At 37.5% G+C, this 72,089-nt stretch overlaps 5 protein-coding genes and 1 long non-coding RNA gene across 6 annotated transcripts; 2 read left to right on the top strand and 4 right to left on the bottom strand.

Annotated features, from left to right (window-relative positions):
• Nucleotides 1–20,739: 20,739 nt before the first annotated feature.
• LOC116164085 lies at nucleotides 20,740–21,831 on the top strand. Its single transcript, XM_031478212.1, has one exon. The coding sequence runs from the start codon at nucleotides 20,740–20,742 to the stop codon at nucleotides 21,829–21,831; it is 1,092 nt and encodes a 363-aa protein (XP_031334072.1).
• A 511-nt stretch (nucleotides 21,832–22,342) lies between these two features.
• On the bottom strand, nucleotides 22,343–23,759 carry LOC116164086. The gene is made up of 2 exons (XM_031478213.1): nucleotides 22,912–23,759; nucleotides 22,343–22,853 (listed from the first exon to the last, which is right to left on the bottom strand). The coding sequence occupies exons 1-2, from the start codon at nucleotides 23,625–23,627 to the stop codon at nucleotides 22,343–22,345; spliced, it is 1,227 nt and encodes a 408-aa protein (XP_031334073.1). The 5' UTR covers nucleotides 23,628–23,759.
• A 171-nt stretch (nucleotides 23,760–23,930) lies between these two features.
• LOC116164088 lies at nucleotides 23,931–27,307 on the bottom strand. Its single transcript, XM_031478214.1, has 4 exons — nucleotides 25,360–27,307; nucleotides 25,102–25,273; nucleotides 24,758–24,875; nucleotides 23,931–24,677 (listed from the first exon to the last, which is right to left on the bottom strand). The coding sequence occupies exons 1-2, from the start codon at nucleotides 27,305–27,307 to the stop codon at nucleotides 25,254–25,256; spliced, it is 1,968 nt and encodes a 655-aa protein (XP_031334074.1). The 3' UTR covers nucleotides 23,931–24,677; nucleotides 24,758–24,875; nucleotides 25,102–25,253.
• An 8,709-nt stretch (nucleotides 27,308–36,016) lies between these two features.
• Nucleotides 36,017–39,690, bottom strand: LOC116162919. Its single transcript, XM_031476683.1, has 3 exons — nucleotides 39,033–39,690; nucleotides 38,855–38,980; nucleotides 36,017–38,795 (listed from the first exon to the last, which is right to left on the bottom strand). The coding sequence occupies exons 1-3, from the start codon at nucleotides 39,294–39,296 to the stop codon at nucleotides 38,358–38,360; spliced, it is 828 nt and encodes a 275-aa protein (XP_031332543.1). The 5' UTR covers nucleotides 39,297–39,690; the 3' UTR covers nucleotides 36,017–38,357.
• Nucleotides 39,691–39,836: 146 nt separating this feature from the next.
• On the top strand, nucleotides 39,837–41,119 carry LOC116162920. The gene is made up of 3 exons (XR_004143649.1): nucleotides 39,837–40,544; nucleotides 40,599–40,696; nucleotides 40,753–41,119. It is a non-coding gene; the product is annotated as an uncharacterized LOC116162920 (long non-coding RNA).
• A 15,388-nt stretch (nucleotides 41,120–56,507) lies between these two features.
• LOC116164089 lies at nucleotides 56,508–57,612 on the bottom strand. Its single transcript, XM_031478215.1, has 2 exons — nucleotides 57,436–57,612; nucleotides 56,508–57,379 (listed from the first exon to the last, which is right to left on the bottom strand). Exons 1-2 carry the CDS (start codon nucleotides 57,527–57,529, stop codon nucleotides 56,508–56,510), a joined length of 966 nt encoding a protein of 321 aa, XP_031334075.1. The 5' UTR covers nucleotides 57,530–57,612.
• Between the last annotated feature and the right edge of the window lie 14,477 nt (nucleotides 57,613–72,089).

Here is a 72,089-nt window from a genome sequence, read left to right on the forward strand (position 1 = left end):
ATATAATGTTGCTCCTTCATTTTAATTAAAAATTTTCCGCAATTTACTTTCGCAAAAGTATTCACATAACAGTTTAATGAAAGAAAATAGTAAACGAATTCGCGCATATGTGGAAACCAAAACTGATTAGTTTAATTAGTGGGGAAAATATGTAAATTAGTATTTTCAGTGCGTAATGACGTAACCGAACAAAAGAATTCCGGTAGCGTCTAAGGCTTATAGCGATGTATTATGGAGAACGTAATATTTCAAGCTGGCCGGCTTCGAAGCTCTAATGCAGACGGATACACCAATTTGTTCAGTCCAAACCTCCTGCTTTAAAGTTTGAACATTACGTGGATGAAGCTGGAGGCTTTTGTCCCCTTATATTTTTATTAAATTTAACAGCAAAAGTTTTTTTAAATTGTTACATTTTTGTATAAAGCGCAGGGGATAAATGGGTCTTTAGTATTTATGTACTATACCATGCCTAATTAAGTATGTCATAATTGGTCATGATTAGCACTTTGTCTTACGACATTGGGGCATTTAACTAAAACTCTATTTTGCCTGGTCGACAGTATGAAAACTGGCAGCAGTGGTTTCCAGTAGAGACCAGATGAAGGTTGTTTATTAACAATACCTTTACTTTTCTGTACAACAATCAGCATCCGTTGACAGAAAAAGTTATAATCTATCCATCCCTGATTTTTACGAGTACAAGGCTTGGGTTCAAGGATCAGTGCTATTAAATTTGGGTCGGAAAGTCCTGTTTCCAAAGGTGAGCTGAGTTCATCTGGTGTCCCTGGGGGGACAATTTCTAAAATCATCCTCAAGCAAGGCTTTTCGTGGGTTGCTATTAATAAAATTTGTAATAGGGACGAGAGGTTTTCCTCGCATTATAACACTGCTTGTTTTACCAGTTTTTCAATTTTATTCTGATAATAATGTTTATTTTGGTGACTAAAATTATTCTTATATGGTGGATTCTCATTACCTTTTTCTTTTATACTAGTAACATTTGTTTGTTGCTTTGAATTGTAAACTGAACTAAATTTTCTATTACCTTCTCTTTTAAAATTCGCACTGAAATAGCCATCTGCCTCCCTGAGTCTGTCTCATTTCTGTCTTTCCTTGTCTAAGGTTCCTCTATTGCTATTTCTAATTTATCAACTCCAATGCGAGTAGGTATTGAAGAGATTCTGGGTGGAAAATGTCTACCTATTTTTGCTGTTGTTTTTTTGTCAGTTAATGAAGGATCTAAATATTTAGCTGCTACGTAAGCAATGTCCACGTGGACATTTCAATTTATTTAATTAGTCTGGTTGGGTTTTACGTGTATACACAAAGCGAGTACTGCGTTTCTATTTGTATCCAAGGGGTTTGTTTTGTTTTGTTTCGTTGTAAAAGACTATTTCCTAGGATTGTTAAATATAGGACAATTTATCGCTTATGTTTGTTTTGTTAAATCATTATGTGACAGTTCTGATTTAATTTATGGGCACTTTGATTATTTTTCTAAAATGTTGATTAAATTAATCGCGCTAAGATTACACTTAATCATCAAAAAATTGTGTGTTTTTCCAGAAAATTGTGATCTGAAGTAGGACAATTCCGCGTAAAATTTTGAAAACTGCGTAACTACAGCAACGTCAAAAAACGGAGTTATGATTGGTTGTCATGTTGCTACGTGTAGTTAATTGGACGAAGTTTTTTTCAAATTTTGGAAGTAGAGAAGACACGTTAAATGCTAGAGCTGGCTTAACAAAGGGGCCTTTTTCCAACTTCGAGTCCGAGTTGCTCTTCGTTGAAAGCCTAGAAGACGCGCGTCTCGCGTTAAGTCTCGTTTCGTTCGTGAAGTAAAACTCATTACGTAATCGTCAGCCGAGTTCAGGGCCGAGTTCGTGTGAAAGTTTTAAGAAGACGTACATAAAAGCTTGGGTGTAGCAGTTTTTCATTGTAGCTTTCGTCTACCTTTTCGGATAGCCATCGTTTAAATCGCTCGTGTGTTTGCCCAGTCAGATTAATTCAAATTGAGTAAAATAACGTCTCTGTGACCTGATCAGAAGAAGATTTAAGAAGAAGTGCGATGCGTTTGTGTGCCGTGATTTTTCGAATTTTAACAAAAAAATGTAGTTAGTTTTAAGAATTCATTATTTTGTTTAATAGTAATCGAACGCTTATGCGGGGTGTGTAAACGGACCTTGTTATAGTCCATTTTAGTTGTTGGAATATTTAAAATAAATCTTGTTTGCGTGAATTCATGTAAATCGTGTGTTTATTCGAACCCTTTAACGACCCAGATAAATGTCTCATGCTCAACTAAGTTTGTTTTAGATGTCTACAAGATTTGTGTAAATAATCCTTTTGGAATTTAAGGAATTGATCGCGGCCATTATTTGCCTTAGAATTTGGAATTTGTAGTCGAGATTGAAATTTTTTTGTGCCGGGATTCATATGTGTGTCCTGGGAAAATTTTAATAACAAACCTAACTGGGTTTAAGGTGTGGGGGGGGGGGGGGGTTAGTCTTATAATCCCATATATCCAATTCTACAACCCTATATATCCTCAAATACACATGGAAATCGTGCATTTCGACTAAAAATCGCGTGGATTTGTAGAAAGCATTATGAAAAAGCATGATAATAATTAAGGGTGGTTGTTGGTTAATTTTTCATAAGTTGCATAGAACTGTACCGATACCATTACATTTCGATAGTTACTTTTTCTATGTTGAAAGGGAGGATTGCTTTACGTATCACGAGCAAAGTGCGTGAGCAAAGAGTGAAAGCGTTTTGAAATTTGAATAGCAAACGTGGGGGAATTTGCAATAACAATAAACCGGAGACTATCACAGTAAGGTTGTGACGTTGATTGTGCTACATTTTTATCAAAGGAGCTCTTTGTGGAAATGATGTTTTGCAGATATTATCCCATTAGGTGTTAAAATAGGTAGACGCTTTGCTTTAATATCTACGCGCCTTGTAGAGAACCCAAAAGTGCCTTAGAGCATTGCTAAAGCAATTAATTCCGAAAGTTCTGAAACAAATAATTACGTTCTAGTTCAACCCTTACAAAGAGCAATTTCAAATAGTCGTCCTTTGGATATCTAAAGTTAAAACAGTTGCTTTTATTACAAAGACATTTTAACGACCATTTGTGTCCGAAATTTAAACTTTACGCAAAAGGGTGGCGATGCTTTTAAAATCGAACCCGGATTGTGCCTTTTAGGATAGCCAAACAACTGATTAATCCTTAGCTCACTTTGCAGTTTGCAGTTCTCTAATTTAGTAGTTGTTCTACCAGCGTTAGCGTTCGTACGTGTTACCGTCGAGCTGTACTTGTTTTAGCGTGTGTTGTTTTGTTTTGCTCTTTTAATTACGGAGCTGTAGTCGGCGTGAAGCGGTGTTGTTTGTAGACTTTAATAGTGAAAATCCGAAGAAAATCGGACCATAAACAAAGAAGTTATGGATTTTTTAAAGTTTTAAAATTTGTTTGTAATAAATTAGTGTACGTGCTGTTCCGGAAGGAGTGGATTTCTACCTGAAGGGGTTGGACGATAAGGTAGGAGTTTATATCATTTTAAAGGGAGTAAATAGCAGAGCGCAACGCGCACCGGTCACTGGCTGGCCGGTCACCACAAGGGGTTATATAACCCCATCTTTATACCAGCTTTGAAAGCGCATAGCTCCCGTAAAAAAATTGAGTTATTGTTAAAAAAAAAAGGCCATCGTGGTATTGAAAGGAAAAAGGCGGTTCGAACGACACCCCACTCGGGGGGGTGTACCCCTTTCTGAGTAGAAACGTTAACCCGTGACGTCACAACTTGTTTTTTTCGCGTGTGACAGCCGTAGTACCGATCGTAGAGATACCGTTCAAAAGAGAAGGTGTTTAGCTTCTAAGAGCGCAAAGGTTACCGGTGGAACCGACGTTATCGCGCAGCGGATTATGGAACAGTAGCTACCCACGGGGTGCCAATTGATAAGCAGATTGTAGGAGACAGGTGCGTCGCACGGGGACGCAATACGTATCGTTGGATTCGGGAGGTAAAGGGCTACATCTCGGCACCAATTAAAAAATTTTCACGTTAAAACGGATTAGAAATGATGGCGTCACTGCAGGAGCAGATGAAAGACGTGCAGCAAGTAAGCGATTCGGACCCGAAAACGCCCAGAGTTGGGGAAATCAACTTCAGCTGGGATGATGAAGCGGGCCACTCGGTTGAAAAATCTTCCAATATGGTAACGCCAAAACGAAAGAAATGGGGGGAAGACATCCCAATGCCTGACCCGAAAAGAATAAACAGAAAGGCACTAAATGATAAGATTGTGCAACTAATACGGCGAATAAGCATGAAAACGACTAAGCTAGGGGGCCTCATCAGCAACAACACTGCGAAAGGCATAAAGGAGGTTACCGCAGAGCTAAGTAGTGCAGTATCTCAGCTGGCAGCCGAAGATGTAGTTAACTTTATTAATAGAGCACAAGATACCGACAAGGCAGACGGGAGAACAGCGACACCAGAGTCGCCAAGGCGGACGTCACACTGCGCAAGATGCGGTACGGCCATAAAGGCAGAGGAAATTAAAAGGTCCCAATTACAAAGGCAAATAGAGGGTTGCGAAACATTCGAATCGGCATGGGCGACGACCAAAGAAGAGTGGCCGAAGGGAACAGCTAGAAACGAGCTTGACGCACATGAAGGGTGGCTCGAAAATGAAATTATCCTATATGGAAAAGGCCCGGAAGACAAGGTGAGAGAGAAAATGAGCAGCAGGCATCCCGAATTCCGCGAGAAGATTGGAAAGGTGCAGACGTACAAAGGGGGAACCACAATTTTTAAGAAATCTGAAGCCATTATGGAGGAAGGAGAGGAAGAAGAGAAGGAGGGGAAGGACAGATTCCTTTTCCTAGCAGCGATCGAGGGGAAGTCGGAAGAGGAGGCCGCCAAGTGCATATGGGAAGTAATCGAGAAGGCATCAAAGAAAATACTGGCGGTCAAGCAAACCAGGGTTAAAATTTTTACCAACCCACAATACAAGGAGTTATCGAGAAAATTGGCTGAGTGCATATGTTACAACAAGTGCATCAGTTACTGTATGGAGGGACCAAAACGGACACCTACAGAAGAGGGTCCCAGCAAACGGACTGCCGACTCTGTGGCCATTATAGTACGCGACGAGGCAAAAACCTATGCAGATCTTCTCAGGGGAGCCCGAAACGTGCTAGCCGGTAGTGAGAAAGGGGCACTCAAGGCGACTCACAGGACAAAGGAGGGGAATCTGAAATTAATATTAGACAGAAATAAAGGGAACGCGGTCGAGCTGCAAGAAAAACTAATTAAAGAGCTCGGGGAGAGCGCCCAGTGCCGAGTCCGTGGGGAAGGTGAGAAAACGGCCTATTATATTAGAGATATGGATGAGATCACTAACAGAGAGGACATCCAGGTAGCAGTCGAAAGTGCACTGGGGGAGGGCGCCAAAGGAACAGTCGAAGTTTCGGAAATTAGGGTAGCGGCTAATGGTCAAAGGTCTGCCACATTGCTGGTTCCTCGAACCAAGGAGGAAAACATGGATGCCATTTCCAAATTATTGATAGGGATCACCAGGTGTAATCTACGCAAGAGAGTGGAGGTACATAAGTGCGCGAAGTGCTGGGGGATCCACGGCAAAGAAACGAAGTGCGGGACGCGAGAGGTGAAGGATAGGTGTTTAAATTGTGGGGAGCAAGGGCACTTTAAAGATAAGTGTGAAAATGCGAAAAGGTGCGCGGTTTGCGAGGTCGACGGTCATGCCCCGTGGACGATGGCATGCCCCCAGTTTAAGGCCGCCATTAGGGCAGCAGAAAAAGGTAGGAAGGCTACCAAATTAATTAATAAGGTACCCCCGCCATAATGACAGTGATCATACCTGTGATATATATACATCTAGTCGATAGCTCTTGCGGCAATAACACCCCGCTTTTATTTTGTTTTAATCTGTCTTGTCAGTCCGTCCGGCATTATCAATTCTAACTCCTCATTTACATATGACTAGGCAGATGCTCCAGGTGCTTCAAATTAATTTAAATAATAGGAAGGTGGCTTATGACCTAGCAGTACAAACCGCTAGCAGTGCTAACATCGACGTTATGGTTATGTCGGAAATGGGTAAAGCCGTGCGCTTCGCGGACGTTTATGATGTGAGTGGCAAAGCGGGCATAAAAGTGTTGAACGAAAAGTTACTAATAAAGAGTGTGGGAGCAGGGGACGGTTACGCGTGGGTGGCGGTAGAGGGAGTTTGTATCTTCACCGTATACCTACCACCAAATGAAACAGAGGAACAATATGTTAGAAGATTGGACGAACTCGGGAACGATATGAGAAAACTTGGTGTGGGAAGTGCTATATTAGCCGGCGATTTTAATGCGGCCTCTCCAGTGTGGGGCTCGACCAAAGCAAACAAGAGAGGGAATACCCTGTTAGAATGGACAGCCACTTACGACCTCGCCATTCTGAATAGGGGGAAGACACCAACCTTCGTACGCGGGGAGAAGTGCTCCCACATAGACCTTACCTGGTGCTCCGAAATACTGCGGGAGAGAATTACGAACTGGGAAGTGAAGGAGGAAGAAACGTTAAGTGACCATCGCTATATAACATGGCAACTGGCATCGGAAATAAAAGACAAGGTTGAAGACGCCGGTCCAACGAGTGGGTGGAACACTAACAAATTGAATATAGATAAATTATTAAATGAAATTGAGAAACTCAAAGGCAGGAGCATCCCAGACGCGAGACAGCTAAGGGCAGAGCTAACAAGGATGTGCGAAGCCACAATGCCCCTGAGAAAATGCAAAGGGAGAGGCACCTACTGGTGGAATGACAGTATCGCCCAGATGAGGAAGAAGTGTATACGCCAGAGAAGGGAGGTGACGAGGGCAAGGAAGGCAGACAAACCGCTCGCGGAATTGCTGATTACCCTTAAGAGTTGCCGAGATGACCTAAAACAGGCAATAAATAAAAGTAAGAAGAACTGCTGGCAGAAGCTGTGCGATGAACTAGACCAAGACATCTGGGGAAGCGGGTATAAAATTGTGGCCGGAAAGTTCAAAAGAAGGGAGCACCTCGTAGGGTGGGACGACGAGACTCTCTACCAACTGATGAAGGACCTCTTCCCCAATAGAGAAGCGATGACACTAGACGACACGGCTGACGGCGATTTCGAGGAGGTCACCGACACTGAAGTGATAGCTATGGCTAGACAGCTACCCAATAACAAGGCTCCAGGAGCGGATATGGTGCCAGCGGTGGTGGTGAAACAGACAATTATGAAGGTACCGGAAATTATGAGCAAGCTGGCGAATAAATACCTACGATTAGGCCATTATCCGACGGAATGGAAGCAATCCCGCTTGGTGCTCATACCCAAGGGCAACGGAAAACTCAGACCCATATGCTTAACGGATTTTATTGGGAAGATTTTTGAAAAAGTCATTAAGCAAAGGTTGGAGGCGGCCACTGGGAGTAAAATCGCAAATCGGCAATACGGTTTCCGCAAAGGAAAGTCTACGGTGCAGGCGATTAAGGCGATAGCGGAATTTAGAAACTTGGCCAACACCGGGACACGCAGGACGAGGAAAATATGCCTCGTGGCGTCGCTTGATGTGGAGAACGCATTTAACTCAGTCACGCACCCGGATATAGTCAGAGCAATGGAGGAAAAAGGGGCACCGCCGTACCTAATTAAGATTATAAAGAGCTACCTTACAAACAGGATTATTGAGGTGCAGAAACCGGAAGGAGGCCTGCTTAAGTTCAGCCCGAAAGCAGGAGTACCACAGGGGGGAGTACTAGGGCCCACACTGTGGAACTTAGCGTACGATGAAGTGCTGAGGCTGCGCGTTCCGCAAGGAGTGTCCATACTTGGTTTTGCGGACGACATTACAGTAATGGTAGCAGATAGGGATATGCAGACAGCCGTACAGAAATTACAGGCAGCGGTAACTCTAATTAAAAGGTGGATGGACAAAAAAAAGTTGCGGATGGTACCGGAAAAGACTAAGGTAGCGCTACTGTGTGGAAGGAGGAGGCTGGGCGAGGTCTCGCTGAATATACTAGGCCAAGTGATTCAAGCGGAGAAGGCTATTAAAGTATTGGGGGTCGTAATAGACAAGAACGGCTCTTTCATAGAGCACATTAGGTATGTGACCGACAAAGCCATGAATACTTATACGGCCCTCAATAGAATAATGCCCAACAAAGGAGGAGCTAGGGCTTCCAAGAGGCGTGTACTGTGTAGTGCAGTGGAGTCGGTGTTGTTTTACGCGTGTGAAGTGTGGGCGAGTGCGCTGGCGCGGGGGAATGCTAGGAACCTTATCAATAGGATATTAAGACAGTTGGCGATCCGAGTGGCGTGCGCGTACCGGACAGTTGCAACCGAGGACATTTGTGTAGTGGCCGGAATACCACCGGCAGAAATTGCGGTGAAGGCGAGGGCCAATAAATGGGGAAAGGAGAGGACATGCATGGAGTGGCAACTGCAATGGGATAAAAGGACATCCTGGACGAAAACCCTCATCCCGGACGTTAGACAATGGATAGGTCGCGGGCACGGCGAAGTTAATTACACCCTCACGCAATTTTTAACCGGCCACGGGGAAAATGGGAGATACCTACACAAGATCGGGAAGAGAGGAAATGAAGACTGCGTAGACTGTGGATTGGTGGACGACAAGGCGCATGCGATTTACGAATGCCCGAGGTGGTATGGTGAAAGGGCAGAGATCAATAGGGCCATAGGCACAACTTTAACACCGCAGAACACGATTAACATTATGTGCACGGACGAGGAAAAGTGGCGTTTAGTTAATAGCCTCTGCCAGAAAATAGTGGGTACCAGAGAGAAAGAAGGCCTGGTAAACGGGTAAAGACGCGAATATGCATATGGCCAGAAGAATGCCCCTCGGCGATGCCTGGCCGGACGTTATGTAGAGGAATTAGGGAGAAGGGGTTTAGTGGGTGCAAGCCCCACACTGCCTCCACTATAGACCCAAGTGGGGGCGTGCGTATAGGCATTCCCTAATTCCCATTAATATTAAAAAAAAAAAAAAAAAAATAAAAAAAAAAAAAAAAAAAAAAAAAAAGTTCTCTAATTTAATCTAAAATCAGTGTCTAAACCAACACATTTATTTCACCGGGAATAGTACAGGTTTCTTTTATACAGGTCAAAAAAAGCATATCTATTGTCGGATAAAAATTATCAGATACGTGATCAATTCGAATTCGAAGAGAATATATTTGACGATAACACTCACTTTCTTCACTTTAGTGCTGGGGGAACTCTCAAAATGACTAAACAAATTATAATTTTAACAATTTATTAGAAAAGGACGACCATAACCAACCGAGAACGTAAAGCCGTAAAGGATGAAATTAAAGGACGCATGATCGCATTAGATGTTATTGGGGTTGTAGACAACACGTTGTATATAAAATAACGTCCCAGTACCAGTGTTGAGTGAAGATTTCTCATTAATGTTTATAGTAAATAAATATAATCAAGTTTTTATAATCCTAAGAAAAGTGGTGATTACTTACTTTCGTTTTGTTTGTCTTCAATGCCCTAATTGCATCGTAATTTTGCGTAGGTACAAAGAGTGAAATTTTACATAATTTTAAAATTAACACATTTATATACACTGTGGCCAAGATAAGGATGTCTATCATGGGAATATCAAATTAAGGGAAAGTTGCGCAATTAAACAGCTATTATCATGCTCAAAAGAAAACCGGAAAATTCCGATTACTTCCGAAGGTATGCCACCCAAACTGAATTTGGCCGAATTCGTTTTTAGCGTAACACATCGAAGTTGAGATAACGCTTATGTGCTCAATTGTCCGTCGTTTGTCTGTCTATCTGTCTGTCCGTCTTGAGATAATGCTTATGTGCTCGATTTTCCGTCGTTTGTCTGTGTGTCTGTCCGTCTTTAGGTAACGCTTATGTGCTAGATTTTCCGGGTTTTCGCAAATTGATAGCTGCTATGGTCTATATTTGCATTACTCATTGAAAAGAGAGAAAATCTATATCAAATGAGCCTAATAAAAGTGTGCATTGCTATTTAAAAATTTGTTTTTCGTTAATCATTTGTTTTCTCAAATAAAAACAATAGAATGCTGCCTTATAATGGGAAATAAAATATTAAACAACTTTTATATAGAAAAATGTTGAATACAGTCGATATTTATCGAGATATACAGGGTGATTCCTATAGTACCTGCCACCGTTTGGGAGCGTATAGGGGGTGCCTAGGGGAGTATTTTGATATAGGACACTTGGGGTCGGAAATCCAAAATAAGGGCGCCAGAACCAAATTTATCTTCTGGAATTTCACGCCTGTATGTAGGCAACCCAACCGACCGACGTTTCGCGCGGAGCGATGCAGAGCGAGTTAGCGCGAGGAAGCGACATGGGAGGGAAGGAGGGAAACGACAGTCAAAAGCAACAACGTTTACAAGCGTTCAACGTGGCCACCGTTGTTCTCAATGCACTTCCTACATCTAGCCAACTATTATTATACTATTGCCATAGTGTTTATTCACTTGATACGCGTCTTTGCAGACGGGATTTCGTGGGTTTAAACAAAATTCTGATCAAGTGTCAGCCACACATCGCCGCCTGAGATCGCTCCGTGTGCACCGCCCGCCGGTTGGGTTGCCTACCTACAGGCGCGAAATTCCAGAAGGTAAATTTGGCTCTGGCACCCTTATTTTAGATTTCAGACCCCAAGTGTCCTATATCAAAATACTCCCCTACGCACCACCTACACGCTCCCAAACGGTGGCAGGTACTATAGGAATCACCCTGTATACATATTCCATACATGATGGGCACGCTGTATAACGGGTAGGTGGAGTTGGCGCTGATTTTCTCAAACCCGCCGCATAAACGGCCAACTAGCTCACGGTTAAACACAAAATAAGAGCTTGAGAATCTTCCACAGCGGTAGTTCGTTCTGTGTAAAAATCTTCATTACTTCGGTGCACTTATCAAGGGTTGAGCGCCACTCAATTTCTAGCTCAACTCTCTCCACATAAAATTGAACAGATACGGGGGTATTACAAAGAATACAAGTCAATTTAGATACCAAAATCAGTGCTGGTTTATTGTACACAAGTATTAAAAAATGTATATTAAATAAAACTTCCCAATGGGATGGCATACCCAAATATTCAAAATGATAATTTACGTTACTCACAAATCTGAGTATTTTGACTTTACGAAAGTAAACTCCCAGTTTAACAAAACTCCAATCAAGAATGATCGATTAAATGAATTACTACAAGCTACAACCAAGTTCCACAAAAAATTGGTCCGAATACAAATGCGCACGTGTAGTGCCATACCAGTAAAACATATAAGGTGCCGTTACCTTAATTTAATAAGATGTTATCCAGAAAACTGAGCTCAGTTCCCGGATCCATAAATCTGCAAGCAAGGGAATACTCCCAAGCTGCAGAGCTCGGAATGCAGTGAACTGAACAATGACTGAAGGGCCTCGCTTTACTCATAGTAAGCTCACAAGTACGATATTTTTTCGACCAACCTCTGTTTACTATTGGAGTTATTAGGGCAAATCCGTTTAGTTTACACATTAATGCGGAATCCCTAATTAAATAAATTTAATGGCCAAATAACATATGCATGGGTAGTGGCAATTAAAGTTCAATGCGTTTTCAAAACTAAAGCCTAATTAACGTGCACTCTCACAGCTTCTAATCGAAAGAGGAAAATGCATGTTGACCATCGATAACCACTAATCGCAGCGCGAGAAAATTTTTGTGCTAAAAATTGCGTGCTTAAAATTCCAAAGTTACGACTGCTACAGGATCATGTAACAAGTAAATACTGCTGCTTTGTAATGAAGAAAATAAACCGTTACAACTATCCGCCACTGATTCACTGATTTCTCACAAATGAAGCAGAGATATGACCCAACAATGGGTTCATCACTATCGCTGTCCATTTTTCACTTCCTTAAACTAACGTGACTACCGTCATTGATTATACAAGTGTGTATAATCCATGCTACAGTACAGACACTACACTGTTTAAGTTTTACACTCGATCGGCTTACACTCACAGTAACGTCCGAAAATGATCGAAGCTAAAGCAGGACGCGCATTGAATCGACACGGATCGACACGACACGACTCGACGCCACCAATCGATTTGCTGTGCAAACATTTAAACAGGAATCCGCGTACTGCGTCGGTTCGGTTACGATATCATCGACCGGTTCGGATCGACTACAATGCGGAATGTTCGAAGATGCAAAAATTGCCGATCGCCAACAGACATGTCAAGAGTTTTGACCGTCACGGTTCGCATTCCGCGTTGTAGTCGATCCGAAAAATATCGTACTTTTGAGCTTACTACGAGCCCCTTCATCATTGATCAGTTTATTGCATTCCGAGCTCTGCAGCTTGGGAGTATTCTCTTGATTGCAGATTTATGGATCCGGGAACTGAGCTCACTTTTCTGGATAACATTTTAGTAAATTAATGTAACGGCGCCTTATATGTTTTATATACTTGTATTTGGCACTGCTAAAGTCGGCGTACGAGCTGAGACGGTCGTTCAGCGGCAGTTCCGCACGCTTTCAACCACCTCACCGATTTAGCATTACTACGAGCAAAAACAAAGAAAACAAAAAATCGTCGAATGCGAATGCAAACGTGTTTTTTCCATTTTTTTTCAACAAAAACCATTCATATCTCACAAAATATTGACCTTATACTTGTATTGGTATGGTCACATTTGCTTCAGCGTAAAAAAAATTACACGAAAAATGACACTTAATACGCATAGTTTATAAAATGTACACTTTTTAACATTTCCTCCATACTCATTACGCACGGAAGAGGACAGGAACTCTAAATTTTAGTATGATCCTCATAATTCTAGTGCCAAGATAAACAAAGCTTCATTGATGTACATAATTTGCCGCCAAACTGTCATATTTAGTCTTACTTAATATTCGTACAAAGGTGGCGGCAAAGTATTTAAGATGTAAAAGTTGTTGTCTACTTGGTCTAGGAAATGAGTCCTTATTTGAACCAAAGAGGTATCGTTACAATTCTGGACCACCAACCGAGTTGGAAACATTAAACGAATTGTAAGTCTAATGTGCCTCATTTTGAAATAAAGTACTTAAAGTGCGTTTAAATGAGCGGCTGCCAACAGTAACGGCAAAATATGTTTTTTCATCCCGAATTGTAGCAGAAAACATAAAGGAAGATTAGAGGAAACCGTTCCTTTAGGTATTTTAATATTCTTATGCAAATATCATTTTTATCATTATGATAATAGAATCTTTTGCATGTGTCGGAGGGAGAAAAAAGGGACTCAAAACTACTCCATTATACAAATATTTGTCTTCTTTCCGTAGAAGATAGAATTGCCGGAATGTAAATGGTATTATTGTAATATGAAGAAGTGGGGAAGCTGTCTGTAATATGTAAATACAGTGACGTGCGTTTACAAAACTCCTGAGAAGTTGTGCACCTGACGTAATGCTTTTCTCACTTGAATGCTTATAGTCGAATTTATAAATACTTCATGATTTCATTCATAGTAAGGTTCACATGTAAGGCACTTCCATTTGCTGGTTAAAATATGTCAAAGCTTCCATTCCTTTCAAAAAGATCATTTAGATAGAGGCGAGAAACAAGCAGCTCACGTACGAACCTTCGGGGTAAAGTTAGAAAATTAGACACTTGGGAAATATTAAAACTTTGTATAGTTTTCCTAGTTAGAACGTTGCAAATATTTTGTAGAATTAGAGAGGGCTATTTATTTTAGTATTTTCGTAAATTTAGAAATATAATAAAAGCACAGAGAAACTACGTATTACAATTACTGTTAACGCCTTTGCAGTAAACAAGGCGTAATAGAAGTACGGGATTTATCTTTGATGTAGTTTTAAGAAACTAAACTAGTTGTTTTACAACCCCAAAAGGACAACAACAGCGTAGTTTCATTCGTTTAGCAGTAGGTACGCGAATGAGGAAACAAATTTTAACCTAATGTCTTTGGCTTTCAAATTCTTCAGTACTTGCACAAATTAACTATAAAATCTGTGGTACTTGGGAAATTTTGATAGGCTGAATTAATGACGGGGCATTTTTGTTCGTCAAATTTTCTTCTCAAATTATTGAATTATTCTGATGGGGGTCTTTAGGGTTAAACACAGAATGATTATCGCGTTTCTAGTAGTATCCAAGTGGTTTGTTTTACCTTGTAAAAGATTGATTCGTATAATTGTTAAACGTAGGGCAATTTATTATATCGTTTATTCTGCTATCAATTTTGCTTTGTCAAATCATTTAAGCGACAGTTCTGTTTAAATTATTGGGCACTTTTATTATTTTTATTAAAATATTGATTTAATTTATTAAAATTTTCAAACATTGGAAAGTAACTTTAAATACAAAAGTGGATGTTAGAAGGGAGCCTTTTGGCCAATTTCAAGGTCGGGCTGCTGTTCGTTGAAAGTTTAGAGGTTCTGCGCTAAAATTATGTGACAAGGTTGCCTTTTAGAGAAAGTTTGAGGATGTGAAATCTGGATGAAGGAGTTTCATTGAAATTTTTGTGATTATTCGAGCAGCCACCGTTTTATCGTTCGTGCCTTGGCTAGCCAGTCCAATTCAATGCAGTTAAATTACGTTCCTTGTGTCCCGAAGGAGAAAGTAGTTAAAAAAAAAAGTGTAGTGCGCTATGGGATTTTAATTGTCACCACCCATATGTTATTAATTTTTGGCTATTAAATTCATTATTTTAATTTGTTGCAATGTTACACATTCATCTACATATAATTAACCCTCTTATTTAAAGAGGTATGTACATTTTAAGGTTATCAACGAAGAGGGTTACCTTTGATTTTTCTTTTAGGGTTTTAATTTCAAGTTCAAGTTCTAATTTCTTAACGGACCAGTATAAATTGAATTTAATTCAACTGTAATGGCCAGCTTAAGTAGTGAGACACTTACCTGCCATTCTGTTAGCGTACGAGAAGTAATTTAATCGGTCATTCTAGATTGGAGTTTTGTTAAACTGGGAATTTCAATGGTAAAGTCAAGTTACTAAGATTTTTGTGTAACGTAACTCAAAATTTTGAGCATTTGAATATTTGTATGATACGATATCTCATTGGGGGACAATTTCTATTTTGCCATTTAATAGTGACAATAAACCAGCATTTATTTTGGTATTTGAATAAATTGATTTGTACTTTTTTTAGTCCCCCCGTATCTTCTCAATTTCATGCGGGGACAGTTTAGTTTGAAGTTGAATGTCACCAACCCTTGATAAGTGCATCGAAGTAAAGAAGATCATTTTACCCAGAACGAACTACCGCTGTATAAGATCCTCAAGCTCTTATTTTGCCTTTAACCCTGAGCTAGTTGGCCATTTAGCGGCGGGTTTGAGAAAACACAGCGCCAACTAAATCGTGTGTTTATTCGAACCCTTTAACGATCCAGATAGATGTCTCATGCTCATGCTTAATCATGATACCTTAAACTCCAAACTCAGCTGCAAAATGTTGAATAATTACAATGGACCTTGGGCAAGTATCCAATAAAAACAACAGGCAAATTAGAAAATACGTCGTTGTGAATGAAACTGAGTCAAGTTGAAAACACACTTATGGGGGCGCCAACAAACACCTCTCCTTGCAGTAGTTCCTCTCTCAACGTGGCAAAAGGCGATTTCAAAACTTCAACGGAACATAGTTCCGCGTTGAACGTGGCTAAAATCTGATTTAAATTTTCAAAGAAACGTAGTTCTGCGTTGACTATGGCAAAAAGCCGATTGCAAGTCTCAACGAAACGTAGTACGGGGCAAACTCTGGCTTTCCTTCTTCAGGTCCTATTGAAGGCGAAAACCCTTGTTCCGAAAATCAAAATTATAACAACCAATCGTAGACAGTTGACAACAAAGACTATCCCCTCAACGTGCGTTAATAGAGGTCGAATAATTTTATAAATGAATTTGTTATCAGACATTAAAAGACTTAAATTCTAGGAAAAAATAAAATTTCATCTCTCTTAACTGTACAGAAAAGGCGATAAATGACATCTACCTGTCAATTAAATTAAGCAGTTTATATATTGTGAATATAACTGACGAAAAGTTAATGACAACAAAAGGGCAGAAAGGTAGCAACACGTTGTTTTAAATGTGAAAAATACAGAACACAAAACAAACGTGTGTCCGAAAAACAAGGAACAGAGCGCGACGATCGTCAGTCTCAATGTGTCAACACTGTATATAGGCCAATCAGAAAATTGTGCCTGAACAGTGATGCAACTACTCACTTATACAACGAACCGCAGTAATTTGATGAATTTTTGAACGCGACGCGGTACGCTTAAACTCGCAAGTGACGTGATTGCCACGACGGATGGTGAAGACAAAGTGCATTTTATCGCGGACACAAAATAATGGTGTTAAGACATATGTCACGTTTCAAAACGCATTATTTGTCCCGAACTTGAGCGAATCTCTTTGTCTTAGGTGGTATATGTTCTTGAATTTTCACTAATTCATAGCGCCATTTCTTAATAAAAAATAGTGATATTTACATTTCTGAAATCAGAAAAAAATGCTATATCAAATAACAAAAAAGTAAAAATGCCTTCCGTAAGTTTCTTTAAAAATTGCTTGAAATGATGTAAAACGTCGATATTTGATGAAATTTTAACATGTCCGTAAAAACAGTCTCCGCAATACCTACCTAGCTCGTGCGGGGAACTCAAAAACAGTAAAAATTTAAGTGCCAAATTCAAATTGTCTGCAGGAAGTTTGGATCACCCGGTATTGTCACTTAATCCAGTCCGTCAATTAGTTTAAAACTACTTCTTAGTATATTTTATTATAAAGATAAGGGGTTTAATTCACTTGAAAAAGGTTGGAGTTCAATTCAAAGTGATTTTTTCAATAACAGGAAAATCTCGAGTGTTACTTATCGCTAATTTGAAACGTTTTGCTTTCCAATTCATAACTTTAGATCCAATCTAGTAAATCGAGCTTTTGTAATTTATTGTTGCAAATGCGCAAATAAATCAAAGCTTATCAATTGCAATCGTCGGAAGCATCAACTACATCCAAACAAGCCTGCGTTATCTAGAAGTACAGTTATGACTACCGTAGATTTCTCAAGGGTGTAATATATTTATAAAGCGCCATGTTATTTATCCCACAATCTTCATTGCCTTTTAGATGACCTTCGATTTTTCACGGCGCATATTCGATTACGGTTAAAGGAGACGCGCGAAATTGCGGTTTATATGAAATCTCTTTCATCCTGATAACTCAATGATATAGTCTTAAACTTTGTTCAGTAACATCGAGATCCACTATTTTCCACTTTCCCGTATAATGTCGTTTTCGTTATGACCGACAATTTTGCATAATTTCAATGGAGGCTTTTTCCTAGGGGATTTTATAACGCCGCTGCAAACAAGGAAGTTGTTGATGTTAGCTCAACGTTTGATAAGTACTCGAGTTAGAAACTTTTAGTGTAAGTCGTTTACCGTGTAAGATTAAAATACATAATTGAGTGACTATAAAAGCTTAGAAAGAATACACATTTAGTTTTAATATTCCTGACGGAATTGCGTCACTTGAACCTTTTTGTCATTTATTGAGGGGGTGATGAAGTAATCAAGAGACTTGCTAATTTTATATGTAAATCAGTATATTGATGTTGGATTTTGGACCCAGATGTTTCTTTAGGCATATATCCGCAAAGCCTATAAATTTAAAAGTAAGTGAGTTGTAAAACGAATCTATCGATAGAGGATAACCGCAGCAGGCTATATCTTGTGTAATTTACATGGTAGTTTGCTTGGAATTGTCACCCCTTTGAATGTACTCGCACTCAATTTACAAAATAGATCTACGAACTTATTTCCAACTGTTTTGAATTTATTGTTAAGACAATCGCATTACATTTAACGACAGAAATATTCTGTTGACAAACTAATAAGAGTTACTTAACAGCTGAAATAAAATAAATTGTTGGTTATTTAGTGAGATAAAACGATTACACACACCATATCAACATCAAATCACAAAGGAAATAAACATTTCATCATTTTTGAACACGGTTATAACAACACTGTTACAACGTTTACAGAAAATCGACGCTTACAAAATTTTTCGCCATCATCCCTAGTGTGAAGAAACGGAGTGTACCTACTACTAAGATTTTAACCCAAAATGGATACTTCTCCAAAAATATCGATAGGTAAAATCAAAGTAAATATTCAAAGAATTTAGAAAAGGAAGAGAGAATTCGTCTAATTCTTTCGTATATAGAAGGAATTTCGGCTGATTTTCAACCACACTTTCTTCTACATCAATCATTAAAAAGTTCGTAGGGCAACATTTAAAATAAAGATCATATAGTGTTTTCAAAATTTCTTGCACTAAATTTCATACAATTCCACAACCTTTCAATATCAGAAACACACGTCAAATTTTAAATATTGAGCGCTTTAAGAGTATAAATGAACATCATTCGATAATCAAACAGCACAATAAATCCCATGCGTTAAGAGAAAACGATTTCGGACATTTTTTCAGCCTAACAAAGTTAAATTAGGAGCTCAAGCACATTTACAAGATTGACTAATTAGACAAACCGTTCAAATTCAAATACCACCAAAATAAAGACATTAAACGCAAGTACACAAGAGATGCAAATAATATAAGCTAGGAACACTATAACTTAGCATCTTTATATAAAGCAATGACGCCCAGTATGTGTTTTCACTTCTTCATAAATCGCTACTTTTTTCATAAAGTGCTCTTCGGTTGCAATCTTTTTTGTATTTAAAACCAATTGTGTTCAGTACTTGGCCATGCTAGGTATAATTACTGTTTCAACCCCTTTTTCTGTAATTTAAATCCTGTAAATTGACCATCTAAGCGAGAATTTGTAAGTATCTTCAATGACAAAATATAATAAGGCTACAGTCACATTTGCTAGTATTAGTTCTGGCCCTGAAGTTCTGTGTGACAATTTTTGATTTTGTATTTTTGTTGTCGGTCAGCTGGTCACACAGCCGTAGATGGTAAAAGCCTGGTTTTTAAGCACCCACTAGAGGATATTTCTATAATTTTAAACGGCCCTTTTGATGTTCGTCAAAGCTAAATACTTTAGAATTCATCACAGAATAAACAAACTCTTGTGCCACGATTCTCCAAAGATTGACAGACGTTCTTCCACTTCATTCCGTTCATTTTAACCAAGATTGATTAGAGACGACAAAGTCAACAAATTGAACAAATTAAAATATCACCAGCCTTTCTCTAGTAAGAAAAAGGGTAATACGAGTATCGAGTATTTCTGTGACAAAAGAGAATCGAGAAGCGATTCCTTTTATAAAATTGATGCATTAAGGAAGTTCGATACCTATTACAATTATCCAAAAGACAAGCAAAAAGATGTCTTCTAAAAGCTAAAAGGAATTGTACAATTCAATTTGACACCAAAGTCTCTCATGTTACAGTAAAAAACAAATTGATATTGTTTTAGTAGCATTTGTGGCGTTCTAGATTTTATGTTCACTGCCTACTTAAATTAACATTAAATTTATTTATATAATTGGCACGACCACTGGAAACGGAAGCAATTTAACTTATTTATGTTTTTGTATCTGTTATTTATTTATACCGGGTATTCGAAAGTGATTGTAGAGAATTTTGGTGTTTTTGATTTAAAGGCATAACGGGTGTTGTTTTTTTATAGTAACCGGTAATAATCTATTGGCGGCCATTTTTGTCCGTGTATATACACGGTGTTCAGCGAGGAATAGAACAGCGCGATATCTCGGAAACGAATGCAGATTTATATTTATAAATGTAAGCTAGGGCCATATATTTTGGGATAAAAAGTTTTTTAATTAAATACGCCAACGCCAGGTGCCGCTACATAACTTAATTCTTTTACATGGAATCGCCTACTTTTTAGAATTTTGGAATTTACAACATATTTGTGATAACTTTACTTATAAATGCTGCCAACCTATCACGTGTACTTCTCGGGGAAAGAATGACTTTTGTAAATTTAACATGATTACCAAATAACGATAATCGGGAATTTACTGCCACTTAGGCAACCAACCATACACTATCTAAAATGGCAACGTTGAAGTGTGTAACTCTCCGGCGGGAATTCGTGTGGGAGGGGCCGCACGGCGTCGCGCATTGTCGTCTTTGCTTCGGCGGTTCTGGCTTGTAGGTAAAATTACAAAAATTGGTAAAACAGAATTTTATGCATTACATACTATATTCTGGCAAACTAATATCTTCAATCTCGTTTTTCTCTCAATTGAAATAAAAACTGGCTTAGGTATAAGGTTAATTTTGCAAGACAAGTTCTTATTTTAGTGATCCAGTTTTGTACACACTGACAAAAAAGGCCCACGTAAACACAGTAAAACAATAAAGCTTAAAGATTTAAATATAGAGGGCGTAGTAGATAAATGTAGATTGGTCCTTAACATATTTAAGGTGCTTGCGGGTACCAAATGGGAGGCTGATCCAGACACCTTACTACAAATGCACCACTCCCTGTTACTATCCAAGATGGAATATGGCTGTGTAGCCTACTCTTCAGCGCGTAAGTCAACCTTAGCCAGACTGAACCATCTCCACCATGCGGGAATAAGATACTCTATTGGAGCTTTTCGCACCAGTCCCATACATATAATGCTTTCCGAGGCAGGTTTCCTCCCACTGTCTCACAGACGCGACAAAATCCTAAGTGGATATGTAGCGGGAATCCGGGCGCAACCGGATCATCCCAACTATAAACTTTTGTTTTCCGGAATACGCGGTTTTCTGGAGAGGCCCACAATTACTAGACCTGCCGGTGTTCGAGCCCACGAACTATTCGCTGCGATGGCAGTTAATATGCCGCCCGTGTTACCATTTGGACAAGGCGAAGTTCCGCCTTGGATGATCCCGAAAATGAAAATCTTCTTAAAACTGGCGGAATACGTTAAAGAAGATACCCCAGTAACAATATACAGAAGCAACTTTCTTGCCTTTCTGGAGGAGCATCGGAACTCAACCATCATCTACACTGATGGATCACGCACAGAATCAGGAGTAGGATGCGCTGTATACGTGGAATACAGGTCGCACGAGTGGACACTTCCGCCTATGACAACTGTATACGGAGCAGAACTGTATGCATTGTGGCAGGCTCTGCTGTATTGTCTAATAAATAGAGGGCACGTGTTTCTGATTGTTTGCGATAGCCTCAGTGTTATGGCCGGGATACGGGACATTTTTTCCCGTGACCCTCTTATTCAGAGAATACAAGCAATGTACACAAATGTTACGAAGTCCGGTAAGGTAGTGGAATTTGCGTGGATACCCAGTCATGTAGGAATACACGGAAATGAACTGGTTGATGCGGCAGCAAAACGTGCAACAAGAGGAACCCGAGTAGATGTCAAGGACCTAAGACCCACGGATCTTAAAGCAGCCCTGAGGCTGGCCGTGGGAAGGACGGCGAAATGGATTCCGCCACTTACGCTAACGCGAACCGAACGCGTGAAAATACAAAGGCTGCGGATAGGACATACTGGACTCACCCATGCTTATTATATACTTCGCGGAGAACCTCCTCCCATGTGTCAATGTGGTGAACGGATAACGGTCGTCCATATCGTATGTACGTGTCCAAATTTTGTCCAAACAAGAACAGCCGCTGCAAATATCACCAGACCTACAGCAGAACTTGCGGGAGCCTACGAGAATAAGAGGAGTGCTAGATTTTCTGAAAGGAAATAACTTATTCAACATGATTTAAGTAATATATTATAAGTATAAGTAAAAAAAAAAAGGCCAATGACCAAGGTGTCGACGCCTTGAAGGAGAAAAAAAAAAAGAATGAAATTATCAATTATAGCCTTAGCCACAACTGTCATTGCTTGTTTATTTGGAATTGGCACGATGATCACGTATTTACTCAATTCACACTGAATGGTTATGGCACAAACATTACCTTGATTAGATTTAACAAAAGGTCCAATAGTATCATTACAAACATCAATACTAGCATTCGTGACAGCACCTCAAAAATATTCGACAATACTTCGACTACTTATGGTATTATATATGACTATTCAATTCATCTGACATTTGTCACATTTCGACCAGTGAAATGCCACAATTTCAAATTGCTGAGCCAATGGGAACAAATTATAGTGATAATTCCACGTGTGGTAATTTCAGCGATAATTCCACTAGAGAAATAGTGACAATTTGAAACGAATGAAGTTACTTTTATTCTGAATACAAGTTACTTATTACAGTTAGAGGAATAAAAAGTACAATTAGAAAAATTAACAGTCTTGCAGTTTTGCACTAAGGCTCCTGAAGAAGAAATTGAAGAATTGCTATCATGTACAACAATTCTGTTTGTTTCATTGTTGTGGGCAACGTCTCGGTTTTCCCTCATCTTCTCCACAATTGATGTATGGTGATTGCTATCAAGTTGAAGATAGGATTTTATCGAACTAACACTGCTGTGGCCAGTTATTTTTAATAATTGATTTTCTCCTACGCCTGATTTTGCTAAATTGGACACTGCTGATGATCGTAAGGAATGGTTCGTTATTTTCCTCCTCTTTATATCTAAACCGGTCTCTTCAGCAGCATGTTTCACCCATTTAGTAATTTCGTTAATACCGACAGGAGAGTTTTTGTACCAATTGCTGCATTCGGTATTTGTCCAGTATGGATTTGGTGTCAAAAAAAATCTGTCCGTTGTAATATTGTCACCTCGTTTTTTCACAAGTAAATGGTACAATCTGAATTAAAAACCATTGATCATGATTACTGTGATTGTTCTAATTAGAAAATACTTACCGCACAGGGCATACAGCAGATTGCGTCGTATTCGGAATTAACCATTTACTCTCGGTAAGTGGTTTTGCTCCGCCTTGCGCAGTTTTTGAAAAAATAGGATTGTACTCAATCCTTCCTGTTGGAGTTCCGGTGTTATCAAGTTCTTCATTGAAAAAATGCGTCAAACAGCGAGCTCCTTCTCCACCACGCCAAGCAAGTTCGTACGACGCTACCATAAAGAATTTCTTTTGTAAACCATCAGGGGTCTCTTCGTTAAATTTTGTAGTTAGAGTAGAACATTCTTTTTCAGTAAGAGACGCCGCGCTCCTTTTCCTTTTCTCTGGCAACGCCTGAAGGGTTTTTCGCATTACATCCCTGGTATCCCTAGCCGTTTTAAATACGAGGTCAGTAAATGGGTTGAACTGAATATTCCATTTATTGAAGAACATTTCTTGCACCATTTTTGCCGTTACATTCCACATCTGCTTTAATACACCTTCTTTGTAACTAGACCCATCCTGTTTCTTCATATTAGCGGCCCAACTTTTTAAAATATTATTAATTTCAAATAAGGACGTTGTCCTATCCAGTTTATAATTCTTTTCGTCCAAAAACTTAGAAAACTGATTCCACACAGAGTCGCGAGATTTTTTTGTGTTGACTGGAATATTTTTCTTAATTTGTTGATCTATTTCACTAACGGGTTTGTCACCAAATCTTTTAGTTTGATTGCTCATCGTAACTAACAAGCTTGGAGCACAATGGAATAAAATCAAGCAAAATGAAACTTAAAGTAGTTAGAGCGCCTAGGTAAAAGTAACAAGAAGTTGATGAAAATTTGGTCACTTATTCTCTGAGAGACGCACTTTCCAATGGTCAAAATAAAAAAGAGATCCTATGTGCCGTTTCTGAGATATTTGACAGTAAAGACAGGGTATTTTAACATGGGCTCTTATGGACAGACTCGGTTTTTTTGTACTAGCGAAGGTGTTTGTATCAAGACTTAAATGAGATGGGTCTCATTCGAAGCGAAATTTTGTGACGAATCTAAATATGCACGGAAAAGTACAGGTTCATGATGAAATAAGGAAGATATTTGCCACCGGCGCGCTATACATTTCGCGTTCAAATCTGGTGACTTTTCCATCAGGTCTAGTATATCATTTCCGAAGCTTTTAAATGCAGGTAAAAGTAACAAGAAGTTGATTTCTGCATTCCCTCTTTGCACTTCGAGAGCGATCTTCTGGCGTAAGAAGGTGGTAGATCTTGGGTCTCAAATGGTCTCTTTTATTATTTGTCCTAATTGTTTGGTGAAGGTCAGTGCTTCCTGTCCCAACACTGCACACACCACTTGACTCCAATCCAATAGTGAAGAAATGTTTGTTTTCTAAAAGTGTGTGATATTTGGTTTTCTTATCTGACCCTGCTTTGCGTATTATCGCTCCAACTCCCGATAGTGCTAGTCGTCGATATCCATGCGTGAAAGTATCTCTTATGGTAACATCCCAAGTTACATGTTTTCCTTGCGTTCATGGTTGCAATGTTCTTCCATCTGGACGACTTCTGTCATTGTGTATCATATTTGAAGGTTCCAAATTGACCGCAAGACCAGCCTGTCTCATTGATCTGCCTATAATGACGTTTATTATTATTATTATTATGGTCGTTGTTTCTTGTGAGAACTCAGGTTCAGGGGTCCAGCCTGGTTAACTAATCGCACGGATTAAAATCAAGTAACGATTAGTGTCTGTCTGTATGTCGCTCGTCTGGTGAAATTATGTCGGGTCCTAAAAAAAATTAAATAAATAAATAAAAAATTCACACACGCACATTGGAAATCTAGAGATAGTATGTAATTCATACGTACCAACATAGCTTATTATTGTGGTCGGTATTTCTTGTGAGAACTCAGGTCTAGCCCGGTTAACTAATCGCACGGATTAAAATCAAGTAACGATTAGTGTCTGGTGAAGTTATGTAGGGTCCTAAAAAAAATATTTAAAAATTTCACACACACACATCGGAAATCTAGAGATTATTATTATTATTATTATTATTATTAGTAGTAGTAGATCTGGATATCATTCCCGAAGCTTTGAAATGCAGTGGTAAGGTTGTTAAACAGCATTCATATTATTATTATAAATAATTTATTGTATAGTTACTAGAGCCATAAAATAATGTTTCTTTTCATGATGAAAGTTTACTTACATGGAATAGGCACCGTAATTGACTAGGAAACAATTTGTAATAATAATTGGAGCTGGATTGTAGCGCAGCTTTGGTAAGTATCATTCACCAACATAGTGTTGGTATGTCAAGTGAAAATATCTTCATTGAGATGTTGTCAATATGGTATTCAGTCACTGTTTTGAAGCTGCACCTTGAGAAGACAAAAACAAGAAATAATTAGATATATAGTTAGTTGGGATGGGTAGTTGTACTCATAGAATTATTACCACTATTTACCACTGAAGAAGAGCTCCAGTTTTTCTATTGTCTTTTTCTGTGTTGTGACGCGAGGTTTGCCGTCTACTTGGACTCCAAGGCAGACAGTTAGCCCCTGCACTTTGTTGGCGTCGTACTCCCTCTTCAGCTCTTCTATGGTGACACCTGCTGCAGCCATTTTTCCAACCATAGCCTTGCTGACTCCGACAGAAAAAAGAGCCTCAAGAGAAGGCATAATAGCTTTTCTCCTTTTGAGTTCAGCTTGACGCTTCAAGAAGTCTCTGAAGGTCACCATATTTTCTCGGACACGGGTTGGAGATACTTTGATGGATGACTGATTCAGAAGTCTATCGAGCACGGAGCAGTCAGTAACAGCATTGTGAGCTGACTTATGCAACTCCTCCCAGTATGGACCAGTGAGGTAGGTTTCCGCTAATGCTGACTGCTTGCACACTTTGCCTTGCTTCAAGAGAGGCATTGTATCAGAAAACCCGGCAACACACTCAGCAAAAGCTTTTACTTCACCGTGCTCTTTGAGAAACTTTATTAATCTTGGGGCATCAAAGCGGATGATATTGTGCCCAACCAAGAAGACAGAGTCGCCACACTGCTGCAGAAAATGTAACAGCTGGTTCACAATTTCTTTCGGAGGAGTTGTGGAAACACAGACGCCATGGTGATAAAGCTTCCCGGCTGTCATTTTGAGACCAGTCACCTCTGCTGCTTTCACATGAAAGTTCTTTTTGGGGATCATATACCAGGACTTCTCCATGCTTCCACACTTGACGGCAATTTGAACAATTTCATCAGCAGCTTGAAAACCAGTTGTTTCCAAATCGATGATGACTGGGACACAACTTTCAGTCGGTTGGAGAGCATCAGGCAACCAGGCACTGCCGACAGAAACCGCTGCAGAAGCACGTTCCATAACATTGCCCATGCCACTCTCGTATGTCAGGCCTTCATTATTGTTTGTTGCTTTCCAACTATTCTTCATTTTGTTATGGAGACGTCTTGCCTTGATGTCAGGCCTGGCTTGGGAAAGAGCTTTGACCATTTTACGGTGTTGAAGTTTCTCTCTAGTTCTGAATACAGAGGGCGACAATGTTGCTTTCTGGAAGACAGCCTCAGCGTACGTCGATCCCAAGTTCTTCTCACACACAGCTGCTGAGACACGGAAAAAGTTTGCTTCCGTGCCACAATAGTGTCTTGATTTGGGAGCACGAGTAACACACATGTGATTAAAACTCTCATTTTGTTGAGTTGAACCACAAGGAGCCAGTGTGTGGGCCATCGCTGCTTGTCCAGACAGAAGAACATGAAGAGCAGCACGCCATCCAGGTTGATCAGTCTCACTGAATTTCTTCTGCCTCGGAAGACCCTTGTAAACATAGTTGTCAGGGTCTTCTTTGGCTTTGCACCAGTCACTGCATTCTTCATGCTCTCCGAAGCTGTGATTCTCAATGTTCATGATGGCAGCACGAACGCCTTCGACATCGCCTTTGTTCTGTTTTATGGCATATCCAAGTTGTCTCTTCAGATGGGCAATGTGAGAAGTTTGTAGCCACTTATGTGTTGTCTTCAACTTGTAGAGAGCATTGTTGAAACCAGACATGTTATGGTTCAAGTCGACCACTTTCTCAATGGGTGTAGAACACTCTCTGAGAAGCGCTGCTATGGTGGAGGAGTCTCTGTCTTCGATGAACTGGCCAACCACAACCCCAGCTTCTTTCAGGTCTGGGTTGTGTGCTATCAGCTTTACAGCAGAATGCGGCTCCATGCCCTTGGCACTACCTTCATAATTTCTGGCACACTTGTGATCACCTTCCTTGGCACCAAGAGCACACTTTCGGCAATAATTACTGACAACATCATAGCCAAGAATCTTGTTTGAGTGAAGGCCTATCATCGATCGGCGACCACTGTGGCTGTTGTAAGAACGGCCATTGCCTCTCTTATCCCATCCCATGTCAAACTTGACACCAATACTGACAGCATCATTGAGGCTGAAGATATTAAAAAAACATATTAGAAGAAATTGTGCATACAATAATTGGATCTGAAGAGAAGATTTTGCGAATAATAATGCATACCTGACTCTGCGTGGAGTCGAATTTACATCAGTAGTCTCATTTTGAGGAGCAGGGTCATCAGGTTCGGAGTGAACTGGGCTAATCTCCATTGCATCCTTATCATTTTCGCTGAAAGTCCTGGAATGTACACAAATAGATTAGATAATGAAAATATTCTTCAAATATACAACACAATCAAACCAGTCCTCTGCTGACCCTGGACAAGCAGGGAGAAAACAAGTTAGTTCCCTGTTGGAAAAACCAGAACAAACATAGGCGACGAAAACCAAAAGGGAATTTGCATACCTTCGTGACTGGGATATGTCCATGGCCATGTTTTTCTCAACCAGAATAGCTTCTCTGCAGGACTCTTTGACCACTTCTGCTAGGACTGGCCCAACTCGGTCCTGGGCTCGGATTATAGTAGATCGATATACTGGAGGCAGATTCAGCACAGAGAAGAACTTGTTCAGTACCTCAACACCCAAACCACAGTCCTGTAGGCCTGTAAAGCAACCAAGATGGGGTTAGACCAACCTACAAAAAAGGAATTTCTCCCTGCGCGAAAGAGATAACAATTATAAAATCCATAGCTTGGTAGCAAGCAAACTTACCGGCAGCAGCTTTCAAGTTTACGGCGTACAGCGAATGGCCAAGGTCGTGGGGAGAAGGGACTTTCGAGTCTGTGCTGATCTGGTGCAGATCCAAACAGTTGTGGCATCTTACATGAAAGATGGAGGCCAGACCGTGCCGTTCCTCCTTTTCAAGAAAACGTAAGCTAAGTGCTTGGTCGCACAGATTACACCACAGAGACTCGCCAATAAGTTGAGGTTTTACAATACGGCGGCCTAGGCAAACAGACGCTCCTGGGTCCTGTTCCTGTTGCTCCTGCTCAGCGCGTATCTTTGACCGGGCCTCTTCCTCGCGACGCTTAGCGTGCCGCAGTAACTGAGCTAGGACAATTTTCTCCTTCTTCTGCTGCGCACTTTTCTTCACAAAAGGCATGGTGGCTTTCGGAAGGAACACCAAAACCAGCGATAATTATAAAGACACGCAACCGTCTTGTTGACACACTGATCCGCTCGAGATCAAGATAGCGGCTGGGGATCTCTGACGCCAACATCGAAAAACCAAATCCACTACACAGACTTCACGTAAAACGCCAAATTATTTAGTTTCCCGACATTTACATACGTCTCGCATACGTTTTGATTAAAAATAAATATATTCGTTTAGGATTTACCGCTTACACTGTGAATATTTAGTCGCGGTGTGTCGGCAAAAGTTTAGTGTCCAAAGGTTTGAAACAGGGCCGAAAACTAGGGAGACTAGTCAAGTTGACTACTGTATATACCTTTTTAAAAATCACGTATAACGTTTGCATTGTGCTGAGGTACAAAATACCACTCATATCGTATTTCTAATTATGTTTCCTTCATAAAAACATTTTTTTGGAGACTTTTGCCGTAAGTAATAGGTAAACCGAGTACATCGCTTGACTTCAGCCGAACGCGCTCTAACTACTTTAACCGTAATTTATTTTGACGGTTATTGTAGTCATGGAAATAATCCCATGGGCTTCGGGATTATTACGTGTAAATATATTAATTGGCGTGGATAATTACGCTTAAAGTTTCTTTTGATTCATTGAATAGTCCTCCGAATACCATTCGTAGTCGAAGTATTTGTAGATTATTTTTGAGCTGCTGCTCCACTCATGCTAGTTACGCTTTTTAATACCACTCGCGCAAGCGCTCGTGGTATTAATCAGCGTAACTAGCATTCGTGACAGCACCTCAAAAATATTCGACAATACTTCGACTACTTATGGTATTATATATGACTATTTGGCGTATTACAGAAAATACTCGGCTTTAAGAGCAAACAAGTCTTCTGCAGAAAAACGCTTCTTTTTAAAATATCAGAACGGCCGTTGTATAAATCAGGTTGTTGGGATTAACACATTTGGTAATCTACCTAAAATTATTGCTTCATATCTAAAACTAGAAAATCCGGAACTATACACTTGTCATTGTTTTCGGCGATCGTCGACTACTTTGCTTGCCAACCGAGGGGCCAATCTTGTGGAAATCAAGCGGCACGGTGGATGGGTTTCGTCAAGCGTAGCAGAAAATTATATTGACGAATCAATTGCTAATGAACTTGAGACGACAGCAAAAATTCTGACGTCTAAGCCGAGCACTATTACTGCCAGTACTTCTCACCAAAGTAACGTTGTTAATATTCAACAACTAAACAGCGATGAGATGCAAATACCTTCCACACCCGGTGTCAATTTTTATAATTGTTCTTTTGGCACCTTTAATTTGTATAATAAATAAGTAATGTTCAATTTATTAAAATACATTTTTCTTGTGTTCTGGTAGTTTGTATAGAATATACCTTCTAACCTATAAAACGCAAAATAATATAAATAAGCTTTACACCAGTTAGTATCTTACCCACTTTAAGACGATAAGCTCATCAACAAATTAACCGCTTAATGTAAAAAAACGTTCCTATGAAATTTCAAACACAAATTATTATAATGTGGAAGCGTGGAAAGGCGATGTGATTCTTACTTAACCTAACTAACTTCCTTGGTGTGGTGTGGGTGTCACTTCGCTCACCCGCGAAATTCAAACTTGACATTAGTATAAAAGCACTTTTGCACTGCTTTTATGTCCGTAGAAAAAATTTTGTATGCACCACGTGTGTAAACTAGCTTTAAGACATTCGTGCAAACATTTTCCTTGCACTCATGTCTTAAAGCTTCTGTTTACACACTTGATACATAAATAACTATTTTTCACTACTAGCGTCTGATGGCGTGATTATTAACCCTTTTTCCACTTGTAAAATAGGCTTTCTCGGCATTTGTTCAGAGTGGTTAATAATGTGGACATTATTAACTAGTAGTCAATAATGAGAACTGTCACGCTGTCACTTTTAGAAAACACAACCCGAAATTTGGCTCAATAAACGTTAGGCAAGTTCTCTAAAATGAATAATTACCACCATCCGCCATTTCCAGAGAAATTACATACCTACAATTATCACATTTTGAAAAAATTCGAACGAAATTACTCTTTGAAAGATAAAAAGGTGCAGTTACTAAGAATAACGTTATTGTTAAACGAAGCTCCAAAACGTACTAATATCCCCGAAAATATTAGCATTATCATTGACATCCTAAGTAATGTATCATCCTTCATAAAAGATGACTGCCCTGGCTCACCAAGCCTCGGTTCAATATTGGACAAAGCCTCTGGAATTACGATTCTATACCATTCCATATGGCCAACGACCCAGAGCTCGTTACCAAATTAATATTCAACACCTCAGGCTGCAAATTATTGGTATCTCATAGTCAACTTTTAGTTTTCATTTGTTTGTAATTGTTATTGCAACGCGGTACGAGGTGTCACAGGGTTTCTGGGGGGATTTAATTTATTTTAGAATATTTTGTGTGTGTTTTCTCAGTTCATGGCGAGATTTTATTTTTATTTGGCATACGTTCAACTAATAAATACTCGTTTGTCTTGTGGGTCAATTTGTTGACTCTTTACATGCTGCAATTACCCTTCCTAATTCCAGTAAATGCAGACAAAATAGCTAGGAATTGGGTGGCGCCCGGAAAACTTAGTATCGAAGCACGAAAGTAAGTATAGGTGGCTGGGATTTGACTGAAACATTTTCTATGATCAGTGGTTATCACAATTTTGTAATTCACTTACCTACTACCCTGAGTAAGAACATCTCTCTCTACGCTGTTACATTTTTGGCTAACAGAGCTAGCTGGCCGATCAGCGGCGTGTGTGTTTCGCACATGGTAAAATATTATAGTGCCCTGCCTTCACAGCTTGCGCGTTATATATACATATAAATAAAGTTAGTTGTAATTGAAGGGTATTTTGTTTACTTATAAGCTTACGTATATATGGAGTTGAGGGAGGAAAAAAGTGTTTCCTAGTGCAGCTTTCGACCCTCAAAACGGGGCGAGAAATGATATTTTCTTAAGAGGTAGTAGGAAAAAATAATTCCACACTCCTAACATCAACTAACTAAAATGCTCAAGATCACGGTCTTCTTGCGTAACGAAGCCCAAACCAATCGTTACTATACCGGGTGGTCCTCGTAAACGGCGAACTCCACTCCAAAATTCCGGTTGCTTCGTTACACACTCCCCTTTCTTCGGGAAGAAAAGAGTGAAACTATTCGGCACGGTATAAAAATAATTCCTAAAACAAAAAAACTCGGGGCGGGAAACAGGCACAAATATGGAAACCCGACTGATAGATTCATTGGTTTATTATTTCTCTCCTTTGTCTTTACATCACAAAAATTTGTCATCGCGGTGGCCCTCTCAGGGCAAAATGTCCCTTAGGGTCCCGGGCTTCCGGCAGTTTCGGACAGCAGGAGCACCGGGATGACAGTCTCCCGACCACCTCGCACCTGGAACAGAAGATGGTGGCCAACGCCCACATCTCCAACATAAATGGACAGCCAGATTGGGATTCCGGGTACTTGTCACCCGCAGCAGGAGTTGGCGTTTCAAATTTCGGCCGTTGTCGCGCAGCGTCACCCGCACTGGTTCACCCATTCCGGGACTTGTCTGAATACCTACCGAACGGGTGGTGCGGGGGAAGGGCTCGGGTGCCCACTGACCGGGTGGTTGCCTCATTCCTCGGTGTTGATTTTTGTCTCGCCTTCTCCAAGCTTTCAATCCAGTCTGGAACCTCTATCTCTGTATCGGAAATTCTAAAAAAAATAAGAAACCCCCCTAACTTAGTCGATTACGGCGATGTAATTAATAACTATTGAATATATCGCAGCATAACACAGCAAAATGGAAATAAAATGTATTTTTATTTATTGACTAAACTCAATCTGACATATTTTTATTTTATTATTCAAAGCCAACCTATAGATAAAAGGAGTTCTAAACTGTGATCTCCAACACTCCGCCTCAATTCCTATCGATAATGTTCGATTGGTAATTGCAAGTTCAAATCCATTGGTTTCGGACGGCAAGGGGCCGGGATGACAATCTCCCGACAACCCCGCACCTGGAGCAGAAGATGGTGGCTTGTGGGGCCGGGCATGCCCTACGCCAATGTCCGATCCTCCCACATCTCCAGCACAAATGGATCGCCAGCTCGGGGTCCCGGGCACTGGTCACCCGCAGTAGGGGTTGGCGCTCCACATCTCGGTTGTTGTCGCGCAACGCCACCCGCACTGGTTCCCCCACTCTGGGACTGGTCTGAACGCCTACCTTCGGTATCGATTCTCTCGTCTCTTCCAGGCCTTCGATCCAGTCGAGGACCTCGATTTCTGAATCGGACATTCTAAAAAAATATAAGAAAAAACAAATAAATTCTCCCCCTCAGGGACGGATAAAACGGGGCGGTGTCAAATCAATACCGGTTACCCTATGGTCGATAGGGTTTCAGATCCTTTACGTGGACTCTCGGAATCTTAGTCCGCTCGGATGGATGCTTCATGGTGAATAACACTGGTGACTCCACTTTGGAAACAGCATATGGGCTGGAGTACTTCGGCGCCAACTTCGCGGCATACCCCATGGCAGCTTTGGACAGGGGGTTGCCTTTCCGGAGTACCAAATCACCCACACACGGTTTCCATTCTCGGTGTCGGAGGTTGTAGTGCCTGTTTAGAAAACGCTCGGCCTATATTCCTAGCGACTAGCTGAAACACATCCTGAAGATTGTCTAGACGGTTACGGTGTTCGGGAATTTGGCGGTCAGGCCGGTAGGGGTATCGGGATTCGGAGGTTCTTGCTGACGGTGGACAGTCGGAAGAACACGTTCACGGGCAAAATTCAAGTAGGCGGGAGAAAATCCGGTTGATTCTTGGACGGAGGAATTCATAGCCATTTTAGTGATTTTCTTCACAAAACTGAGCGATCATGGTTTTTAAAGTTCGGTTGGCACGTTCGACGGGATTGGCCTGCGGAGTATACGACGGTGTGAAACGGTGGGTAATACCAAGTTCGGAGACGAGATTTTTGACATTTTGGCTGTCATACTGTGCCCCATTATCGGTAATCAAAACCCTCGGTGTACCAAAACGTGTAACAACTTCCTCAAATAAAGCCTGAGAAACGGTAGCGGCGGTGGCTTTACGAACGGCTTTGAAACATACCCATTTGGTAAAACGATCTTGGAAAACCAGAAGATATTGGTTTCCTTTCGAGGAACGAGGAAGTGGGCCTACAATGTCGGTACTGACAATGTCTCAGGGTAAACGGTTAGGATACAGCTGCATTTTCCCTGTGGCTTGCTGTTGAGATACCTTGTACATTATTATTATTATAAATAAAACTCAAACATTTTTAACTAACTTACTAAAACATTTTGGAGCGCACAATAAACACAAGAAGTGCTCTTCGCGGTGCTATCATAACTACACCTACTACTAATGAATCCTTGGACGTTAGGACTGTATTAATTCACTACAGCCGACTTGTACCCCATTGCATAATACAATTTTTGTATCTTTCTGCCGTCTTGCATGCTGAAATGTAATTTATTTTCTCCACCGCTACGATGTAATTTGTGATGTACACAGAAATTCAATATATTATAAGACCACCACCAACTACTATCGCATGGTGGAGACGAGGAATCCGACGCTCCACAGGCTGATGAAGCTGCATCTGAGGCGGTATACGGACGCAGGCAGATAGCGCCTATTGGGTACGTGCTCTCTTCTATAATGAGCTATTTTTGGTTCAAAGGACTCGATATGCTCAATGAGTAATTTGATGATTGAACTTGTTTTTTTCGAATTCTTCCTCTTCTCTTTTCAGGTTCGGACGCTATTTTGTTCTTAACGCGGTTAAGTTTGCAATTTCTTCCATATCCTAAGGTAGCGTAGCGAGGAAAAATACTTTGCAAACCCTAACTGCTGATCCCTCATTATTTTTGAGAAAGTATTGATGTGTGTTAGAACGCCTTGAATAAGATCCGACAGTTTTACGTTTGACAGGCATTTTACTAACCATATTGCAAACAAAACTCTTCCTCTCTTGTGGAGAACCGAGTGCCCAAAACTCTTCATTAATTTCTAGCTTTTGATATTGCGGATGTACATTTGAGTTTGCAGGTACCCTATACACATGGACTCCTCACAGGGTGAGCTTCGGCAATTCTCATTCTCTTTATTTCCTTACGTTCTTGACGGGAAAAGTCAAATTTCCGCTTTTTTCTTGGGCAGCCTTTGGTGAACGAGCTCGAATATTGAAGTTCATTGCGTACATTTGAATTATTAGGGATGGTCAGCAGATTATCTCCTGTGGAAGCATCTTGAACTATAACAGGTAAGTCTTCTATTTCTCCAGGAATATATACGATGTCATCTATAGGTAGGTCTAATATATCTACATTTGACGAAACAGGTAACAAGGAACCATCTTCATTGTTTACTTCATATAAGAATTTGTGAACGTGTTTCATCTTCTTTGAAATATTATGCTGGTCGAGAAACATAGTACCTGTTAATATAAATATCGTGTTAAAATCTTCTTGACTCGAAGTGCCTCTTTTTCAACTAATTCTTCGGTGTTTGAAGTTGGTTCTTCTTCATTGTTTACATCTCCGTTGAGAAGAAGAAGGGCATTCGAATCTTGCGTGCCAATTCTAATATCACCCAGTAACCATTCGTAAATCTTTTTATGGCGAGGGTCTTGGCGTGGATTAAACTCGTACTAATATTCGACTCTTTGCTAACATCAATAAATGTTTCCAAAGCATTACAGCTTTGCATATTGTGCAGCTGTACATATGGCATCGTTAGTTATATACAAAATATCCTTATAGGTACTACTAATAACATTATTTACACTATTGGATTCTAAATCTGCTATAAACATTTTAAAATACGACGGTACACTAGAACCAGTAGCAGTGTTAGTAAACGATCCCAGTTTACATGCGCATAATATTTCATCAAATTGTCCAGTTCAATCTTTTGCACTAATAACTTAATAATTTCCTTGCACATATTTTTAGATTTAGCGCACCAATTGAAGCAATCATCCCAGGGACGTAACAACTTAGGAGCGGGCCCTGGTGCAACACCAAACATACGGGCCCCACTGCATCATTAAAAAAAATTACTAGCATAATAGTTTATTGAACAATGCACAAAAACGTATGGCTGAACAATGGTAACCAACATGATAACATAAATTCAATTCAATATAAGACAGCTTAATTACAAGTACTAAAAAAGTCTACTTTTCTTGCCTTTTGATGAGCAAACAGAGAAATTACATTATGTAAATCTAATGTTCTGGCTGTTTCATTTTCAATTGATAATATTGCCAAAGCTGAAAGTCTGCTTTGTGACATTTTACTTCGTAAATAGATTTTAATCAATTTTAGGATGGAAAATGATCTTTCCGAAGATGATACCGATATGGGAATTGTCAGGTAGAGTATAAAAGCACAACACACTTCCTTAAATGAACTTAATATCATTGGATCGCAAATAACCAATTTTGCCAAGTCATGAATTGAAATATTTGAGTTTATTTGTTCTTTATAAACGTGTCTGAATGACAAAAGTTCTTGTGCAAATGAGCTCGATAAATCATTGGGATAAAAGTTAATTAAATTTTCAGTTAGCTGTATTAAATCTGAGTCCGAGTGATCTTTTAAAACTGAAGGGAAAAGCACCTTAAATCTTTCAACTATGCTATTTAGTCCTTTGAATCGATTTTTAATTTGTGAAATAATGACGTCCAATGTAAGATTAAACACAGAAACACGGAAGTTCTCCTGTAAATTTGTTAGTCGTTCGTCAGATGACAGCTCATCGAATTGCTTTTTCACTCTGCGAAGTCGTGAATTTTTGAAATGCGGTTGAATTCCCCAACTACGGGCTGAATCAGCAGCTTCATTTACAATTTCCGAAAAATTTTCCCTAATCCTTGAAATATCTTCCTTAGCAGATTTCAAGAGTTTTGAGGCTCTTTCAATATCTTGATTTTTGCTCTGCAGTGCATTGGATACAATTTTGGTAATGCTTAAGATTTTATATTCCATCACTATTATCACAACTGTTTCAAAATTTTCGAGTTTTTTCTTCAATCCGAGAGCTTCACTTTGTTCAGTTACTTTTGAACTTGTTAAAGATAATTTGGTTAAAACTTGCAAAATTTCTCGATAGTGAAACCTCATGCTATGAAGGGAACCATAACGGGACGACCATCGCGTGGGACACAACCGTTTCAAAGTATGCTTTTTGGATTCAAAGGTTTCCATCAACATTGCCCATCGTTTTATGCTATGTGCAAAAAACGCATACAGACATTCCACAGTGTCGTAAAAATTGTGTAACTCTCTCGAAATTTTTATAGAGTCGTTGATGACTAAGTTTAAATTGTGTGCAGTATATGTACATACAACGCATTGGGCTGTTTCTCCAAAATCTTCGCTTGCAGACCGTTGTAAATACCGCTCATGTTGGCTGCACCATCGTAACCTTGAGCTCGTAGTTTTTCCACGCTCAAATTATTTTTTTCAAAAAAAGATAATAACTGATTTACCATGTCCTCTGCATCATGTACAATATTTACAGTATCTGCGTCTTTAATGAGGTGCACAAATCTTATTACAAAGCTCACTTGATCAACTTTTGCGATGTCCTGTGTTGTGTCCATTATTATTGAAAAAAATGGAGATTCATTTATCTGGCCAATTAATTTAGTTTTCACCTCTGTGGCTAAGAGTTCGATAATTTCGTTCTGAATCGTTGGTGACAAATATTTCACAGAATTCTTGTCTTTGGATAAAAGCTCCTGTAAAACAGGATCATAAATTGCCAACAATTTTATAATATTTAAAAAATTGCCACGATTATTATCACCATCATACAATGACTCATGAGCTCCTCTGAAAGATACATTATTTTCAGCCAAAGTTAAAGTAACGTTAATAACTCGTTCAAGCACTTTAACCCAATAATTGGTCTCAAATTTCATCTTTTTGTCCAAATCCATATCTATAATTTGATCACTTTTCCATTTGCTATATCATATCATGTCAACAGACATTTGTAAATGTTTCATATTATAAATTTAGACTCCAACAACTGTTGAAATATGGAGAATAGTTGCTAACGAATTCTACAACGATTGGCAATTTCCACAATGTTTGGGAGCACTTGATGGTAGACATATCAAGTTCAGGGCCCCACGATCTGATGGATCGTATTATTTTAACTACAAAAATGAACATTCCATTGTCTTAATGGGATTAGCTGATGCGAAATTGTTTTTTGTACGTTAATGTAGGGGTCAATGGGCGTATAAGTGATGGTGGCGTATTTCGCGAATGTAAATTGTCAAAGGCAATGATGGAAAATAAATTAAACTTTCCCAGACCAATGCCATTACCTGCCAGAGAATTAAAAGTGCCCTTCGTTGTTGTAGCCGATGATGCATTTCCTTTGTTGCCTAATCTATTAAAACCATATTCGCAGAGAGGGCTATCACACGATTGCAGAATCTTTAATTATCGTTTATCAAGAGCGAGAAGAGTCATAGAAAATGCCTTTGGAATTTTGGCCAATAGATTCAGAGTTCTGTTAAACCCAATCAATTTAAGTGCTAATAAAACTGAAACAATTACGTTAGCATGTGTTGTTTTGCATAATTTTTTGGCTACTCGTAGTGTTTCGTATGTAGAAATTACACCAGAAGAGCTTGCAACTAACAAGTTAGAAACACTATTACCGCAAAGAGGTAATAGACCCTCGAATCATGCTTTACAAGTTCGCGAAGAATTCAAAAATTTCTTCTGTAGTGTAGAAGGTTCTGTGCCATGGCAAGAAAATTCTATAGCCAACTATGACATGTAATTATTGAATATTTATACATAATATGAAAATAAACCTAATTACTTATTACTGTTATTGACATTATACATTGTGTTGTTTATTTATAAAAATCTTATAATTTCTAAAAATAACTTCCATAATTTCTTCTTCAGCTGTTGCTCTTATGGTATCATCAGTAATTGAATTTAAACGAAATGCAACGTAATTACTGAAGGGACTGTTGTATGTGGGTGTAGGTTTCCTCTGCTCATTAGCTGTACGAATTGCACCTAAGGTTAATGCTTGTTCTTCAGCAAGTTTGTCTTCCTTACGAACTTTTTTGGAGGGCCGTACTGAAGGAGTAGATGGAATGTTTTCATTGCTGGATATTTTCTTCTTGTTTGGTATAAAACTGCCGACAGTCTGTGTATCGTCAGTAGGAAGAAGAGAAGTAGCAGGGGAGGAAATATTTGAATTTATAGTTTCAATATCACTTTCATCGATATATTCAATAATAACGTCATTTCCATGGTCGATGTCCTGCGCAAAATTAAGATTGATCGAATTAAATTGAATAACAATTTGTATGTTAGCCTTACGTCACTTCCATTATCGATATCCACTGTTGCAGCAGTAATGTCTAGCACATCAGTCGACTTCCGAGGAGTGATATATTTATCGATAAAACGCATTATATCAAAATACCACAAAGACGGTTTTAATATCTAAAAATTAAATAATAACATCTCAAATCCACATTATATTTGTCAAACTTACATCATCTGCACCTGCACCACTTTTTTGTGTAGATTCGTATTTCCGGAGTTCGCTTAAATAATTGGTCCTGAGGCCATTCCATTTAACTTTAATTTCTGGTATCGTGACGTTTCTCCCCATGGATTTAAGGCATTCCGCAATGTTTTGTAATGCAGCATTCCTAGCATGTTTGTTTTTATACAAAGGTGAAGTTACCATATACAAACATTCGTTGGCTCTGTAGCACTCAATAAGCGCTTGAACTTGTTCTTGTGACCAACCCATTTTTTTTAACGAGATTCACAATTTATTAATAACAAGCTCAGAATTCACAACACAGCCACCAAGCACGATTGTAATGTAAACTACTAAACGTAAACAAAGCAAAGCTTCTGAATTGAATGGTTGATTTGAGGTTATATTTAAGTTTTGTGTCAATGCGCATTTTATTTGCACATTTTTGCTACAAGATTTTAAAGCTAGCGCTATTTTCTTGTATTTAATTTTTTTTATGCAAAAATTTTTGTACAAGATCGTGTATGTTACGTTATAAATTAATTAGCACCAAAACTTGTAACGAATCTTGCACAAGAAAAATGATCGTGTCAGACGGGCTTAATAGTAGGGGAGCTAACACGAAATCCACTGAACGAGAATGATCAAAATTTTAACCGATGGTGTTCCATTTTGCCCTATCAGAGTATGCTAAAATCGATCGCCTCAGGTCATACGACTTAAGGCGCTGCGGGTACTTCTTGTGGTACCAATTCTGAAAGGTTGTTTTTCGAAAAAATAAGTTATACACCAAATGAAAACGTCAGTAGTTAAACAAGGAGAGTTCTGGCACAATGTAAATCTCCATAAGCGCAATGCTAAAGTATGGGTTCATTTCAGTGACAAAAACTCACTTTTTGGATCGGTCTTGATAGCGGTGTTTTTTTCGAGGTTTGAGGGGTTGTATATGTGTGTAGGGGTAGTGGATGTGTTTTAGGGGGGTTGTGTGTTAAGGGGTAGTAGGAAAAAACAAATTTCTAATTTTAGAATCATGCTTAGTAACACAAGCGGCGGCGTACTTGATTGCGGTGTTTTTTTCGATGTTTGAGGGGTTGTATATGTGTGTAGGGGTAGTAGATGTCTTTTAGGGGGGTTGTAGATAAGGGGTAGGTAGGTAAAAACAAATTTCTAATTTTAGAATCATGCTTAGTAACACAAGCGGCGTACTTCATAAAATGTATAACTTAGTAGTAGTCGTTTGCGGTTGAGATTTATTTTTAGATGTTATCTTAGTAACATAGCGTTAGAAATAAAACGTCTTGCGGTTCTGTTGATAAGACAAACACATGTGTTTGTGGTTTACTATAATCCTTCAATGGTTGTAGTGTTATCGATGTAGTACAATATTTGTTGCAAGTTTTCGATACAGATTTCGAGATTGTGGTCTACAGATGGAAAAATTTACAATGTTGCTGAAGCAAATATTTATAACATTGAGGTTTTACAACAGAAAAATAAAACGTTATCAAAATGAAATAGGTATAAATATGCAACGTAGTTTAGTCAATATCATTCAAATTTTACTCTCCATAGGTATTAAGAAAAAATGTCAACTATAAACGAAATTACTGTGCCTATGAATAAATGCGAGTGGCTCTTTTCAGTGATTTGTCGGTATGTACCTACCATCGGTAAGTAATAGTGCTTTTCAAGTAATTGTAATCATAACTAATGGTCATATTTACAGGGATATACAGTGCTTTGCCCATGTGCACATAATCTAGTCTACGATGAGACCGAGCACAATTTATTGTTCTTAGAGCCATTTTTTGGGGATCATTTTATTTGGGTGTTTGAGACAAAATGCAGGAGCTCAACAACAATTTTTTGCAGGGTAGGACCGTAAGTAAGGTAACAATTTTTTTGTTTCAATAATAAATTATGTTTGCTTTTATTATTACAGACGACGTATGTCCACCCCAAGAAATTGTTTTTGCTAAATTGGAGGTTTTACCTACTGTTATTTAATAAAAAATATATTTGAGTTATCTTTTTTTATTTTGTGACATATGTATGTATATGAGACCTGTTTTATTATTACAGACGACGTATGTCTACCCCAAGAAATTGTTTTTGTTAAATTGGAGGTTTTACCTACTGTTATGTTATTTAATAAAATATATTTGAGTTATCATTTTTTATTTTGTGAGATATCAACCTGAAGAAGAAGGAAGAAGAAGAATTGATTTAATTAGATTTATTACATTTAAATATTTCACAATACAAGCCTTTACATGGAACCTTATTTTATGTTTAATTATCAAAAAAATAGTTTGATTCTAGTAGAAACTCATCATATTCAAATAACTTAAATTTTAGCGGATCTCTATTGATATGACAATATGCATTATGATTAGGCAAATCCTCTAGTTCCATTTCAGGATTTAGAACCATCCAGAATTTATCCATTTCAATTTTCATTAGAAATGCGCGCACTCTACTAAAATAATCCAATTCTCGTTCATTATTGCGTTTTTCAATGCCTAATGCCGCTGCAGATGTCTCTTCCTCTTCATTGTCGCTACTAAATGTTGAATGAGATGATAATGAATTAGAAGAAGAAGAAGACCACGATGTTGTTGGTGCAAGTTCCATTAGTTGTGGTGGTTCATAAGGTGTTATCCATGGATGGTTACATGTTAATGTAGGGCGCGCTTTTTCATAATATTCACGTGACGGCACACGTCTAGGGTTTGTATATTCACATACCTCAACTAAGAGTGTTGATTTATTGGAAGTAGGTATTAGTTTAACATCACTTTTTTCAAATATTTTAATGTTCGTTAAGGTTTCTCTCACTATAGTCTTATATTCAATTTTTGTTACTCTTTCTTGCCATAATGATTGTAAGTACCTTAATAATGAGCATGGCATGATAATATGCCCATATATATTACACTTTTTAAATGAACGATAGTTAAATTTATTTAAGATCACAATCCCACAAATTTGTTTCAAACTTCTCGGCTGATTTATAAAAATTAATGTTGTCCAACCTTCAGGTTCTTGTATAAATTTGAAATTTGTAGTAAATGGGTGCAACACAAGCTCTTCTTGTTGAATAATTTCAAGTGTTTGCCGATGACCATCAATTGCAGGTATATTTAATAATGTCATCATATTCAGACATTTTTTTCTTCAAACTATACTTTGCTCTCACTACTAGTAGGTATACTATTAAACTTTGAATACAACGATCATTTTCTCATGTATATATAAAACCAAATGCCGAGCATTGAGCTGGAAACTATTATTAACCTTTGTGGTTTCTTGTTTTTCTTTGCGGTTTCCTGTTTTTCTTTGCGGTTTTCTGTTATTTATTAGATTCATTTCCTGTTATTGCAGTGGAGAGTCACCTTGAGGTTTTCCTGTTATTCTCCATTCGAGATTGTTGTTTCATTGGAGGGGAACGCTCAGTATATAAGGGTTATAATTGGTGTCGTATCGTCAGCTGCATCATAACAGTGAAATGGATTTCAACAGAATTTTAAACAAAATCAATGCTGCTGGAATTGGAAAAGAACGAAAACTTCTTAAGGTGCATGAAATGGAAGTGGGGAAAGTGTATGAAATTGAAAAGTTTAAATCAATATTTAATGCATATGGACGAGGTATAGTTTGTGAGCTTACCGATCATGTTGCATTTTTCCTACCGCAGCGCATGGCACGGGAAATAAATGATGAAACTATAACTCAATTTAATAAATTAAAAATGGGTGTGGTTTTAAAACAAGATATTATAGATGAGGGCCTTCCACAAATTCAGTTAGTTCCCATTGAGACTAATGATTGAAATAGTGGGGATGAGGGTACGTAGCATCATATATTATCATACAATAATTGATGTGTAATTATTTTCATTTTACAGAGTGTGCGAAGACGTGAAGGAAGCAACACACTCATCAGCATCATAATAATCATCATCAATACATTGCTTAAATTGTATAAGTTATAATTATGACACAAATAAATGAAGGTAATAAAAACGTTATTATTATTGATGTGCAGGGCTTTAATACAAAGGTAGGTTTTGTGCCTAAAGAGTTAGCAACTTATAATGGAAAACAGTTTGCACATTTCTTGTTTAAACCTCCATATCCATGGCACATGTTAGAAATAGATTATCAAAAACAGGCAAACTGGCTTACTGCTAATCATCATTGTTTAAGGTGGGGTGATGGTTTTACACCTACATACATGTTTTCCAATATACTAGTTCAATTGGTTGCACATGCAGATGATGTTTATGTAAAAGGTCGAGAGAAAGCAAAATATATACAAAAACTTCTAAAACAACAACGTGTCATTGAAGTAGAGGAACAGCCTGCATTATCTGCATTAGAAGCTTCTTATCCTTTTCATAGTAAATCATTGTGTCATTGTGCTCTATCTCATGTTTTTACTATTTATAACAACTATATAATGCAATGTGTCTGAATAAAAAGTTTATTAAAGCTGCTGTATTTGTACAGGAAACATCTATTCAAGATGTTGAAGATACTTATTATTATAACTGTGCTCCTTATCACTAACATTAATTGCACAGCTGAGAATGGTCATACTGAAGATTGCGCTAACGAAAAAATTGTAAAATATTTAATAAAATTTGGCTATCTGGATGGTGAACCTGATCAATATTTAAAGTCTGCAACAACACCTGTAACATTTGAAAACCAAAACGTTGCGTTTGCATTAAAAAGAATGCAAGGTTTTTTCCGTATGAATGTAACCGGTACAGTTACTAAGGAAGTACTAGATTTAATGACTCTTCCTCGATGTGGTGTGAAAGATGTGGTTGGAGAATTTTCAGTACATCGTGCGAAATGGCCATCGTCGACTATTAGATGGAATTTTCATAATGCAAATCAAAACTTGCACAAACTAGCCGAAGTGGCATTTCAAATTTGGGCTCGTCATGCAAACTTAACGTTTATACATGACCCAAATAATCCAAATATTTTAATTTCAATGCGCGACGGTTATCACACATACTTGACACATAACGTAAGGTGTCCTCATAATTTAGTGGGTGATGTAATGGCTCATGGTTTTTTACCTGAAAGAGGAGTAAATCGTTTAGAAATTCATTTGAGAACTGATTATGATTGGTATTTAGGAACGGACATGGTGCCATCAAATTTAAGCAACTTACTTTTTGTATTAGTACACGAAATTGGACATACATTAGGGATTCAACATTCTGGTGACCCAGCAGCAATTATGGGCGCTGTGTATTATCATAATCTTCATCGTGATAATTCCAATTTAGATTTAACAATGGATGATATGCTGGCTATACAAAATTTGTATGGACCTAAAGATTATTCTAGTCGATTACCTTCGAAATCTATTACTTCTACTACTACTACCAGTAGTACTAGTAGTCGTCGTAGTATTTCTCATACGCAGTATGATCATCATCAGCAACATCAAACACAAAAAGCTGCAAGTGTTGATAAAAAACCAGATTTATGTGCCAAAATGAAATTTATTAATACATTTTTGGTGGTGAATGAGAGGCTCTACGTGTTCTACAAAAAATATTTATGGATAATTGCATTAAATAAAAAAGTGTATACAGATCCAATATTAATAACGAATTGGTTAACATGGTTACCGAAGACCTTCAATCAAATTGATGCAATCTATCAACGACCTAGCGGTGAAATTGTTTTATTTATAAATAACGACATCTATATGATGGAATTTCCATCCTTAAGACTGGTACACGGGTATCCCAGAGTGAATACCGTATTAGGTCTGAATGCTGCAGCAAAAATCCACGGTGCACTTAATACTTATACAGGGCGAACATATATTTTTTACAATAAAGACTACGTTATGGAACTTGGTGAATGTACAATGATGGCTAAAAGTCACGGCATACACGTGAAAACTTTCCCAGGGTCACCGGCCAGCTTTGATTCGGTATTACGATTTACAAATGGTCTCATATATTTTTTCGATAAACAGCATGTCTATGAATATGATGAATTTAGCGCTCGATTAGTGAGATCGTTTAAAAAGGATCTTGGTGTTTTTGGTCTATCTTGCCCTCAGGAGACAATTTTGCAACAACTTAAAAACCTTTTAACAAGTTTATTGAGTAAGTCGGATTCAGATGTAAATCTTATAGATGATGATGGCGCCTTCGATAGTGACGATGACTACATTAGCGAATAAAAATTGTAGATGTCTCAGACTGATAAAAGTTGAAAACAAACTCTCAAAATGTAGTTTCGTGTTGAACGTCAGACTAAACGTTGTTGATCTAAAAATGGATAATATAAATCGTGCAATAAAAAATTTTACAACTCTTGAGAATATGTCAAAAGAAGAAATTCTTGACATACCAATTGAATATTTGAAAAAACATGCTCAAACACAGTTGGGACAATATTTTGATAAGTTACCTGACGAATATAAACGTCAACTTTTTAATTATCAATTTTGCTATAAACATTATTGGAATAATAGATATGAAATACAAATTGATGGTCCTGCGTCACAAATGATTAATTGTCAAGAGTGTATTCGAGAGAGGGTGGGAGAGGTTCAAAAGAAATCAAAACATTTAAGTAAACTTCAGTATTAAAAGTGCAGTGCATGAACAATGTCACATCAACAAGTTTTTCCACAAGAAAAAATTAACGAATTCTTAAATAGATCAAAATCGCGAAAAGTGCCACTATTTATGGATGTTGAAGAAGAATCATCATCATCACCAACACCTCTAACACCACCACCACAATCATCACCAAAATCAACAGTTTCAACCGTTAGCGATGGGGGTATCACAAAAACGTGTTGGAATAATATTTATGGCCTTGATTTCAACGAAATATCAACACAAACATCAGAAGTAGAAGATAATTATACGTTTATGAACCATACAGATGAATTAATTTCACCTCTCATTTATAAATATGACAGTAATGGAAACGGCTGTGAAAAAATTCTATCGATTGGATATAGTTTATGGAAGGATGCAGCTCCTATTGTACGAATAGGATGTTCAAAATGTTGTGGTTTTATTGATTTTACACCTCCAGAATGGTATAATCTTACTCAACTTTCAACTTTCATCGACGAAGATGATGAAGTTGTCAATTATCGTGAAATGGATAGTGCAATATACCATAATCCCAAAGCTAGATCTTTACACTACGGTGATGGAGAATTTCGTTGTTCTGTGGAAGTAGAAAGTTTTATCAAATTGTTTCGTTTGAAACATATGGTTAATTACTATCTTGAAATGTTAACTTCGTATAATTTCAATATATTTTATCAACGATTCATCGATTTAATAGCCGAATATGTCGATGCAACGTCATCAAATGATCTTATAAATACAGCGTTTTCAATTCTGAATCCATCACTCAATATTAATTCGTTCAACATATTGTGCATCCTTGAAATATTGCATAGATATCCGGGAGAAGTTATTGACAAGGTACATAAATCGCGAAATCATCAAATTTTACAACAACAAAATTTATGGACCGCAGCTGCAAAATGAAAAGGACACTGCTACTTTCGCGCATTCGCATGTTCCTCGACAACTTGAAATTATTACAAGCAGACTTGAACAATTATTGTAACGATCATACTTTATTGCTGAGATTTAAAAATTTATCAATTAACAACAACAATTCTTCATATGTAATTCGAAGGTTGAATAAATAGTATAAAATATATAAAAAAATGTTTTTTCTTTCATTCTGTATAATAGGCTGCACCATCGACAATCGCTCAAATGTCATTCACATCTCAACGGTTGATTAAGAAAAAGGGTGGTAGTGGTATTGTTAATTCAATCATCAACAAGCTTCCCTTTGAGTTACATCTCCCCGGGTATCAATTTTGTGGTCCAGGGACGAGATTAAAAGAGCGTCTTAATCAAGGTCAACAAGGTGTAAATTTATTAGACGCTGCTTGTAGACAGCACGATATTGCATATCGGGATAACAAGGACTTAAGCGCAAGACATCAAGCAGATCAAACACTAGAGAATCGAGCTTGGGACCGATTTAAATCTAAAGACGCACGGTTTGGCGAAAAACTTGCAGCGTTAACTGTTAGCGGACTTATGAAGATTAAACGTAAACTTGGAATGGGTATTAAAAGAAGAAGAATTGTTAAGAAAAAGAAAAGTCCACGAGTTGCTGCAGCGTTTCGAGTTTTACCAGTTGCGTCCGGTAGAGGTATAAAAAAACATCGACGGTGTAAGACGAAAAAACAAAAGAAACGTGGAGGATTTTTGCCATTCCTAGTGCCACTATTCGCAGGACTTTCCGCTGCTGGTGCTCTTGCCGGTGGAGCTTCAGGTATTGCAAAAGCGGTAAATGAAGCTAAAGCTGCACAGAAACAGTTAAGCGAGTCTGCACGTCATAATCAAATGATGGAGAGTATCGCGATGGGATCGAAACGTACAGGCTCCGGTATCTGTAGAAAAACTAAGAAAAAAAGGAATAGTAGAAGAGGAGGAGCAATATACCTTAAACCCTATGCAAAAAACTGATTGCTATCCCCGAAAGACCGTTAACCGATGATGATTTAATGAAGATAATAAAAACATATCCTCCAAAACCGCCTTTTCGGGGTATATTTATGCGGGATGAATTGCCATGTATACCGCACCGTAATGAAAGTGCAATTGTAAACTTGGATGGTGCTAAAGGGCAAGGTACTCATTGGGTTTGCTATAAAAAGAGAGGACATAAGGTTAACTATTATGACAGTTTTGGAGATTTGCAACCTCCAATGGAACTCATCAATTATTTACGTGGGTGTAATATTTCTTATAATTACGTGCGCGAGCAAAAATTTAATTCAACCATTTGCGGACATCTATGTTTGAACTTTTTATACAATAACTCAGTATAAGGTGAACATTACTAGAATAAAGATGTCACTCTTGTTAGTTGTAGAGGGTTCCGGTAACATATTAGAAACCTCATATCGTGAACCAATACGCTTGGATCCAAATAAAAATTATACGATAGCACTTCAAGGATTTTATGGTTCAAATTCAATAAGGAATATTTACAGGGGTCACGATAAGTTTCATTATTATATGAATGATCAATTGAGGGAGGTTAACATTCCGCATGGATCATACGAGATTAGTGAAATGTCACAATTTTTGTCTACAATTATCAAACCCAAGGGGAGTGTTAAATTGTTTGCCAATAACACAACACAGAAGTGTGAAATTATATCAAAATATGTGTTGGACTTCACTCGTCCAGGGTCAATTGGGCGAATGTTGGGATTTAAACCTCTAAAATATGAGGCAGGGGTTTTGCATTCGTCCCAGCTAGATATACAAATTATGAAGCATACAAATGTGTACATTGAATGTAACATTATTAACGGGTCATATCGAAACAATTTGCCTGCACACATACTTTACGGCTTCGCAATCAATGTAGCCCCAGGTTTTCGTATGGACATATTACCATCGAGTCCTATTTATTTAAATGTAAACACTGAAACTATTCATAACATAGAAATACGTCTTGTGAATCAAAAGGGGGAGTTGATTGATTTTGGTAGCGAACAAGCTAGTGTAATATTAGAAATAAAAGACAATGGGCTTAAAGTTTAATGGTCATTCGCGCATTATACATCAACCGATAAACATTAAAAAAACTATTATATCCAATAAAAGCAAGAGAAGACAGTGTCAATTGGAACAGCAGCTGACAAGCAGAGAAAAACATTTCTTAACCTCAATCGGTCTGCAGTTAAAATGAGTGAAGTAATAGACGTGTTTAATGATGTTGTATACGATGAATTTATTGAAAACGATTCCATACACACATATCAACCTTATGGCTCTAGTAATTTTGATAACAATGATGAGATTCGAATTTTAATTCAACAGCAAGATTTAATAACTGATACATGCAAAAGTTATATTTATATCGAAGGGACGATTGAGTGTGACGTTGCAGGTGCAACTTTTACTTTAACAAATAATTTTGCATGTTTCCTCTTTCAAGAGATACGCTATGAATTGGGTGGTCAAAAAATTGATGTTTGTCGAGAGCCTGGTATTACGAGCGCAATTAAAGGTTACGTCTCTTATACACCAAATCAAAGTAAATCTTTATGCATGGCAGGATGGGAGCCTGGTAATAATAATTTGGCGCTACAAATACTACATGATGTTAGTGCCAAGAAAAAAAGTTTCTGTGCAGCTATTCCATTAAGACACGTTTTTGGCTTTGCTGAGGATTATTATGGAAATGGAATTATTAACATGCGTCAAGAGCTCGTTTTAATTCGTTCTCGAAGAGATTTGGATTGCTATTTTGCTAGTACCGACAAAGTGAAGATTGAAATATCTAAGATTCATTGGAAAGTTCCACACATAACTCCTAGCGATGATGGAAAATTGTCGCTCTATAGTGGATTGAATAAGAATGTTGCAATTAAAATTCCATTTCGCCAGTGGGAATTGTACGATTTACCTGCTTTGAAACAAGCAAAGTCCGACATGTGGGCTATTAAAACTTCAAGTCAACTCGAAAAACCTAGATGGGTATTAGTCGCTTTTCAAAAAAAGAAGAGTCGAAACGAGCACTCAGGGCAAGCACTAAACTTTACGCATGCGCAAATTATAAACCTTAAGCTCCATTTAAATTCTGAAACATATCCCTATGAAAATTGGAATATGGATTTTTCAACAAAGAAATGTATGCCTGCATATAATGCACATAACACTTTTCAACGAGTTTACTATGGCAAAACGACAAATGCTACGCTTTTAGGATATAACGAATTTGTAGAGGATCCAATCTTTGTGATTGACTGCTCCAAACAAAAGGATGCTGTTAAAACTTCCACTGTGGATATAAAACTGGAAATGGAGGCACTTGCAAACTTTGAAGAGGGAACTGTTGTTTATTGTGTTATATTACATGATACCATTGTAGAATATAATCCAACAACTGGAGAAGTGCATAGATTGTAGTATATATTCAATACAATAAAGCTTTTTTGTTCATATTGCCTCTTGATCTGTTAACCCATTCACATAATGAAAATTGTTAAACAAGCAAACACTCTACCTGTATATAATATGGATTGTAATGAGAATGAAAAACGTTTTGGAAAACATGGTACACTATTACCAGATACGTGTAGATGTATTATAAGTGGTCCTTCAAATTGTGGTAAAACGAATACAATGCTAAGTTTGCTTATTGAAATAAATGGTTTGAGATTTGAAAATGTTTACATCTTTTCAAAGACACTAAATCAATCAAAATATATGTGGTTGGAGAAGATATTAAAATCGATACCGATAGGGTATTATAAATTTAGCGAAAATGATGAAATTATAGCGCCCAGTGAAGCACAATCCAATTCAATATTTATTTTTGATGACATAGCGTGTGATAAACAAAACAAGATAAGAGATTACTTTTGTATGGGTCGTCATAATAATGTGGATTCGTTCTATCTCTGTCAAACTTATACACGTATACCTAAACACCTGATAAGGGATAATGCAAATCTGTTGGTCTTATTTAAACAAGATGATTTAAATTTACAGCACATCTATCGGGATCATGTGAATACTGATATGACTTTTGCTAAATTTTATGAACTATGCGCGAAATGTTAGTCTTAGGGATCATATTCATTTCTGGTAATTAATAAAGACTGTGAAATAAACAAAGGTCGATATCGGAAGGGGTTTGATGAATTCATATATCTATAAATATTAATGTCGTTTACAGTCATTCCTTAACTTAAAGCGTTTGAGTAATGGACACTAAAGAACTACATCATAAACGTCTTAAACTTGTTGCTGTACGTAACACCATTCGAGAAAAATTGAAACTTCTTAAGAAGGGAAAAATGATCAGCGAAGAGTTTATCGAAGAGAGATATAAACCTGTAATAGATCCTTTAAAAGAGATTGCAATGAATGTTACAAAGCTGCCTGACCAGCAAAATTTGTTTAAAATGGAAGACAAAAAACCAATAATTGATCAAGACGAACAGAATAGAGAACTATACTTTGATCGGGTTGAACAGAATAAGAATCAGGATGAACGGGAACCTGATGAACAGGTTGTTAGTGCAGATATCCAAGACGATGATGATGATGATGAACAGGCCCCTGATGAACAGACAGATATCCATGGTGATGATGAAGAAGCTGATGATCGTGTTGCTGTTATGTTAAACGAATCTGACATTAACACATTTCTACAACAATTTGATATTCTACCAAGAAAATATGTGGAGTTTATGATTAAAGATACAAAGAAAAGCATTGATACTACATTTGGCATGCATTATGATATAGAGTCAAATAGTTTGAAGATAGGTGATAGTTTGATTAAATTTCAGGGTCCAAACCTGGTGATTAAAAATAAGACATATCGGGGAACACCCGGATTATATCAACTTTTAGTTATGAACACTCCTGATCCCAATAGAATTGCACAAAGCGATGAGAAAAATTATCGTGAAATTTTGGATAGGACATTTGCAAATAGACGCGGTCATACTGTCGATGGTCAGCTTAAAGGGAGCAAATCCTATAAATATAAACGCTACGTTAAATATGTATCCCCATCAGCATCATCATCATCATCATCTTATTCAAACAAAACGGGTAGAGGATTGCCTTTATTTAAACAAGTTGTAACACATACGTCACATAGATATTGGAATGATGTGCATGAATTAATAGATGAACTTCAAGTGAAATGGGCCGAAAAGGAAGCAGGACATACAGGGCATCGTAATGATATAATTTCAATTATTGAAGAATTATACGAGGCGGGTTATATAAAAAATCCGTTTCGTAACTACAATTTTTTAAACCAGATATAAATAGCATGGTTTTGTGAATCAAATGTCAGTTTTAACAGCGATGAGCATCGATAAGTTTGGACGGTATTCATATTCACCATCATTAAACATCACTGGGAGCTCTTTTAGGGGGCAAACCGGTAACGGTTTTAATCTGACTGAAGATGGTGATTTTGACATTGACAATAAAAAATTATCCAATGTTGCACAGGCTGAACATTATACGGACGCTGTAATTAAAGGTCAAACCTTAACATTAAATAATGATTATTTTGATGTACAAGACAAACGGCTTGTTAATTTGGCTAGCCCTCAGGAAGATAACGATGGAATTAATAGAACATTCCTAGAACATGAAATTGACGAGTTAAAGAAATATTTTGATTACGTTATTAAGAACAAAATTGATGAATTACAAATAAATAAAAATTCTCTACATCAAGGTATTACAGATGAAATTGCAGAATTAAGGAAATCACTAACACAACAAAATAACAAAGTGTATATTGATTTTGAGATCAAAAAAATATTGGCCGAGCACTTTGAGCAAAAAGATTTAGATCTTGAAAAGAAAATAAAGCGTATATATGCCGACATGGGTGTGATTGCTAGAGATATTGAAAATCTTGAAACAAAAAATATCCCGATGACGCGGTTATAAATTGTTGCGAACGTTGAAAATAATCATATAGTGCCCAGTAACAGATATGTCTCTAACGCCTAAAGAGCAAGTTATAAATGAATTGTTTAAGCCTGCTCGAAAAAATTTTCCTCGAAGGTATACAACGATCAAAGGATATGATGATTTATGGCAAGCCGATTTGGCGGAATTTGGTGCATATGCAAAGGAGAACCGAGGTTACAAATACATTTTAGTTGTAATCGATGCATTTTCAAAATTTGTATGGACAAGACCGCTTAAATTTAAAACGGGCGATGAGGTTGTGAAATCATTTCAACAAATTTTCAAAGATTCTAGTAGATTACCATCAAATTTGCAAACCGATAACGGTACAGAATTTTACAATACCAAATTTTCAGCTCTAATGAAGAAAAATAAAATAAATCATTATTCGGTATATAGTGTGCAAAAAGCTTCGATTGCGGAACGTGTAATAAGAACTTTAAAGACTAAGATATTTAAACGTTTTCATTTGCTTGGTAAATATAAATGGATCGATATATTAGATGAAGTGACCAGAGAATATAATAACGCGAAACATCGTACAACGGGAATGCGACCTATTGCAGTGCAGCCACACACAAAGTTGGATGTTTACAGTCATTTAAAAATATTTGGAAATCAGCGGTTTAAAATGGGCGATATTGTTCGAATTAGCAAATTTAAAAATATTTTCGAAAAAGGATATACACCAAATTGGTCAACTGAACTGTTTAAAATTATCAACATTAGGATAACCAATCCAGTTCAATATTTATTGGAAGACATGCATGGACAACCGATAGCTGGAGGATTCTATGAACATGAGCTACAGAAAACTATGAATCACGATGTGTATCTCATTGAAAAGGTGTTAAAGAAACGTGGCAATCAGATTTATGTTAAGTGGTTAGGTTTAGATAAATCTCATAATCAATGGATTAATAAAGATAATTTAGTTTGATGTATGTATGTGCTATAGGAATATATAAATAAAAAACGTTTTAATATTAATATGGGTTATTATTATTATTCCTTCTTTTTTCAATAATAAAACAACAACAACAACAAATAATAATAATATATACATGAAGTTCTAATATACAATACAATTACAATCTATAACTATAACCCCACGGTTTAGTGTCTGTACAACTAAAATTAACTATTCTCTTATCATCATGAGGACTTAAAACTAATTTGTCTTGCTTAATTGTATATACAGCATGGTTTTTGGATTGAATTAAATATTGAAATCGTTTAATTTCAATGCGATCAAACAAGACTTCCTTATAATCATCAATTGTTATCTCCTTTATTGTAGCTTTTCTAGATCCCTTAGATTTTTTAATTAACTGTGCGTCTACAGTGTATGCATACATTTTTGCACGAAGGCCTACAAATTCTAACATGATTTTTCCGTTGTTTTCATCCTTCATTAATCCCGGTACCTTTTTATTAACCTGAGGAATGTTATAAGGATTGTTAACATCATAATCAGAGGTGTCAAACCTATAAATGCTCTCCCTAATACACTCATATATATTGGGCACAAAGAAATGGTATATCAAGCTATCTGTATCTGTATATAGGAGTTTGGCGTGCTTCTGAAACTTTGGCAATATATAATTATAATGGAAATCATATAAAAATATTTTTGATATATCTAAAACTGAAAATCCTGCATATATAGGCTTATTTAACTGTATTTCTAACCTATTCATCTCGATTAATACCATGTTGTTATCGATTATTGTACAACTATGAAAATTGGGTTTGGATATGTACGAACGCACTCCATAGCGACCGCCCCACTTAGTAACTAATTTCACATCCTTATATTTACGTACATTCTCCATTAATTTGCCAAATACATTATTTACCATTGATTTGTAAAAGGTTTTATCAAACTCATTTTTTGATTTCTGCCGCATGTACGTATTTAGATCAATATATTTCTTTAGCCATGGTGATTGTTTGAAAGATAACACTCTATGCACCTTAACTAATTTTAAACCATGTTCTAAGTACATCTTTAGATTACGGTAATGTATAATGTAATTTCTTTTTGCATATAACGTTAACATTAATTTGTTTAATTTTGATTGTGACTGAGGAGGAATCATATGTTCTGGTGCCATAGGTAGATCGCTATGGGTTTCGTGGAGATGTTGAGGATAGTCTAAATCACATTCTAAAATATAACCAATATCTGCATCATCCGGATGATTGAGTATATCGTTAATATTAAAATCATTTAAAAATTGAAACTCGTCATATGGTAAATTTTGAGACATCCCGGCACCATATAAATTGTTTACATCATAATACATTAAATATGACGTTTCGACATTTGAATCATATTTCTCACCCATATAAATATTGTTTGCCTTTCCATATCTATTTGAACATTGGGTTATACCACCTCGAATTCCTCGTTCAATGAACATTACCTGATCTATATCAGATAAAAGTTTTAACTTAATGCCCGTAAGTTTTAACATCGCATCGAAAGCTAACCCTGGAGAGGTAAAATATCTAGATGGATCCAGCTTATATGTTTCCATGCAAGTTTCTCTAAAATTCTCAAAGATATCGGCCAAAAGTAAAACATCTGTTTTTAAATATAAATCTGAATACTCTCCTAAATTTCTAATATTGAATGAACTCCACACCTTATTTGCATGATCATATTCTTCGTCGCTAATACCATCATTATTTAAACGACTAAAAAAATCATCTTTTGACGGTAACATTGTTTCATTGAGTTTTGCCCAACTGTCAAGATATTCATAGGGAAAAACACCTTTTCTTGTTAATAAATGAAATTCAGTATCATTATTACAGTGAAATTTGGTAATTGTCTTTTTATGATCTTCTAAATATGATGACAGTTTATCAATGCTACTGTTCATAAACCTAAACGAATCAATAAATCTAAATTTAATGTTGGTATTACTGACATCTTTCGTGAATGAAATGTATTTTTCCTTGTTTAATGGCAATAAACTAATATTCCCAGGAAAATCAGCAGCTAAACTTTTTATAATAAAATGTGCATCATATCCGCTCAGATTGTGAAAAATTACTGGGATAATGGGTAAATCTTTAAAATTAAGGTTGCACGAATTATGTGAAGCGCCGTTGAAGTTTCCGGTTCGATGACAATGTTCCATAACTTCCCATCATCATCGTCTTTCAAAAAGGGTTTATTACATATATAACACATGGAAGCGTTTTCAAAATCGTAGATTTCCGTTTGAGTAAGACTTCTCATTGGAACTATATAATTAAATATCTGCGAAGTTTTATTTGCAATATTTAACAACTCTGAACTAAACCATTGAATGCAATCTTGACCTCTATATAAAGAAAAATTTGACAGCGAATTATCATAGTCACACTTTAAATAATATGCAATACTAAAGGGTGTATGTTTTTGATAATATTCTGTACTATTATGCATATCAGCATTGTCACATTTTTCTAGAATACATTCCAAATCTGCGTAGATTACAAAAGGAGCTTTTTTTTGATATGAAAAATGTTTAAATTCTAAATATTGATTATTATCTGTAGGCAAGATCACTTGACAGGAATTTATCTGATTACAGTAATGTTTATGCTTTTCAAGATGCGAACTAGAAGAAAAATGATTTAAGCATCTATTACAAATATATTTTGTACCGTTATGTTGAGACTGTTGTTTGGAAAACAGTGCCGACATTTTTTTTATCCATGCAAAATGATAAAAAGGTACTCCGTTATTAATGCCTACAAATATTGCCAATAGATTTATAGGTTCTCTGTCACATGTAAGGTTTTCACTAAGTAGGAATGGAAGCACCTGTTTACCTTCAATGCAATAAACGTTAATTGCCAGATTATTCAGTTTTTCAAATTTCTTTACGTCGCAAAATTTTATTGGGAACTCGATCGTATCATAATTTAAAACTGTACTGAAATGTGGATATTGCTACCGGATATATAGCTGCCATTATCGCCCAAAGAAAGCAATATTCATCATTGTTTCGCACATTGATGACTGCATGTTTAGTTGCTATAAATTTGGGAAGCTCAACAAATGTTGAAAATCCTCCACCATTCAAAGGAATATATGAATTAATATTAACCTTAAAATAAAGCACTTCATGTAAAGCCCAACCTGAATTTCTACCTGCAAATTCACTTAGCTTTACAGTCAATTTATCTAATACTTTTTCTTTATACCATTCTTTAAGGTTGACACCTCCGTCAATAATGCTATTTGGTGTTGCAAAGGTTTTTAAATCGATTTCCAGAGATGTAGGATGAAGAAAATTACACGCTAGATAAGCGTTAACCTTTAGCATAGATTTTTTTAACATAACCTTAATTTTTCGCGAAAAACAATTGTATGCATCCTGTAGAAAAACTAAAGGATCCTTTACATCTATATTAGAAATAATACCTGTTATTAATCTATTTTTGAACCCACTTTCAACCGTTTTCCACGTCAGTTTACATTTATCAGTATTACTACCACTACTAGTACTAGCTTTAATCCCTGCACCAACTTTTTTAGTAAAATTGTTTTTCATCCTTTTAAACTTTGTCAAGTAACATCGCAAAATGGCCAAATTATTCTCCAACTTACTTAAATTCTCATTACGAAACGCATCCTTTTCCTTAATTGAACTTTCCACTAACTTGATGTTTTTTCGAATAATACCAATATGTGTAGTGATTTCAGCTTTAGTTTTCAAAATTGTCGCTAGTTTCCTGGTCTGCTTTACTATTTCAGTGCTCATTTTAGAGACGCTTTCCATTTTGACTGAAATTACAATTTGTTTATCATGATATTATTGTCATAAATGGAATAAAACATACCTGATTGGATTTCAATAACAACAACCGCTATTGGTTTTACAAATTTAATTGTGTGTCGTAGTTTGTTGATAAGTAGAACTCGACTGGTTTCCATGCAATTTCTAATAACTATATATATAAAACCGCAATATCTAAAAATAAATCTCAACCGCAAACGACTACTACTAAGTTATACATTTTATGAAGTACGCCGCTTGTGTTACTAAGCATGATTCTAAAATTAGAAATTTGTTTTTACCTACCTACCCCTACACATCTACTACCCCTACACACATCGAAAAAAACACCGCAATCAAGTACGCCGCTTTTGTGTTACTAAGCATGATTCTAAAATTAGAAATTTGTTTTTACCTACTACCCCTTAACACACAACCCCCCTAAAACACATCCACTACCCCTACACACATATACAACCCCTCAAACCTCGAAAAAAACACCGCTATCAAGACCGATCCAAAAAGTGAGTTTTTGTCACTGAAATGAACCCATACTTTAGCATTGCGCTTATGGAGATTTACATTGTGCCAGAACTCTCCTTGTTTAACTACTGACGATGATTATAGCTCTTAAAAAAATATTTAAAAAAATCCCGCGCATTTGATAACTCCGTAAAAAAACAATTCTTAGTCGGTTTTTCAGGAACTTTCTACGGATATAACTAGGTTACGGTGGGACGAATGAAGCTGATTTTTTTTACAGACTCATGATAAGCACTACTAATGACTTAACGGTGTTTCGTTTTTAAATTTTGTCTCTAATTACAAGATTATCTTATTAGCTTAACATTATAAGATATCTTATAATTAGAGAAAAAATTTAAAAAAGAAACACTCTCATAGTCATTGGCTGTACCTATCATTGGTCTGTAAAAAAATCAGCTTCATTCTTCCAACGGTAACCTAGTTATATTCGTAGAAAGTTCGTGAAAAACCGACTAAGAATTGTTTTTTTACGGAGTTATCAAATGTGCGCGATTTTTTTAACTATTTTTTTAAGAGCTATTATCAACGTTTTCATTTGGTGTATAACTTATTTTTTCGAAAAACAACCTTTCAGAATTGGTACCACAAGAAGTACCCGCAGCGCCTTAAGTCGTATGACCTGAGGCGGCAGACGATCGATTTCAGCATACTCTGATAGGGCAAAATGGAACTCCATCGGTTAAAATTTTGATCATTCTCGTTCAGTGGATTTCGTGCTAGCTCCCCTACTATAATAAACAAACAAAATCAAATCAGTAATGTTATAAACAGCATATTATGACGGGAAGTCATAAGGTGATTATATAAAGTCAAATAGGGGTTGTAAGGTGTGGTGTCCATGTTAGGCATCGACATGCTTAACATACGAGTTAATGTAACTGAAGTTGACACTTACCTCTACATGCTGTAAAAACTTTGAAGATTCTTTCCATAGATCTTAAGGTCTTAGTACGAGGGCCGTTTTTTTTTTCAACCTCCGATCTCATGCGGTGACGGCTAGACAAGTCGCAGGCCCGCGGTGTGCGCAGTAGTCGATCGCGCATCTTCCCCACCACAACATATGTCACTGCCGAGTTCAAATAGCCAGCTTGTGCTGAGCCGCAGTCGCATAAGCATTGCCGCGTCTATTGATTCTCCCGCCAAGTTGAGAAGTGTTATTCGTTTCATGCAAGCAGAAGGAAATAGTGCAGCAGAAATCCATCGGAGAATATGCCGTTGTTTACGCAGAAAACATTATGAGTGATGGTGTTGTACGGGAATGATAAAGATGGCCGAACTGACGTGCATGATGAAGGAGGTCAAGGACGCAAGTCTGTCGTTACAGACGACCTTGTTGAATGAGTTGACAAGGTGGTTAAAAAAACCGTAGATTCACAATAAGTCCTTTGTCTGTGGAATTTCCAGAAGTGTCAAGATCTTCTCTGCACTCTATTGTTACCGAACATTTAGGCTACAAAAAGACTCATTTCAATTCCCTGGCGGTAACATTTTATGAAGAGGGTATTGGAAAGCTTGTCCACAGGTATACCAATGCCTCAATCTTCATGGTGATTATGTTGAGCAATAAGCATAAGTTTACGTACATTTTGGTAATAAAACAATTTTTTTCCCTTTACTTGTCTTTTATTTATAGCCCACCGGAGGTTGAAAAAAAAACGGCCCTCGTAGTTGGCCACACACAAAATGAGGGAGACGACATACTATACACTCATTGATAGAAAAACAAAAGCAACGCACACTCAAACCTACATTACAAGTGTTAAAAAGACTGGAACACCATTTCAAATCACAGAAATGGAATACACCGATTTCTTTAACTTGCGAACGCTACAAGGTGACATGGAACCAACCTTTCTGTAGATCAAAATGGTAAGTAAGTAGCATGGCAAGACATGACATCTAATAGTCGAAAAGAAGGACCCTGAGGAATATACTACAAAAAAAGCTACGAGGATAATTTGAGTTTGACCGAAAATTGAATCAACTAGAAGAATAATTTAAACCGATCTATTCACACTGAAACTCCCTCAAGTAAAACTGGACGATGTTGTTGGTAATTTTTTAAATTTTGTTTAAGGGATACCCATTTTTATGTAAGATTCTTTTTAAATAATTTAGTTGTTCATTTCGAGATATAGTATCAGTTAAACCGAGGCCTACGATACTTACAGGCCGGAGCGCTCGAAAAAGTCACGTGACGTTAGGAGTCATATGAAATACATTACGGCTTATGGAAAATCCGTGCGCGGCTCCACTATTTATTTTTTTACTGCGGATCCGTTCAACATAGAGCCACGAAATTTCAATGAGAGCTTGTCAATAGTACACACAATCAAATTATGGTGTTCGTTAATTTTTAATAACACTAAAAATCATTCATTTTTAGGTTTAAAGTATTGAAGATAAAACGATGTTAGTAAATCCGCGTTTTTCTATCTTTACATCATCATATTTCTTTTTCTAGGAACTATATCATTATAATCCTTGAAAATTGAAAATAGATTTACTTATTTTATGTTGGAAAATATTGGGAAAGGAAGTACAGGCCACCCTGACGAATGAACTCTGAACTCTAGCAAGAAAACTACAAAAAATGAAAATTATGTTGCATCAACGAAGAACGTAGTTCCGCTATCGGGACGTCTGATAATAATATATTTACCGCGCGCAATACTGAGCTTGCTCCGGGAAGACGCTAGATAATGAAGTCTGGCGCACTAGATAAGCTACATAAAATGGATCCCTGAATTTTGAATATTTTAATTAAGTTCGAAAACCGGGTCGAACGGACCAAATTGTCTACGCAACAGGAGTGAAAAAAATTGTTATTTTTTTTAGCGGACTGTATTAAGAAAAATTACGCAAACAATATAAGTACACACCAATGCTCATCCACTTACCTGGAGCCGGATGTTTGTAGGTGCGGGGATCCCCTTTATCAGCTTATAGTAGTAGTACCCGGCACTAGCCACTTCACATAGAAAACCTTCGGTAAAATTGTAGTACGTTTATGTGTCTGCATTCGAAAACGCCAACTCTGGTCTGCTCTTTTCGTCGGCGCAGGTTTTGCAGATAAACACTCGTGTGTTTTAGATAGCATTTTGTATAAAGGAAAATTTATCCGCAATGAAATAAATTAAAAATTATTAGAAAAATTAAATGGTTAATGTTGCGGCAACACTCTTGCTTAATATTGATTCATAAGCTATCTATTTAGGTTTTTTTGCAGTGTGGCCTTATCTTTCGTGATAACAAATCGATAATAATTGACCTATTTATATCATGCATCGTTTTAGGAATCTTAAGTTTTCAGGTATAGGCGGAATTAATGTAACGAAGCAGCTAGTTTCCACCTGGTTTTGGGTACCACCGTGTATATAACCTCCCGGTATCGCTTCGTTACGAGTGTTGACCCCAAAATGTTTGTGCTTGGAATTGAAGATGCAAACTACAGGTAATAGATATCATTTCTAAAGTTCTGTTTCAGCCGCCGTCGCCGTGGCCGTAATTAAACTAGGCAATTAATCCGCCACCGATTGCAAGCGTTTCCGTCCAGATGTTGCAGTGATTTCTGCAGCATTCAAAAGATCGCTCCGATTAGAAGAGGAGGAAAAAGAAACATTTGTTGATTTCCGATCCGGTAATGAGTTAATAATTGATTTTAGTTTCTCTACGTTCTGTTTTAAAACGAGCAAGGTCGTTCGATTTATTCCGTTATAGCAGACGTTTTGCAAGTGACCCGAAATTCCAGAAAACAATGGGCAGTAATGAACTACTAAGGCAGTGGGCATAACCTATCACAAGAAGCTTGAAATAAAAATTAATTTCTTCTACGCGGGTGCTAACGTGTTACGTCATTGAAAAGAGGAAAAAAATATCTATCAAATGAGCCTAATAAAAATGTGCAATGCTATTTAAAAAAGTTCAATTGTTTTTCGTTATTCATTTGTTTTCTGAATTAAAAGCAATATTATTTTATGAACTTATTTCAGTTCCATGAAAATGAAATTGTTTTTATAAAAAATCTCAACTAACAACATATGATTTTATAGTATCATTTTTAATCAACTGCCATTTTCTTCATCCTCGTGTATTAAGTCGTCTAAGTTTAGTACTTCTGGTTCGTCTTCATCTTCAAATTCATCCAGTTCAAAGCTTTCTGGAACGTCAAGCAGTTCGGGAGGCAACGGGTCTCCTTTAATCCAATCAAACTTAAGGGTGTATTCCCCTTAAATTTTATTTCTATTTGACGTATGATGGGTTGCATAATATTTACTTGTAATGAAATGGCAACGAATAAACAAAGATTGAAGAATTTACCTGCCCAACCATTGTACAAAGTAAACAAGTAATTACGCTAATTTGCCCAGGTCATTAGTCATTGTGACGAATATGCATATATAATTACACATCGATTAGAAAACGTAAATCATTGTCACAACGGCTAATCCTCAATAATTTCACTTTTCCCAGTTTTTAATAAGACGCATAATTTTTTTTAACCCACTAATTACTCCATGAATTGTATTGACCCTATCTGGAAAATAACGCATGTAAGCGAATAAGTACGTATAAATTAGATATCTTTAAAAATGTGTACATTTTTTTTACTAATATTCTAGATGTGTTACAAAAAATCGTCTAATTCGGGAACAACACAAAATAAATGAGAACTAACGCTTTTTGCGCAAATTACATCTCTTTCCGAAGGATGCTACATGGGAATAATCTCAAATTTGTGTCACACTAAAATTTTAGGGGTGTTTCAAAATTTCGTCTAATTCGGGAACAACACAAAACAAATCATAACCAACGCTTTTTACGCAAATGACATCTCTTTCCGAAGGATGCTACATGGGAATAATCTCAAATTTGTATCACACTAAAATTTTAGGGGTGTTTCAAAATTTCGTCCAAATCGGGAACAACACAAAATAAATCAGAACTAACGCTTTTTACGCAAATTATATCTCTTTCCGAAGGATGCTACATGGGAATAATCTCAAATTTGTATCACACTAACATTTTAGGAGTGTTACAAAAACGTCAGAAAAGACGCAAACTTTTAATTCACCCAAAAATAAATCACATTTTCCGCGTGAATTCTATTACCCAGTATATTATGGAATTATAATACCTTCTAATGAATCCGGTTTCTATTTGTAAATTGGTTCCGATAAACGCAACATTGCCACTAATGGAGTCAGGCCTGCTGTATGATGTGTTGCCTACTTTACATTTATAAATGGTGACTGACTTCACTAAACGCTGCAAATTTTCGTAAAAAATTTCGAATGAATATTTCGTCTAAAATTTTTTGTAATTTATGTGAAAGGTTGGTCGATGGCTCTATGGTTTGCTCATGTTTTTTCTGAGTATGCTACAGGGAGATTTTTAAAATAATTTGTGTTGACACCATTTTACCTATAAAACTTTTTATTGGCAGTGCTCTAAAAAATTGATTTTTCTTAAATATTAAAATTTTGTTCTGTAGCATACTTTTTAAATGTATAATTTACACGAAAAAAATTAGCCCCGTCTTTCATCTCATGTTTTACAGAATTGAGACGAAATATAAATCGCACTATTTTCGCATAAATGTTGTACTACTGGATTACACCACCATTTTCCAACTTCCACCCATGTCCTACTGGAGTTGGTGTGGAGGGTTTAGCTACATGTGCGTTATTCCATACGTAATTGGTAGTTGACACGTTTTATGTGGTTTTCTATTATTGCCCCCCCCCCCCGGGGAGAAAGTCCCTTACTTCTAGCACTTACCCTTGCGCCCCTAAAAGCCGATCTGTTATTATCAGCGTCCCACTGATAGCCTTCTAGCTCCTGCAGGGATGTAGCGATAGGGTCGACCCGGTGCGGGTTCTTCCCCTAGGGCCAAGACCTATCGATTGACACCCGGTTGGTCCTTATCGCAACCCAATTAACAAGGTTGGTTAACACGAGGTAAGTTGTAAACAACTTTATTTCTTCAAAAATTTAAAATTCGGCAGCTCCTAAACTACCCGACCGATTTGGACTAGGTTTACACCAAAAAATTCGTCTTTTTTGCGCGCATCCGCCCGAACCACTCACAGAATTTTATCGCCTAAAATCTACGCTACACGGTTTTTAAGGCCGCGGAGCGCTCAAAACACGCCCGATCTCTATGAAAACTCCGTCCGCAACGAGTAAGAAAGAAAAGGTGTAATAACACCCTCGAAAGAATCTAGTGAATGGGTTAGTAACTTGGTTTGCATTGAAAAAACAAATGGTTCCTTGCGTTTTTGTATAGATCCCCGCCACCTTAATAAATATTTAGTAAGAGATTTCTACGAGATTCCCACATTAGAGAAGATCACTGTAAAACTAGCAAAGAAAAAATACTTACGAACACCCTTTGGATTATCTACTATCCCTGAAATTTTGTGTAAATTAATAAACAAGTATTTTGGTCAAATAGAAGGAGTGGTTCCGTATTTTGATGATGTTTTATGTGCAGCTAATTCTAGAGAGCAATTACAATTGATCATCCAGGAAGTTGTGAAAGTGGCTAGGGAAAACGGAATAAAATTTAACCCATTAAAATTGCAATATTGTGAAAGCAAAGTGAAATATTTAGGGTCAATATTCAGTTAAAGTGGTGTTATACCAAACCCAGATAGATTAAAATGTATAGAGGAGTTGAATGTTCCTAGGAATAAACGAGAACCCCCACAGTTTTTTAGCGATGATTAAAGTAGTCATATAGGGCCGGTTCTGGACCAGTTCAAGGTAATTCGCCACCTGACCTTGGAAAGTAGATCAAGGTGAATTTCAAAGGTCAAGGTGCCCTTGGAAAGTAGGCCAAGGTGAAATTCAAATACCAAAAGTCACATGGAGGTGACCTTGGAAATTAGGTCAAGGTAAATTTCAGGTGAAGGTGACCTTGGAAAGTAGGTCAAGGGGACTTTCAAAGGTCAAATGAAGGGGACCTTTTAAGTAAGTCAAGGGGAATTTCAAAGGTAACATGGAGGTGACCGTGGAAAGTAGGTCTAGATGACGCCCAAAGGTCAGATGACGGTAACCTTGGAAAGTGGGCCAAGGTGAAGTCCAAAGGTCACACGAAGGTGACCTTGGAAAGTAGGTCAAGGTGAAGTTCTAAGGTCACATGTAGATAACCTTGGAAAATAGGTCAAGGTGAATGGCACTAGTCCCCCTGCTCTCCTTTGATAGTGGTCCAGCATACCAAAGCTCAAATGTTATCAGGTAAATTCAAGGACGTATTATTAAGATATAAAGTGAGCCTGCGTTCCGTCACCGAACCGTCAACGAAACGTCAAATGTTCTTACATTGAAAGTTAAGGCGGAAACACATTACTGTCACGTCACGTGAGCTCACGCGCTATCACGCAAACTCACGTTATCTGCGCAAAATGTGCAAATTCACTGACGTATAGAAGTTTATGACGTTTATGTCTTTAGAATCATACTACTGTCACCTCACGCATTCACGACGTGCTGTTCTGATCTCGCATGATATCACGCCTCCGTTATCCCGCAAAATTACATTTTGTAGTAAAACGTGACATCACGTCAAGTGTTTTCCGAAGTGGTTTCGTCAAGAACAGATGGACGAACATTTAATTGAACTGGTGAGACAGCACGAAGGGCTATACAATCACTCCTCTGCTGAGTACCGGGATCAGAGGGTTCGACAAGAAACTTGGGAGGAAATTGGTAGAATCTTAATTCAATAATTCCTGGACTAATTGACGAAATTCCCCCACTTCTCTTCAATGATTTATGTGGTGAATCCAAACACTGCGCTGTATTCCATTAATTAGCCACTGTAAAAGCAGCAACGTATTTTCTATATCCTCTTCCTCATCTAAAGAACTTGACGAAGAAGAATCTCTGCTTCATCGCTACTAATGACTAAATGCAAATCTTAAATTGCAACGACAGCTACCGCGCGACACCGTGGGCGCACACAAATGTGTCTCCTAGCGTGACATCACGCGAAGGTATGCTTGACGTGATAGCACGTTACGTGACAGTAATGTGTTTCCGCCTTTATAGACATATTCAGACTACACCGTCACGTCACCGTCCCAACCGTCAAGATTTGTAAACGAGAATATTTTACGTTTCGTTGACGGAATCGGTACGGATAGTATAAATCGCGCTTAACTCAGTCAGTCGGCGCCTTGCGTTTATTAAAGATGGATTTCTCCGATTTAAATCGTAATGCATTGTGTACATCGTTTAAAAATCCTAGTGAACTCGGCATATCGAAAAAATACAAATTGTTGGAAGTTAATGTGATTAATACCAAGTACGGGGAAAATGGTAGATACAGACGAATTTAAGTGCATATTATCTCAACGTTTTTTTAAATATTTTAAAGAAGGAAATCGCATGGAGGAATTACAAAAAATTGTTAAAGATTAGTGACGTGTACATTGTTAATTCGGGTGCAGTCGGAAAAAGGACGAATATAACATTTTTTTCATAACGGTAATTGGTTTAAGCAGGGCGCCGACTGAATAAAATATTTAGTAACTTAATTCTTCATCATTTAAATAATATATAATGCAGGAGGCAATAAATTCATTTGGGGAACGATCCAAGCTGCGAAGTTCACCTTTATATATGGATACACCGAGTTGTTGCAACGGTAGTGTTAATAATAATAGTTTAATATGCTGCTTACCTAGTCAAACAGTGATTATGATAGTAGTGCTAGTAATCAAAATGTGCAGTGGAGATGATGGTTACTCTACAATTGCGGAATGTGCATCAATCGCCAAATGTGCATAGATAAGTAACTATGATCAAGAAATGGAGGTGTATGAAAAATCGCTCAACGAAAACTTATAGTCTAAGAGCTGGCGACATATTTCACTAAGCGTCTCTTATATGGCTCAAAAGTCGCTGAGCGCTAGATACGGGGTTCGTCTCAAGTAACCCGTGAGTCTGCCAGCCCAAAGCCGTTGCGTTCAAGCACCTGGCCCAGGTAAAAATCGCGATTTTTCAAGTCATTGTTATATGGTCTGTTCCAACTCAGATCTGCTCGACTGTTCTATTAAATTGTTACTTTAAACAGGCACACGTAGGTTGTTGTTAACATGGTGGCAGAATTAATAATAATGATTATTTTATTAAATATTTTCAAGTCATAGTTTTATGTCTGCCAATTTTGTTTTGATAAAGTACAATGTCGCCCTACAACACATGTAAAAGGGCAGATTGAAATTCCGTTGCAAACACCTCGAAAATAATTAATAAAGTTCCGTAAAATTGTACCAAACTCTTACACACACGAACGAGCCGAGACGGAAACGTCCGAGCTTTGGCTACTACAAACCCACGGTAGACTGTTGCCGCACAGCTGGATCTCCTCCACTCGGCCAGTCCCGTCGTTTCGTGGAACCCCCATCCCGCCACCGCCCGCGCTGGCCCGACTTTGGTATAATTTTACGGAACTTTATTAATTATTTTCGAGGTGTTTGCAACGGAATTTCAATCTGCCCTTTTACATGTGTTGTAGGGCGACATTGTATTTTATGAAAACAAAATTGGCAGACGTAAAACTATGACTTGAAAATATTTATTAAAAAAATCATTATTATTAATTCTGCCACCATGTTAACAACAACCTACGTGTCTGCCTGTTTAAAGCAACAATTTAATAGAACAGTCGAGCAAATCTGAGTTGGAACAGACCATATAACGATGACTTGAAAAATCGCGATTTTCACCTGAGCCAGGTGCTTGAACACAACGGCTTTGGGTTGGCAGACTCACGGGTTACTTGAGACGAACCCCATACCTATCGCTCAGCGAATTTTGAGCCATATAAGAGACGCTTAGTGAAATATGTCGCCAGCTCTCCGTCTATTAATCGATTGTGTTTATTATAAACTATCGCATAGCAACCATCATGCAAAGTATGTGGAAATCAGCACATACATGAATCTTGTACGAACGGGGTCACGTTATGGTTATGAAACTTGAAGAATGGAATGAACTTCTAAGGTGGTATTCATATGTGGAGATGCAGTTTTCCCGATCCCAGGAAACCGAAAGTCAAATTAATTGGTCCGAGATTGATGAAGAACAAGACATAATCGAAGATCAGCAATATGAGTCACTGTCCACCAACCTCGGCATCTACTACAATTGGGAGTTAGTTAAAGGTTATGGTAGCATCCTAAAAACTGTGTCTATTGAAACTTACAATTACTGCTCATGTACTTTCGATGTTTGCGGTATAGAAGGACTATTCGAGTTAAAGGATTTCATTAGTTATCGATTAGAATTTCTTGAATCATATCACTTCGAGTCTTTCTTTGAACGGTTTATACAACATGTTAGCTATCGTCGATTTCACCAGACAGAATTCGACGATGGTGCTAATGATGATATTTATAAAGACATTGAAGATGTAATTAATTTCAAGTATAACATTAATTCACACAACATTGTATGCCTAATGGAAATTTTACATCATCGCCCTGCTTATCTGATGTATAGCATTTACTAATTATTACAACAAAGAATTACTATGACTGATATTGTTTTCATTACGATCACGATTTAGGTATAAATAGCCCAATTGATGCACTTAAATAAGCAATGCTTGTAAATAAGCGCAAGAGTGCAAATGGTTTAGTGAATACTCTAATCAATAGACTTCCAAGTGAATTTCACCTACCTGGTTATCAGTATTGCGGTCCTGGAACAACATTGGAGAAACGAGTAGCGCGAGGGGATCCCGGTATTAATCCATTAGACGCTCAATGTAAAATTCATGATATCAGCTATCAAAAGTATCCTGATTTAGAAAGTAGACATTGTTAATGCTGTATTTTTACCCTCGAAATGTACACCTTTTGCATGCGACCACTCAAGGACATAATTTATGTATCCGCCGCGCCCACCACATCTGGACAGATGCAGCGCTAAGTTTTAAGGGTGTTTTTGGGGTTTTTTGTCCATAACGAGGTTCGCTGCGATACGCACGCATTTCAGTCGACCTAAAAATGTAATAAGATATGTAATCCATTTATGTACCTACAGTTTTATAACTAATTAAATTTGTAGTATTATAGTTATAATTCGTGTTCTTCTTTTTACTTGGTGGTTCGTCGCACGCTGCTGCATTCGTGCAGTTATTCCTCAGCGTGATACACTTCAAGGGTTAATAATGAACCAGTGAAAACGGCGATATAAATTTACGTAACAGACATAAAGCGGATAAAACATTAGAAGAAGAAGCTTGGAAGCGTTTTAAATCAAGAGACGCAGCATTAGGTGAACAAATTGCGTCTTGAGCAGTTAGTAGCACTATGAAAGTAAAGAGAAAATTAGGGATGGGCTGCAAACGTCGATGCACACAAAAGAAGAAATTAATACGTAAACGAGGCGGTACGTTAGCTTATTTACGTAAAGCGGTAGCTAAAAAAATGAAAACCAACGGAAATGTAGCGGAAACAATAAAATCGGCGCTATCAACAGCGAAACACACGGTGAGAATATGCATCGATAATTAATTGACTTACTTAAGATTATAGCTTATGATTGTGCTTCAAGATCTCTCAATGTAACTACTATATCCCTTGACGGTGTGGTACATTGCGAGAGTATGTCTTCCGTTAAAAACATAACGGAAGAACATATTCAATTGATTCAGCTCGCTGAGACTTACTTATATACTTTCTGGAACGTGCGTCCTGTGTACGAATGCGGTCCCTATATTCATCAAGTTCTATAGGAGTTGCCACTGGGACTCATTCTCTCATAGATGGAGTATCATATACTACGTACATGGTAGAAAAAGGTTCACGCATATTCGGATTAATAAGGACAACAGGTTTCTACCACCAGTGTCATGGGAAAATGTACACCAGTGAACATCCAAAATTGTTAATAGCACCTAAACAGCTTGATAGTTGGCGGTTTCAACAGGTTCTCGTATGTGGAAAAGAGTTTCCAGAAAAGTATAGAACTTATGTATCTAGAACAACATTGTTCACAGTGTCCTCAATATGTGACAATCGTTTTACTTTTGCTCTTCAATCTTAAATCAAGACTACTGCGGCTGTGTAACATACCTTAAGCGTCCATAGTTTTGGCTCAATCTGGCTTTTGCCTTTAATTTTGTTTTAATGTCATCGACCACAAGTAAAATTTTTTGAATTGGTTCCCTACTGCGGACTAGCAGACATAGCCTTCAGCATCCTAGTTTGGCTTCAACTTCGGCTTTTGCCGTTTAATTAATATTGTTAACTTATCGTCGATTTAAGAAGTAAGTAATATTCTAGTATGTAAAAACCTCTTAATTGTTATACTCTTGTAGTTTTATTGCTTTGATAATGGCCTGCTGATAATCAGACCGAAACATATGTCAGCCTTTATATAGGGTGTTTTTTTAAGCATGATAGAACTTTCCATCGCGATGGCTGTCAAATCAGCTGTCAGTTTGCGGGCTATTAGTGACATTTAAATTTAGTATAGTGTGACAAATTATCATGAATAAGACTCACTCTTGAACAACGCTATCAAATTATTTAAATTTACTTTGAAATTCAGTCATCGATTCGCAAAACGTATGGACGCCTTCGTGAATTTTACGGCATACATAATCGTGCATCTGAACTAGTCATTCGTCGGACTGTGGAAAGATTACGTACCACCTTTTCTCTAAAAGATGCAGTAACACCAATATGTCGAAGAAGAGAATATTGCCGCTGTAAATGAAAGTGTGCCAGAAAATCCAAAACTGTCTATTCGTCGTCGGTCTCGGCAGGTAGGGCTTTGCCCGTCCACTACATGGAAAATTTTGCACAAGAAATTCCGGAACCAAAAAATTTACCTGGAACTGATATTTTGATGCCCCATGTCATAGTAGGGGATGAAGCTTTTCCTCTAAGTACAAATCTAATGCGTCCATATCCCGGAGTTCAATTTCGAAACAATAACTTGAAACAAATTTACAACTACCGACATAGCAGAGCTAGACGATGTAGCGAAAACGCCTTTGGTCTACTTTGTAAAAAGTTTAGGATATTTTTTAAGAAATTAAACGTGGTTCCCGAACATCTCGACAAAATAATTATGGCAGCTACTTGCTTGCACAATTTTTTAAGAAATGATGTGTTCTTGGCAATCTGATGAACTAGAGGACCCGGCAGTCCCACGAGGATTAGATAGGGTAAGGATTATGGGAGGTAATTTTACTCGTGATGCAATGAATATTCGAGACAGATTCGCTGATTATTTCACTAGTCCTGAAGGGCTTGTCCGTTGGCAAGATGAACGAGTACACAGAGGCCGAAGACAACTTCAATAATATGTGGTGTTTTATGAAAAAAAATTCCTCTAAGTATGTTACAATGCATTATTATTATTAGATTATTACGTATCCAGTATTTTTATCTCTACGTACGGAATTCAATTTGGTGATATTGCCGCCATTTCGATCCCAAAGTAATCGTGAAATAAATATTTATTACTTTTTTTGTTGTGTTATATGATCAAAATGTTTTCGTTTCGGTTTTTTTGTATATTAACAAATACATATTATCTAGTCACCTAAGTATGCAGATTTAAAAAAAAAACGCTTTTATTTTGAAGATGATATTTTGTACAAACACCTATTGTCAATGTAAACGAGCTTTTTACCATGCAATAATATGAGTAGAACCCGTTCACTTGTCGGCCATCTTGTATTTTATTCGCGGGGTCAATCACGGTCAATTAAATTGATTGGGGGGTTGGTGTCCGTGTTTCGGGAGTGTTTTTGGGTTATTTCTTGGAAATTTGATTAATTTCTTGGAATTTGGGTTTTGATTTGATTAATTAATTAAAAATTGGTGTTATTTTGATCTTTATTGACATTTGATTTGATTAATGACGTAATGAATTAAATTGATTATTATGTAATTAAATTAATTGGTTGGTCGATTAATTAAATTGGGTGTTTGATTTCTGGGAATTTCCTTTGATTAATTTGATTCGCGGAATTCTCTCTTTTTTCCGGCTTCTATATGATCTGCATACGCCTTCCACTTCTTGGAAGTAATTGCAAATGGCATAGACGTGACAGACTTCTTTTTAGTTTCCTTTTCTTCAATTTTTGGCCAACGAAGGTGTTCCTTCCAAGCGTCTTTGACAATTATATTACTCTGTATT

The sequence above is a fragment of the Photinus pyralis genome, unplaced genomic scaffold, assembly GCF_008802855.1.
Source record: "Photinus pyralis isolate 1611_PpyrPB1 unplaced genomic scaffold, Ppyr1.3 Ppyr1.4_LG2, whole genome shotgun sequence".
Lineage (NCBI taxonomy): Eukaryota > Metazoa > Arthropoda > Insecta > Coleoptera > Lampyridae > Photinus > Photinus pyralis.

What these genes read in the sequence shown, in the direction of transcription:
- LOC116164085 (XM_031478212.1), top strand. Translation starts at nt 20,740, where the DNA reads ATGCTTTCCGAGGCAGGTTTCCTCCCACTGTCTCACAGACGCGACAAA.
- LOC116164086 (XM_031478213.1), bottom strand. Translation starts at nt 23,627, where the DNA reads ATGAGCAATCAAACTAAAAGATTTGGTGACAAACCCGTTAGTGAAATA. An exon ending in TCTGCTGTATGCCCTGTGCG is followed by an intron (nt 22,854 to 22,911) that starts GTAAGTATTTTC and finishes TTTTTAATTCAG; the next exon opens with ATTGTACCATTTACTTGTGA.
- LOC116164088 (XM_031478214.1), bottom strand. Translation starts at nt 27,307, where the DNA reads ATGGGATGGGATAAGAGAGGCAATGGCCGTTCTTACAACAGCCACAGT. An exon ending in ACTGGAGCTCTTCTTCAGTG is followed by an intron (nt 25,274 to 25,359) that starts GTAAATAGTGGT and finishes TGTCTTCTCAAG; the next exon opens with GTGCAGCTTCAAAACAGTGA.
- LOC116162919 (XM_031476683.1), bottom strand. Translation starts at nt 39,296, where the DNA reads ATGGGTTGGTCACAAGAACAAGTTCAAGCGCTTATTGAGTGCTACAGA. An exon ending in GTGGTGCAGGTGCAGATGAT is followed by an intron (nt 38,981 to 39,032) that starts GTAAGTTTGACA and finishes TTTAATTTTTAG; the next exon opens with ATATTAAAACCGTCTTTGTG. An exon ending in ATATCGATAATGGAAGTGAC is followed by an intron (nt 38,796 to 38,854) that starts GTAAGGCTAACA and finishes AATTTTGCGCAG; the next exon opens with GACATCGACCATGGAAATGA.
- LOC116164089 (XM_031478215.1), bottom strand. Translation starts at nt 57,529, where the DNA reads ATGGAAACCAGTCGAGTTCTACTTATCAACAAACTACGACACACAATT. An exon ending in TGTTATTGAAATCCAATCAG is followed by an intron (nt 57,380 to 57,435) that starts GTATGTTTTATT and finishes TTGTAATTTCAG; the next exon opens with TCAAAATGGAAAGCGTCTCT.